Below are 72089 nucleotides of genomic sequence, written 5' to 3'. Positions count from 1 at the left end.
GCAAACCTACCATCTGCTGCATTAACTCTATTTGGGGTGCCATAATTTAAAATCACTAGATTGTATTTGTTTATGAAAGTCTCTAGGTATGTACCATTATTATCAGTTGTCCTACTTCCCCTCAACTTATTATGACTGTTTAGGTAACCACATAAAATACATGTTTTTTTAGCATTCTTCACTATTTCTTGTAATGCCAAGTATTCCAGTTTTCCACATGGGTTATAGTTATTATAAATACTTAAAGCAACTTATCCTTGCAACAAAGCCCGTTGCCAATTGTGCCCACATATCTATTCAGGGGACACCATCACAGGGCCTAATAACATCAGCCACACTATCAGAGGCTCGTTCACCTGCACATCCACCAATGTGATCTATGCCATCATGTGCCAGCAATGCCCCTCTGCCATGTACATTGGTCAAACTGGACAGTCTCTACGTAAAAGAATAAATGGACACAAATCAGATGTCAAGAATTATAACATTCATAAACCAGTCGGAGAACACTTCAATCTCTCTGGTCACGCAATCACAGACATGAAGGTCGCTATCTTAAAACAAAAAAACTTCAAATCCAGACTCCAGCGAGAAACTGCTGAATTGGAATTCATTTGCAAATTGGATACTATTAATTTAGGCTTAAATAGAGACTGGGAGTGGCTAAGTCATTATGCAAGGTAGCCTGTTTCCTCTTGTTTTTTCCTACCCCCCCCCCCCCCAGATGTTCTGGTTTAACTTGGATTTAAACCTGGAGAATGGTCAGTTTAGATGAGCTATTACCAGCAGGAGAGTGAGTTTGTGTGTGTATGGGGGTGGGGGGGATGTGAGAAAACCTTGATCTATGCAGGAAATAGCCCGACTTGATTATGTAAAGAGTTGTCACTTTGGATGGGCTAGCACCAGCAGGAGAGTGAATTTGTGTGGGGGGGTGGAGGGTGAGAAAACCTGGATTTGTGCTGGAAATGGCCCACCTGTTGATCACTTTAGATAAGCTATTACCAGCAGGACAGTGGGGTGGGAGGAGGTATTGTTTCATGATTTCTGTGTGTATATAAAGTCTGCTGCAGTTTCCACGGTAAACATCTGATGAAGTGAGCTGTAGCTCACGAAAGCTCATGCTCAAATAAATTGGTTAGTCTCTAAGGTGCCACAAGTACTCCTTTTCTTTTTGCGAATACAGACTAACACGGCTGTTCCTCTGAAACCTGTCTTAAAGCAAGATGTATCTTCTGCTTTGAAATCTCAACAGCATTTTATCTGAGGCTTACTTCTTCTGTGTAGTTTAATCTTTCGCCTATGAAAGTACAAACATCTCCTCTACCTAGTTTTTGGCATATTACATTTAGGCAAGACCCTGGAATTTTAAAAGCTAGCTTTTCTACCAGCCGTGTTTCTATGATATCTGATTTAGTTCTTATTTCCAGTATATTTTCTTTTAATTCTGGACTATGTGCCATCAAATTGTGTACATTCCAACAAAAGATTGTGATTCCCATAATAGTCATATTTCACCTCATTCACAATTGCATGAATATGATCCACTGACAGATTGCTAACATGAGTGTTTTTTTGCTCCCTTTGCTATAATTTTTTTTTTTTTTGCTTTTCCCTGTCTGTAATGTTCAATTTATCACTTCTATCATAAGTGCAATGAGCCTCTCTTTTTCCACTATTAATATATCATCACCTGTTCCTTCCGCAGTGTTTATCATTCTGTACAGGAGGGTGTATCTACAGTTCCCCTTTTCCTGGGCTGACTTTCTCTTTCTTTTCTTCCTGATGTTTTGAGACTCTTAAAACAGCTTTGACACAAGATATGTTGTTAACATTTGTCTTTTGTATCTCTTTAGCCTGTCTTGCCACAATACATCTTCTATATGCTAGACTTCAATCCCCACTGCACCTACTACACTTGACTTTGGCCCTTTCTATACAGTTTTCATAGGAATGCTCTTCTCCACATTCACCATGTCTAATTTTCCCTTTAGAAGCATATGCTACATACTCATAATGTTGGCATTTACAACACCTTGGCAGGTGGTGGTGATGGGAGAAGATACAAGTCTTGTTTCTAAATATCTGATTCCCTAGTATTACTTTCTCAGGTAGAATCCGTCCCTTAAATGTAATCAGTACAGATGTTGATAGCTTGCTTTCTACTCCTTGTTTATTAAGTAGCTGCTTACTTATTAACACACTGTCCTTTCCTGTGCATTTGATTGTCTCGTTATTGGTCAGTTACAATGGTACCCCATATATCATCCCCTTTGTTTCAGTCAAATGCTTTGGTAGCTGGCAACTTACTGGAACTTTGGGAAAGTTCAAGTTGTTAGCAGTTTATCAGTTTGCTTTTTGTTTTTACATTCAACTAAAAGATCCCCATCTTGCAACCTTTTGACTCTTAACATATCCCCTTTGTTTTTTTTTAAATCTAGTCAGCTAGTTTCACAGGGTTAATATCATCTATTCTTATGTCCTTGGCTAGTGATCTTACAATTATAAGATTTTGGTTTATTTTTTTCTTAGCTTTACTTTTTTGCCTATACCATTTACCATCCGAATCTGCTTCTACTCTCCCCTACCCACCCTTTATATCCATTCTCCTACTCTATTAATCTTCTCTTCATTGTTACAAGTGCTTTCTTTTGTGGTCAGACAATTTTCCATCTCATCCAGTTTTCTACTTAGCCTCCAGATTCCTTACACTTCTCCACACAGCCTCAACTGTCTCCCTAGCCCAGCTCAGCCCACCCACACCAAACTTCCTTCTAGGCCAGACTTCCTCACTTTATAGCATCACTCAGCTCCTCTCCAGCTGAGCCTCATCTTTAATTGCTCCTGGCCTACCCAACATGTGCAACCAGCTGCCTTAATTAAACTTGTCAGCTCCAGTTAACCCTTCATCACCTGTGGGAGGTTTACACCCCATTACAAGCATCATGAATATAAATGTCTCTATTTATTGCTATACGAATAGGTATAAATCTAAGTGAGCGGTAGGACAGAGCAGGATAAATTCTACAGAGTATGGGGAAAATAGGAGGAGAGCTATTACACCGTTCAGAGACAGCTTCATATGGTGATTCCAGCCTCCAGACTCTTCATAATCACCCAGCACATGCTAGTGAGAGCTACTTGCCTGCCTGAATTCTCTTCCCAATGACCTTTGGATCTGATCCCTCTCCTACCCACTCTTTCTGATCTGTTCGGAATCACCCACCTTGGATGGGGACTAAGGGGAACAGCCATAGTATAGGGATCTAGGTTATCAATGGACTGTTAGGAGGAAACTCAGGCAGGTACAGAATTGCTAACCCCCAGCATTCAGAAATCAGGAGTCAGGCTCCCCCAAATCATGAGATTGGCTTAACAATAATGAGATGCAACAAAAATACATTTGGGTATTTTTTTGCCTTTTGGTTTTTGAACCTTCAGCGTGCTGACCTTCATGTTTTCAAGCTTTTCTCCAAGACCAAAAAGGCTAGAAATGTTTTTTTGTTTTTTTAAAAAAGCTGAGATTCTTGTGTAATTACAGGACTGCAGGAACTGGGGCTTTAAAGAAAGGTCAAATATTGTGAAAGCTGGCATCTCTGCCGGCACACAGGTGCCTTCACTAGGCTCTCAAGGGGAGCTGAACAGCCAGTATCTGTGTACGCAGCTTGCCCTGAGCTACCCCTGTTTAACTCCCTGTGATTTCATAAATGGTTCTTACACTCTCCTAGCACAGCTCCTCTGTTCCAGCTCTAGCTAGTTTTATATCTAATGGAGAAGTGGGATGATTTCTCCCTGGATCACTGCTTTGAGGGACACAGTTTTCTGCTTACTGTCTCATTTCCTTCAAAAGTTTCAGAAGGATTGATGTGTTCCCGTGGAACATTTTCATTCTGTTGAAGTAGCATTTTCCAATAGAACGCTGCCATCTGGAGTAGGCTCCATATTCACATTTCCTTTTTAAGTATTAAAATCACTGAAGTGATACCAAAAACGTAATCTTCCTGATCTACTCATTTTCAATGATCTCCATTCACTTCTGTTTATTCCTTCCAGTAGTAACGGTCTATTTCAGGGTTTTCTAACATACCCAATCAGTGTAGTATTTAAGGCTCTGATGCTGCAATTGTCTTCATGTAGGTGGACCCCTGTGACCATGCCAACATCCACTGACTACAGGCTTCTGTGCTTATCGTGTATTGGTGATTGTCAAACCAAATATACTCGGTTCACAAGTAAAAATGTGCTTTCTTTTGTTTTTAGAACTGCCAGCCCTCCCAATTGATCCTGGAATCTAAAAGTCAAGCTGGGTTCCTTCTGACTCATGCCTCATCACCATTACAAGACTATTACTTTTTTAGGCCTAAATTTGCCTCCATTTACACCTGTGCAACCATCATTGCAGACCTGTGCAACCGCAGAGCTGGTGGATGAGTTTACAGGGATAATCCTGAGGGTGTAATCTGAAGGCAATGATCTTGTACAGGTGTAATTTAGGACATAAGGTGGCCAGACAGAATCTTGATTCCTAGTGACAACGCACGAGAAGGAGAGGACTTGGACTGATTTTCATACCCCAGGCTGAGTTTATAGGGCTGGTAGTTAGGAAAAAAAAATCTGTTTTCTGTAAACTGAGCAATTATGTTATGCAATTATTGAAACACAGTGAACATGGAACCCCTCAGTGCTATTTCTAGACACTTTTCAGAGTAGAACTACACTTTAACCTCACAGTAACACTTTGCATAAGCTTTAAGTGAGCTAAGCATATTATCCAATTCATGTCCATCACATTTAACACATTGTCAGTTTATATATGTCATACTTAGTATGTGCCATGACCTTAACATTTCATTTTTTTCTGAACCTGAATAGCTTAGGCTGAAGGAGTTTATCTGTAAAAAGAAAGTAGTATAAATACTATATAAATAGTTACCTTTCCATCCCATCTGATTAAGTAGTGTAGGAAGATATCAGACAGGCAAATGACTATAGAAGATTTACTTAGAGATGTGCAAATATTGAATAGTCTTATGAATACCACAAATATTGCCATTTTTCAACTTTCAGGACAAATACAAAATAGTATGTGCTGTTCATGCCATCCTATCTGGCATCTGGGGAATTTGGCAAGACTTCCTTATGGCTCATGATGTCCCACTGAAAGACAGGTCAGAAAACTAATTAGTAGCCAACAGAAGTGGGAGAATGAAGCAGATGGTTTCCTCTTTCAGAAAGCAAAGTGAAGATTTAGATTAATCTGCAGATGAAATTTAGAAGGGGAGACAGCTCTGCTGTAATGTTCTGCCTGCTTCTCAGCTGCGATAGTTCAGTGTGCAATGCTGTAAAGACACAAACTGCTAACAACAAAAGAAGCAAAACGATATCACTAGGTAAGCCCAGTCTAGACACTCCTAGCATGTTCAGTTTAATGGTGTGTCTATAGTATTAATTTATGTATTAGTATTAATATTTTATTATTATATGGTGTGTGTTGTGGTATCATCTAGAGGCCCAACCAAGATCAGGACTAGAGCTTTGCAAATAATTAATTTTGGGGTTTGCTGGCAATTTGGCAGGGGGGTGGGGGTGGAAAGAGATTGTTTGGGGTTAGCTTGAAAACATTTTTTGGGGGGGGGATATTTCCACCAATTCAAAAAGTAAAAAAAAAATAATAATAATTATAGGTCAAGCAAATAATTTTGTTTGCCCTGAAAATAAGTGTTTCATTTTGATTTTCAGTGATTTTTATGTTTTTGCAATTTAAAAAATTAAATTGAAAGGAATTTCTAAAACAAAACATTTTGACTTTGAGAATTTTTTTTCAGCTAAAATAATTTGGCAAGATGAGCATGAATTCTCGAAAGCTTTCAGTGAGGCTTCATTTTTTGCTGAAAGAAAAGTTTCAGTTGAAACCAAGAGTTTACTAACTAAAAGAGGGGACAAAGTATTATCATCTCCATTTTACTAATGTAGAACTGAGGTTGACTGAGATTAAGTGATTTGCTCCAGGACATGCAGGAAGTCTGTAGCAGAGTCTGGGAATGAACATAGATCTCCTGTCCTGAGTCCCAGTTGAGTTTCTTAACTACAAGACAATCCTCTTTCTGCCTTCAACCAAGACAGTGCAACTTGTAACTTCTTCCCTCCCTTTTTCAGTCTGTGTTGTTACTACAGCAATGAAAGTTCTTGTTAACTGCTGGAAATGGCCCACCTTGATTATCACTACAAAAGGTTCCCCCCTCTCCCCCACTCTCCTGCTGGTAATAGCTCACCTTACCTGATCACTCTCGTTACCGTGTGTATGGTAACACCCATTGTTTCATGTTCTCTGTGTATATAAATCTCCCCACTGTATTTTCCAATGAAGTGAGCTGTAGCTCACGAAAGCTTGTGCTCAAATAAATTTGTTAGTCTCTAAGGTGCCACAAGTCCTCCTTTTCTTTTTGAGCAATGAAACTGTCATCCATTTCAAATACCTTGATGACAACTGTCCCTATTTTCATCATAGTCATCACTATGATCCCTGTTGAACCCTAAGCTTGTCCATGATCAGGATAGCCTTTATATACCTATCATGGAAGCATCTTACAGGCTTATTTCACACTTGCAGCCATTTGATTTAGTAGAAACAGACTATGATTTTTTAAAAAAAATAATTTTTATTTTTAAGCCGGATGGGATAGTTCACTTCATCACCTAGTCTGCAACTTGGGAGAGGATACAGAGCCAGTACTTGCTGCTGCTTTAGAGCAAACTTGAAGACCACTGTGTACCCACCACTATACAAATTAATAATAATGTTCTATTTATGTACCACCTGTTAGTAATAACACTGTCACTCAAAAACATGTTCTCTTTGTTATTTGGTGAATCTGAGGAAAAGGGAGATTAAAATTCAACAGGAAGTTTGGAAATAGTATAGCAGCCCAATGTGTCAGGTCAATATAAAGAATGGCCTCCATGAGCCAATTACCTGAGATGGAGTTCTTTTTGTTTAGTGCTATCCTACCGTTCAGATTGTTGCTGATAAGTTTGTTATCTTTTTACTAAAAGATAACTTGATTCTAGTGCCGGTGTAAGACATCACATGGACTATAATGATTTCAGGACGACAGCTACACACTTTCCTGCTGAAAAGACTTGACAAATATGTATCCTTTTCTAAGCCACTTTTGTTTCCCATCTCATACAATTTTACTTCTTTATCACTTCTGAAGAACACTGTAATTGGTTGCTATTGAAGGCTGCGCATATCAATGACATTGGAAAATCCATGTTGTATCGATCAGAGTTAACAATAGTAATATAACATTAATGGCATATTATTTCATATGGTGCAATGGCCAAAGGCTGACTATTAAGCTGATGATATGTCACATCAAACAAAGACTACCCATTGATGACTCATGCCCTTTGCATCAGTGTTTTGAGCATTCAAAGGTGAATAATTGAAATGGAAACTATTCTGATTTTCATGGACACAAAGTAAATTCCAACTGAAAAGATTAGAAGAAACACAAAATAGGTGCAATTCAGCACAATGCATGTCTGACTGTATCACACTGGGATAAAAGATCTGTTACTTAACAATTAATCTCTCTCAAAATTTAGTATACATTGGTTTCTGCTAATTTGTATATCTCCATGCTAATACACATAAAAAAAAGGGTAAGTTACTTTTGAAAACTTTTCTTGTGGTTTGCACGCCCAAATAGATGGTCTAGATCAGTGGTTCTCAACCAGGGGTATATGTACATCTGTGGGTACACAGTGGTCTTCCAGGCGGTACATCAACTCATCTAGATATTTGCCTAGTTTTACAATGGACTACATAAAAAGCACTAGTGAAGTCAGTACAAACTAAAATTTCATATTGACAATGACTCGTTTATACTGCTCTATATACTATACACTGAAATGTAATTTATTCTAATTGATTTTATAATTATATGGTAAAAATGAGAGTCTGCAATTTTTCAGTAATAGTGTGCTGTGACACTTTTGTATTTTATGCCTGATTTTGTATGGAAATAGTTTAAGTGAGGTGTACCTTTGCAGTACAAAGAGAAATCAGACTCCTGAAAGGGTACAATAATCTGGAAAGGTTGAGAGCCAGTGGTCTAGACTCCAGAGATTGTAAAGTGTAAATAGTACTCAGAAAAGTGGAGTTTCATATTTTTAAAATATATTGTGTTCATACCAAGATTGGTATAAATCACCATTACAGCTGGCTGATTTTTTTTCCATTTAAGCTTTTTTAGTGAAAAAAGTGGGGTTTTTTTGACCAAAACAGGAAAAAAAAGTTGTTTATTGAAAATATTCTTTTCTAGTTTAGTTTTTGGTTAAAAAGTTTGTATTTTGAAAATGGAGTGTTTTGCTGAAAATGGTTTTTGAAAATTGAAAGTTTCAGGTTTCAGAATTTATTTCAACTGAAAAAAAAAATCCATGAGAAATGTAGTTTTTTAAAATAGAGTTTCCCCACAAAAAAGAATTGGCATTTTCAACCCGTTCCAGTCATAATTCATAAAGCTTATAGAGCTTAAGGCCCGAAGGGACTTCTCGTATATAATGGGCCATATAAAACCCAGGTACAGTCATGATGATGCATCGGAGTGGACAAGAGTCCATAGCTTCTTAGATTGTTTGTTTTCTATAGGTGAAATTCATCCATGTAGGTATCAGTGGCATAATGGACCCAGTGAGGTAATCTCCTCATTGGAAGCAGGGCCATCCCTAGGGAGGCTGGGGCCCGGTGCGGAAGTGATAAATCCATCACTTCTGGAACCGCCCATACCGGCTCATGGGGCCCCCCCCAAAGCGCAGGGCCCAGAGCGGTCTCGTGCACCTAGGTGCTACTGCGGTCCCTATACCAGCTTTATGTAGCCCTATAGGGTAATGTAAGGATGTTCAACTTTGGTTAGTTGCAGGTATTAAAATGTGGAGACCAAGAAACCAGGGAAATGTGGATGAATTTGTGTAATGTTTATTTGTTTAATGAAAATTATTTTAATGAGCAGATATCAGAAGTCTTAAGATGAAATATCTTAAGTACTGTGTAACCTTACTATAGCCAACTTTTCTTGACGGTCACCATATAGTTAGCTTCTTGCTACATTCATTTGGTCTCTTGATATGACCGTTTTTGCTTCTGCCTACTCTAGGACAAACTAAGGATCTATGTATTGCCCAGGAAATTAGCCCCAAAACAAAATCTTCCTGTAAATCAAAATGGCCATGTCACAGTGTTCATTGGCAATACAGATGTCAAAAGGTGTATTGATCCATTACCAGCATCTGACACTATTCAGTTCCTGTTGCGTGTTTTAGTAAAATAATATTCCCTCAGAACTATTTGTGTTATGAAACTATCGCTATGTTGGTGAACACTCGTAGCAAAACAAATCCAAAACGGTGTCATTCAACACTCCTTTGCTTGATTAAGCAGGTTCAACCTTCCATTTACTGAAGCCACAAATATAATTATTCTACAGTTTAACTTCAGTTTGATTTAAAGTTTGAAAACTGACTCCACTCTTTTCCTCTATGTAAACCATCTGATGAGCTCACCCTTTTTTCTTTGCACTAGTTTTGCTAGATCAAATATCTACTTTAAAAAGTAACCCCTTTGCTTTCCTTTCCCCCTACCAAGATCTCCAGAGTCAGATCCTCAGCTGGTGTATGTTGTCATCATGCCACTGAACTATGACAATTTTCCACAAAGTGAGAATATGGTCTTAGGGTTGATATTCAAGTGGCCTTTTCAAATTATAGATGATTGGTCACTAGGAGGCAACCCCATGATGTACTAGGCCCCCTTAACTCTCACCCTCATTGGCTTCAATAGCAGTTAATTGCAAGATGGGGCTGAGTTACTTCTTCTTGAAAGGGCCCCAATTCTGCAAACTATTTAAGTCCCCACCTAAGCACATCAGTAGTTCCAATGAAGTTGATGGGGATACTTGTGTGCTGAGAGTTAGATGCTTGTTTAAGTTCCTTGCTGAATTGGAAGCCTCATCTGTGCTTGAGACTGGTTAGCAAAACCCCTGTAAGTTGTAACAGAGCTGATCACAGTTCTCATTGAATTAATGTAATCATAAGACAAGAAATGGGCAATATATGCTGTCAAGGTTCCTTCCCCATTCTAAACTCTAGGGTACAGATGTGGGGACCTGCATGAAAACCCCCTAAGCTTATTTTTTTCCAGCTTAGGTTAAAACTTCCCCAAGGTACAAACTATTTTACCTTTTGCCCTTGTACTTTATCGTGCCACCACCAAACGTCTAACAGATATATAACAGGGAAAAAGCCCGCGTGGAAACGTCTTTCCCCACAAAATCCTGCCAAACCCTACACCCCAGTTCCTGGGGAAGGCTTGATAAAAATCCTCACCAATTTGCATAGGTGAACATAGACCCAAACCCTTGGATCTTAAGAACAATGAAAAAAGCATTTTAATAGAAAAATTTTAATAGAAGAAAAAGTAAAAATCACCTCTGTAAAATCAGGATGGTAAATACCTTACAGGGTAATTAGATTCAAAACATAGAGAATCCCTCTAGGCAAAACCTTAAGTTACAAAAACAGGAATCTACATTCCATTCAGCACAGCTTATTTTCTCAGCCATTTAAAGAAAACAGAATCTAACGCATATCTAGCTAGATTACTTACTAAGTTCTAAGACTCCATTCCTGTTCTATTCCCAGCAAAAGCATCACACAGGCAGAGAGAACCTTTGTCCCCCCGCTTTGAAAGTATCTTGTCTCTTTATTGGTCATTTTGGTCAGGTGCCAGCTGGGTTAGCCTAGCTTCTTAACCCTTTACAGGTGAAACGGTTTTTTCTCTGGCCAGGAGGGATTTTAAAGGTATTTACCTTCCCTTTATATTTATGACATATGCTATTACCAAAGTTTATGGGGTAATCATTACTGCCTTACAATTTGCACTTTCACACTTTTTTAGTTTATGAAGTACCGATAAGCATTACCTAGCTTTGAGATACATCAAGAGAAGATGGTTCCCGGACAGCTTAAAAAACCTCTCCCAACATGCTATCAGAGAAATCACTATTTTTACTTGTCATTTTGACTGACTTTAAAATTCTCAAAAAGAAAAGGAGTACTTGTGGCACCTTTGAGACTAACAAATTTATTTGAGCATAAGCTTTTGTGAGCTACAGCTCACTTCATTGGATGCATTCAGTGGAAAATATAGTGGGGAGATTTATATACACAGAGAACATGAAGCAATGGGTGTTACCATACACACTGTAACCAGAGTGATCACTACTTCAGGTGAACCATTACTAGCGTGGGGGGGGGGGGGGTTGGAACGGCACCTTTTGTAGTGATAATCAAGGTGAGCCATTTCCAGCAGTTGACAAGAATGTCTGAGGAACAGTGGGAGGTGGTGGGGGCTGGGGGATAAACATGGGGAAATAGTTTTACTTTGTGTAATGACGGCATCCACTCCCAGTCTCTATTCAAGCCTAAGTTAATTGTATCCAGTTTGCAAATTAATTCCAATTCAGCAGTCTCTTGTTGGAGTCTGTTTCTGAAGTTTTTTTGTTGAAGAATTGCAACTTTTAGGTCTGTAATCGAGTGACCAGAGAGATTGAAGTGTTCTCCAACTGGTTTTTGAATGTTATAATTCTTGACGTCTGATTTGTGTCCATTTATTCTTTTACGGAGAGACTGTCCAGTTTGACCAATGCACATGGCAGAGGGGCATTGCTGGCACATATCACATTGGTAGATGTGCAGGTGAATGAGCCTCTGATGGTGTGGCTGATGTGATTAGGCCCTATGATGGTGTCCCCTGAATAGATATGTGGACGCAGTTGGCAACAGGCTTTGTTGCAAGGATAGGTTCCTGGGTTAGTTGTTCTTTTGTGTGGTTGCTGGTGAGTATTTGCTTCAGGTTGGGGGGCTGTCTGTAAGCAAGGACTGGCCTGTTTCCCAAGATCTGTGAGGGTGATGGGTCGTCCTTCAGGATAGGTTGCAGATCCTTGATGATGTGTTGGAGAGGTTTTAGTTGGGGGCTGAAGGTGATGGCTAGTGGCGTTCTGTACAGTTCTGTGGTGACCTAGAATCCTCAGAGTAACACAGCTGCTACTCTGAAACCTTTAAAATTCATGAGATCAGTGTTAGGATATAGATATTCAGGCCTGTCCGCAAAGGCCTGCACTTTAAGAATTTAGGTGTATTCTTATCACTTGGCTAGTTCTAGAGGTATAAAAGAAAGAATCAAAATCACTGTCTGCTGGTGTAAGGGCCTTCTCTTACTGTGACAGTCTGAGGCCCTGTGCTTAGGCTAAGGTCTTTGGCTAAGCAGCAAAGGCAGCCATAAGCTAGGAAGCGAACAGTCACTTCCTCACATTCCAAACTAACATTGAAATAAGGTGCTATTGGGCTGTTAGGCACTATCAGGACAGGATTGTATTCCTATCACTTCCAGAGAAAGGGAAGTGCCTAGAAAATGTAAAAGGAAACTTAGTTTGATAGCATCCTGTCTGGCAAGAACTCACTTATCAATAGCTAGGATGTGAAATCCTCACTTCTGTATTGTCTTGTCATTATAGTTCCCACTTTGCTATTGTTTGTCTGTATAATCTCTGTCTGGTTCTGTGATTGTTCCTGTCTGCTGTATAATTAATTTTGCTGGGTGTAAACTAATTAAGGTGGTGGGATATAATTGGTTACATAAGCATGTTACAATATGTTAGGATTGGTTAGTTAAATTTCAGGAACATGATTGGTTAAGGTATAGCAAAGCAGAACTCAAGTTTTACTATATAATCTGCAGTCAATCAGGAAGTAGGGGGGTGGGAGTGGGCATGGGCATGTGGGTGAGGGAAATGGGAACAGGGAATGGGGGTAAGGAAATTGGAATTATGTTTTGCTAAAAGGGGAAATGGGAACAGTGACTGGGGCTGGGGAAATTGGAATCATGTTTGGCTAAGGGCAGGAATGGGAACAGGCACACAGGTGTAAGGCTCTGTGGTGTCAGAGCTGTGAACGAGGACACTAAGGAAGGAAACTGGAATCATGCTTGCTGGAAGTTCACCCCAATAAACATTGAATTGTTTGCACCTTTGGACTTCGGGTATTGTTCCTCTCTGTTCATGCGAGAAGGACCAGGGAAGTAAGTGGGTGAAGGAATAAGCCCCCTAACAATCAGTCTTTCAAAATTCAGTATTTCTAAGATAATGATTACTTTGCTAGTCTACAGGTATACACACAATCCAGTTCCTTCATCGTTAATGCCAAGAGCTAGCTATTGCTCACAAAATATACTACCTAGTTATTTGTTGAGAGTTGATTGATTATTTTATGAAAAAAAACAAATGGAGGATGCAGAAGATTATAGTTTAGTTATATATCATAAATGTACTACATGGTTGGGAGAGAGGTATCTGGTTGCTGAGGTGATTTCCTGCATTTCCCTCATGGGAGAATCACAGGTGAAGTGTATTTTGTGAAATAAATTAACAAAAACAAAATAGATCCCCTTTTGTTAGTTTTAAATTTGTAGTAAATATCTATAGAGATAAGGCTAACTCACCGTCTCTCCCCTAGAGCTTTCTGGAATTCACCAGACACAATAATACTCCTTGCACTATTACAATGTGGGTGTAAATAGACATCTTTATTAATACCCCTTTAAAAAAAAAAAAAAACAAAAAACCCACCACAACACACACACAGATCTTTGTAACTATATGCAAGAAATGCCACTACAGACCCCAGTCTTGCAACTGCGCTTGCAGAAGTTCAGGGGAAGCTGGAGACTTACAAGGACAGTTCGACAGCTGAGGCCAGAGCCATTGAGAGACAGTACTATAATTTTTTTCCTTTGTTTTCCAAACCCAATGGGCTACTCTTCTAGTTGTACCTTTCATCTCTAGGATGTCTGTTCAATCTGAACCCAGATCAAGATAAGGACTAATTTACTTTAGGGGTGAGAGGGGAAACAGAACATAGGGCCTTCCACCTCCAGGTCTCCAATTCCCATGCTGGCTGAGAAAGTGACAAAAAATAGCTGTGATACGAAGAAATTAAATAACTCAGCCATTGGATGGGTCAGGCACAGCCGAGAGCACTTGATTCTCACAGTTCCTATCCCCTGGCTGTCTGGCATCCTCGCTTTTTGCTGGGTTACTGTCCCCCATCAATGGTTTTTGGGATCCCAGCCTCTCCCTTCTCAAGGCTGGGCCAGAGAAGTCATACTCTAGTGTGTCATCCAAGTTATCCTCTCCCAGACGTGAGTGCTGTTCCTTCTTCGTGGATATCTGGAAACAGACAATCAAATGAGTGAGCAATTGAACCTGCACCAGGTCTGGTATCTGCACTAACCCTGTGACGGCAAGGGACACCACAGAACACTAGCTTCCCCATTTGGATGGAAGGCGCTAGTGAAGGGCAAGCAGCATAAATGCTGAACAGATGTGAACCCCTCTGAGGTCTGTTCTGTTATCTCTATTTGATAGAAGTCAGGGCACAGGAGGAACTTGGTCTAAATCACACAAAATCAGTGGCAACTCTGATTCCCTGTTTCCCCCACCAGGCCACAGCAGGATTAGAGAGTCCCAGCTCCTGGAAAGATCATGACAATGGGAACACAGTGACACAGCAACTGGTGACTTGGGTGGGGGCTGTAGGTGCCCCCCAAATTTAGGGATTGAATTAAAAAGGGAACAATTTTCTCCCTTCATTACAAGTGGAGAAGTTCAGTTATGATACAAATGATGCATTGATGCCATATTCAACAACTCTAACCACCCAGTATAAACAAAAGAGTTGTCTGCCTCTGGAACAACTGACCTTTCTTTAAGAGACACCTAGATTTAAAGCTTATGGACAATACGTTATCCTAACCTTTGAGAAAAGGCCTACCATTTAAATCAGTCATACTAAGGAGAATCTAACAAACTTTCTTCTGGGGGGTTGGACTCTGAGATTGTCCAAAGTTGCATTGTTTGAGTAAGAGTGTTTGGGACAGAAGGACTTTGGGGAAGGACAGCTGCAGACTGGTAGCTTTCTGTAAACTAAGTAGTACAAATTTCAGCATAACTTAAAATGGCCTGGATTGGTCTTTGTCTCCAGTTTTGTTAGTCCTTTCTCTTTGCTCTTATTTTTCTGGTCCAATTTCTGAGAGTCAAGCCCATTAAGCCACAGGCCATTCTGTTTCCTCCAGTTTTATCAACTATTTATTTATTCCAAGTTTTAAGCTACATCAATAAGCACCCACCCAGTGTCCTGGATATACACACTAGCTGGTCCTAGATTTGTTTTTGCCTGCTCATACACTGTCCCCAGCCACTGGTCGAGAAACTTCATTCAGCTGCACCTCTGACACAGACTTTCTAATCTAATATCAGATAGACCCCAGGATGCTGCTTACCTGAAGCGAAACCAGTCTGATGCTAACAAAGGTTTCCCTTGTCTTTTCCTTTCTCCCATCTTTCTTTGTGTTTGGGGAAACTGACTCAACAAAATTCGCAGCTCTGTTGCAAGCCCAAGACATTTTGATTGTTCATCATTAAATTCCTTCATTCAAGAAAGGGCTAAGAAACAAAGCTGGCTGTGGAACTTGTGGGGTTTCTTTCACACTTAGGTTAATACAGAAGGGTTAATTAATATCCCATATTGATAGAGAAGTTAAGCCCAAGATCATTTACAAAACAAAACAAAAACACACACACACACACTAGACAGCACTAACCCGGTGTGTGTATGTATATATACAAAAACAACAACTGAATGACCTGCTAACCATGACAGGCCCCACCCTTGCTCTAACCACTAGACTTCAATCCCCTCCCAGAGCCAGACCAGGAGACCCTGCAATCTACAGCTAAAACAGTATTCTCACCTCTTCATCTGAACTGTAGTCAGAATCCCACATCTCAGTACTGGCTGGAGGCATGTCCTTGAGGAGAAGGATAGAGAGTTATTGGTGAATGGGGTCAGGGAGGGGAAGAGAAGAGACAAGCTGACCAGGAATAGAGGTGGAACGTTTAAACCCACAAAGAAACAGACAATACTGATGTCAGGCTTGATCAGCACTGGCAGGTCTGCATGTGTGAAGCCCCAGACTGGAATAGCAGTAAAGGGATTACAGGTCAAGATTAAGAGTAATCAATTTTAAGGTGGAGGAGGGAGACACCAGGGCTAGAATAGCAGGGGGAAGGGGGTGTCAGATGTCAGCCTTGAGGGACATCAGAAGAGCTGGGGAGGAGGGAAATCAAGAAGCTCAGTACTGTATTGGAAGAATAAAGGGAAGGGAGGGGGGAAAATTAGGCTTGAGGGGTATTGGCGTAATTGCTTGGGGGAAGAGCCGGTGAGGACTGGAATAGCATGGGTCGTGCAAGTCCAGACTAAGTAGCATCAGCAGAGCTGCATGGGTGTTAAGGAGTGCCCAGGTCTCCAGCGGCAAGAGGAGTAGATGAGATAGAGAGACATTTGCAGTATGTGAGAGCCCATGTGGCCACAAAGATAATTAAACACACCCACCTGTTCCATTTCTTCTTACACTGCAGCTGGGAGTGAGTAGATGAGATAGAGGGCTAGATCAGGAAAGCTCTACATCAGCCAGGCAACTTCTTTAGTCCGTAGTATCCTAACCAGAGACTCACAGCTTTCTGGGTCTGGCTAACACACATTTATTACCCACCCTGCCTTATTGTTGACAAATCCTATTGGCTTATAGCTCCTTTGTCAGGCTAAGACCCCTCCCCATATTCCCAAAGACTGCTGCAGGGAGAAAAGGTGGGTGGATACCCCTTATATTCCGCCATAAAATACACTTATTTAAAACCAGGTAAAGCTGCTAGGGGGCAATAATGCCAAACTCAGACCTACAAAAACTAAGAAATGCAGTGTCAAGCCATGCACATCACATAACATCACACATGCACACCCACTCACAAAACATGCTCTCAATTCTTGTAGCAAACCTGCCCCACTCAACCACTGTCATCCTGTTTTTTTATAAAAGTGTTTTTTGTTTTGTTTTTTTAACACAGTAATTTCCTAACTGTATGACTTTCCAACTCAAAGATCCCCAGAAAATCGGAATGTGCTGAGATTTCTATTTTCAAATTCTTAAAAAAACCTGGACAGAAGTGAACTAGAGGATCACAAAGTTCACATTAACTGGAAAACCCTGGTGAAACCTTAACTCTGGACCCACTGTCAGGGTTTACATATTATTATTTTTATTGTGGTAGTTCCTAGAGACACCCCCCCCCATCACAACTGGAGCTGAATCTTATTAGATGCTGTACAACAGAGTAAAAGAACATCCCTAGATTTAACACAAGTACTCTTGTAAATTTGCCATATGATATTTGATGAACGCAAGTGATCAGAGCCCCATTAGTGTGAGTCTGTCTACTCAGGCTGGGAGGCTCACTCCCAGCTGCAGTGTAGGACATACCCTCTAAAGCTCAATGCCTCCTGGGGATTGCATCTTACATACAACCCCTTGATCAAGGCTATGTCTAAAGACACCCACTAGCCCATAATTAGTCACGGGGCTCTAAACAAGGAATGTATTTTTCAAACATGTTGTCATTACATAATACAGATACATAAATTAATTTTGTGGCTGCTACAATTTTGCTCAAAATCTAATTACTAACTGTAGTTTAAAGAAAAAAGCATATTAGTAGATGAGAGAACTAATTCAAGACAGGTTTTAGGATTCCAATAAAATGGCAAGTAAAACAAACTTAAAAGTACATAACTCTGTAGAATTTACTATTTTAACTGAAGGTCTGCAGGTTATAACTAAGGCTAAGATTTAGTCACGGGTATCTCTAGTAAAAGTTATGGATGGTTCACGGACAATAAACAAAAATTCACAGTCCCTGATCTGTCCATGACTTTTACTATAAATACCTCTGACTAAATCTTACCGTCAGCCTTAGTTTTAACAGGCTTCCTGTGGTTTTCAATGGACACTCTCTGACTGACGCTTCTGTCTGACTTTTTTTTATTAACCTAGCATTGCTACATGTAGCACCTAAGAGGATTATAACTGAAAGCAATTGAATTACTTTATGCCCTTGGCAGCACTTTGTGCTCACTGTTTTCCATGTACAGCCAGTTAGACACCTATCATGCAAATAGTTATGCATGTGTTTAGTTTTATGCATGTGAGTACTCCCCTTGACTCAGTGAAGCCATGTACGTGGACAAATATAAACCCATACTCAAATTATTGCAAGATCAGGGCCTTAGTAATTAGTCAGTTATGATATTTGTGTGATTCTTTCCAATAGGAACAAGGAGAAAAACAATATTTAAAAAATATAATAATGTTATAATGCCACAGAAACTGGCAGGGAAATCCAGAGACAACGGAAGTAGTTGAAACTGTTTTTTAAAACTAGCTAGAAGTCAAGTTGATAGTGTCCATTTAAAAGAATTTAATAGATTCTTCAGATGAGAGTTGGGTGAATTTGGTAAACACATGGAAAAAACAAAACAAAGGCAATTGTGGATGGTGCATGATTTTGGGGCAGATTAAAGAAGAGCTCAGAAGTGAGTAGGGAAAAGTAATAAGAACATGGAAAATAATCTTTGATGATAAATGAACTAAATATATGGCAATCACTGGTGTTTCTAATGAACCTGTATGAAAATAAATGTAAGCCGCCACCTTTTTGCTGCATCCACTGGACATGGCAAATGGTGCCATGACTAAAGAAAAGTCATCCCTTTTATGTGAGAACTTCCTGTACACTCACAATTTAATTTTCTTCCTTTTTAGGCTTGTTTAGTGGTAGATACTGCCACCCTTCCTGACTGACACCAAGTAGTACCTTACGACTGAGGTTGGCAGAATCTTGTCTTTAATATGTACCAAATGAAAAGCAAGAAAGAGAGAAATATTATATTTAACCATAAATATTATAAATAGGTCTGTAATATGTACTAAAATGCTAATTAATTCTAACACAGATTTTTTTTCTGTCAGTTACATAAACAAAAGAATGAGGTTCTTGTAGAGAAACAGTGAAAGCCTTCATGCCACCTTGTCAGTGCTGGTACCTAAAGCTAGTCACCTCCATCTATATTTAGGTACTTAAATAAGCTTTTATTTTGAGGCCCAGCTTTAGGCATGCAAGTATGAAAGGCGTTAAGGCCAGAAAGGGCCATTAGATTATTTAGTCTGACCAGCTGTACAACACAGGCCATAGAATGTCACCCAGTTTTTCCTGTATTGAGATCAACAACATGGATTTGACTAAAGCATATCTACAAGAAAGGCATCCAGTCTCTATTTGCAAGTTAGGAACCTAAAATACCTGTGAAGATCAAGGCCATGTGAGTTGTCCAAGTAGGGACAATTAGCCTGCTATTTTTCAGCTAACCTGAAGTCTCTGCCCAAGTCTTAAACTGAGAAAATTAAACATGGTAATGTGGCAAAGTAAATGATGTAATATAAAGAGTACTCCAGTATTTCTTTTAAAAAAATGTCTTCTAGAGGGATTAGCTATCACAATTTTGGAAAGCACTAAGTTTGAATTTGAGATAGGTTAGATACCTTAAGTATTAATGAACTAGATTGTAGATATCTTGGGTATTGACTTCTTGAAACACACACGGTTAGTTTGCCACTCTGAACATAAATAACACCATTTATTGAACTTCTGGGATGTTCAATGATTTGGCAACAGTGCTGTGTGCTACAGTACGCATCATTCAGAAAGAGATCAGGTTGTCGACCAAACTGAGACACCAGCACAGAGTGAACACATTATGAAGGAAATAAGCTTAGTCTCTCAGGAAAGAAGCAAACTACTCATTGTCCTTGTAGTAGCCCCAGCTGAACACTTTCAAAGCTATACAGTTACCAGATCTAGAAGGATCCTAATGTAAATCAGTTTTCTGTCACTGAAGGTAAAATCATTGATCCTTATAAAACATTGATCCTTATAAAAATTATGGAGTGGAATTATGGGTTGGAAAGATGCAGTAATAATGGGCCAGATCTTCTGCTTATGTGAATTGGCATAAATTGAACAGGTGAGGAAAACTCATTTGACACAGTACTAAATCCCATCTGCTCCCTTCTTCTATGGGAGGATAGCAGGTAGGTGTAAACAAGACAAAGAGGGGCCTGGAAAGTTTGTGCCAATGGGAAATATAGAAATGTGGTAGCATCTGATATTAGAGGACAGCCAGCAAGAGTCTTCCTCCGAAAATATGTGGGAGAGGAAAAGGGGTGTGTGGCCAGCCAGAAGGGGAGGAAGTCAAGGAGCAGTCACTGTATGTGGCAAATTCTCCTGACAAACCAGCAGAAAGCATGTCAAATCATCAATTAATTCTGCATAATTTAATAGAGTGCACTCCTTTTTGTAAAAATCACATCCCAGATGATAAGGAGTACTTGTGGCACCTTAGAGACTAACCAATTTATTTGAGCATGAGCTTTCGTGAGCTACAGCTCACTTCATCGGATGCATACCGTGGAAACTGCAGCAGACTTTATATATACACAGAGAATATGAAACAATACCTCCTCCGTGGTTTCATATTGTTTGAATTGCATGATCCACAACATTGTTAACCAGCTTTTCAAGGCAATGTAGGAGGTTAAAATCACTGAAGCCCCTGTACAACAGGCCATTTGTCAATTTTTTCATCACATCCTCCATTTGGGTCAAGGATGGCACAATTATCTTGTCATTCAGAGTCCGCCCCTGCATCGTTTTTGGGTTTCACTTCAAATTGGTCTCAGATCTAAGTCACAATGTCCTCGTCAGAGACAGGTTGTATAACAAAAGCATTGTCATCGATGTCTATCCACTCTTAACATTCGTGTGCACTGAGTTCTTTTGGTGACTCAACAACAATTGCATCTCTTATGGGTGCTATGACCAGACATCCTTTTTCCCAGCAATTCTGGATTGTTGAAGCATTGACATCACACCAGGCATTTGCAAGCGTTAGAATGGCATCTAAAAGACTGATCTTCATGGCAATTTCCACAGCAGTAGCCCGGTTGTTCTTATCATCAGTGTGATGCACCACCCTGTGAGCCATTTGCTTGCAAAAGTATGCTTTGGCAGTTCTGATAATTCCCTAATCACATGGCTGAAAGATAGAAGTTGTGTTCTTTGGGAGGAATTCAAGTGGGATATTTCTCAGTGCTACATCTTTCATCATGTGGGCTGTGTAGTTGTCCATAAGTAGCAAAATCTTTCTCCTTTCCTGTCCCAACTTTCAATCCCAGTCCTTCAGCCACTCACCAGATAAATACCCCGTCATTCAGGCAGATGCATTGGCAGTGTAGTGGACTGGACGATGTTTCGCATTTTTAAAAGACGGAGGGTTTCGACTTTTCCCAATGATGAAAAGGTTTTTTTTCTTACTAGTCATGGAACTGATGAACGGAGCAGAAATTCTTTCTTTTGACTTCTTTCCTTCTTTTATTGTCTGATTTAAAGGCAAGAGTCCCACCAGGCAGGGCTCAAAAGTAAATTCCACTTTCATCTGTACTGAAGTGTCATCTTCAGCGATATCACATCTCATTTTTTCATCCACTTGTTTTCTAACCATTCTTCACGTGACCTAATGTCCGTGTCTTTGGGCTTCTCCACGCATTTTCTTAAAAACAATCCCCCTTCAGTTTTTTAAAGGGCTCAAACCAGCCAGTGCTGGCCTTAAAGTCAGTAATGCACAGGGACACCACCAGTTCTGCTTTCTACATCACCAGCCGTTCACTTGATGGGGGTGGGGGAGGGAGGATTTCTCTCTGGAATTTCTGAGCCACTTTATAAGCGCCACCTTGACCATAGATGCCTTGCCTCATCACACTCTTTTTCTGTCTTCTTCATTTTGTATGATGCTCTCCTTGTCTTTGAGAATCTTAGACAATATAGGTGGTGCAATGCCCAGTTTCTGAGCTGTGGTCTTGGGAAGACTATCATAGGACTCCAGGAGGTAGCATTTTTCGTCTGCAGAAAGCATTTCTTTTCCCTGCCATGTTGACTCACACATAAATGGCACAACTTGTTTTTTCTACACAGGGATTATACTTTTTGCATGCTATGTGCCTAATAACACAAGATGTGATCAAATTCAGATTCAAAACAGCTTTATTGGCTTATTACATGTCATTGCACTGGATCAAGTATCGTATTACATGTAGTCAGTTTGCCCTGAAATGATTCTTATAAATGGATTGCTTGATTCTTACAAGTGGGGTATTTAGCATGGTTAGTATAGGAATGATTTTGTCCGAGTGGTTTTGATCACTATATGTGGTGGATTCTTCTATCAGTAATTCTTATATATGGAATACACTTATGACAGAATCTGCTTTAAGCTTCCCTATGTGAACCCTATTGGAAGGGTCATGATGGGTACCAGTGCAAGCATGGTAAAGAAGCTAACCAGGTTGTCAAGCCCTGGAAGCGTGTCTGGAGCTGTGCAGAGGCATGGCAGATACAATTTCAATTGATTGAGACTTTATTGGCATAACAAACTATGCAAGTGCTGTCAAAGCATAAGAAAAAGAAGTCAGACTCTTCAGGTATCGGTGCATGTACAGCCCATCTTGGATGGAGCTTCACACAACTTTAGGGGTTTCATCCCCTGTATCAGTTTATCATTACCATCCCTTCTTAATACAGTGACAGGTTGCTAAATAGCACAATGCAGCTTTTGACATCTCTCTCTCTTTCCCTTTTCTACACCATCAGGCCTGGCTTTTCCTCATTGCTCTTTGATGGGACATGCTCTATGATTCTTGATAATTTGTAGAATTATCTTTCTCGCAATCCCTCATGTTTGGGACATTGGGGTAGAAGTTTACACACATGGGATAAACCTGTGGGGTTTTGGCTGCCATCATTACCTAGATATTGTCAGCATAGCAACGCTTAGGTGGCCATGCTCCATCTCTTCCACAATGCCAATAGTGTCAAATGAGGAATGGGTGGAATTTCAGAAGCCATGGAGGTTTCCGGTTAAATTCTCTACTTTTGTTTATTTTTGCACAGGAAGAGGCCATATGACCCCACATGACTATTTTGAGGCTGATACACTGTGGCACTATAAACTTGGAAAGTACTAGAGACCTCACTGGAAACTTGAAAGCTATAGTGGAAAAGTCTGTATAAACCAAGTAAAAACACAAATCCTATTATTAAGTAATAAAAAAAAGTTGGGAACAAAATGCTGTATATTTTAAGTAGATTTTCAATTACTGTTTAGAAACCTAACACTGGGTTTTTCAGTATGAAAGCCGGTCTCACATATTTCTAAAGCAGCTAGGAAATCCCTTAAATTTTTGAAAATCCATTCTAAGCTGAGATATATTGACTACAAGACCAGTTATAACAACTGTTGGGGAGGTAGGGAGGGGGAGGAGATTTACAAACGTGCCATATACATGGCTAGTATTTGGAATCTGAGGGACAAGCCCCCAAAGAATTTGTATAGAAGATGTCCATTAAACACAATGGTCTATACTAATCATGAATCGTGCTTTGTAATAAAATAAACCACTCACAAGTACACACCTAAGCAAAACAGTTGAGACCATAATCCCAAAAGAAAAGTCACTGGGGGCTTCTTTTAAAATGGTATAAACATAATTATCATAATGTATCAAAACAGTAATCTGGATTTGGCTACAGTAGCCTAACAGAGAGAGCACGAGAGATTCTCTTTTACAAAAATAAGTAGAAAATATATGTTTATTCATATTCTTATGGAGAAAAACCCTTAATGGAAAAAAAATTCCTTAAGCACTTAATAGAGTCGCTCTCTAGGGTCTGATCCTGAATATAATGAACTAAATGGCAAAATTCTCATTGATATTAATGGTACTGTACAGGCTCAAATCCCTGTAGTGTAGGGGATCTACAGAAATTATTTCAAATCGATGGAATTTAATGGAGAGTGACATGCCTGCTGCAGAATTCTATAGTTTGGCTAAACAGGAGTGGGGTGGGAGGAGGTATTTTTTCATGGGTTGTGTGTATATAAAAAGATCTTCTACACTTTCCACAGTATGCATCCGATGAAGTGAGCTGTAGCTCACGAAAGCTTATGCTCAAATAAATTGGTTAGTCTCTAAGGTGCCACTAGTACTCCTTTTCTTTTTGCGAATACAGACTAACAGGGCTGTTACTCTGAAACTCCCTAGCTAGGATTTCATTCTCTAGTTGTTTCTGCAGGACATTTCCATGGTAGTATAGCACAATATGACTTTAAGATTTAGAGATGGGCCAAATGAAAAGCCCTGATTTGAATTCCCCCTCCCTGAAATACGGATGGGGATGGTCGAGTGTGACTCTTGGGTGCTTGTTCTCCACGGTCTGTTTCCATAACCATTCAACGACGAAACCCGTTTGGCTGAGATCCAGTTCCAGAATTCAGGAACATCCTGCCCGGTATTGAATTCCCCAAGCCGGTTCCCTCTTGCTCTATCCATCTTGCCAGGTACCCGAGCGAGTGAAGCATTACACAGCCGCTCGGAGTAAAATGACCCCCTAGCCTGCCACTTCCCTGCACATTCAGCAGTTTGAAAACGAAAGGGAGCCAGCCCCCTGCCAGACTCTTATGGCACAGCTGACACGGGTGTATGCAAATCGACCCCGAAGCTCTGGGTTCCCGCCTGCCCCCCAGGAAGGCGGAGGGGCTGCGGCTGAGTCCACCCATCCGGCGTGCCCTGGGTCCCGCTCTGTGCCAGAAGAGCTGCCGCGTTGCGCGTGGGGCGGTTCACACCGGAGGGGGGCTGGCGGCAGCAGCAGAAATCAATAGTCTGGGGCTGGTTTCTTCCCAGGCACAACATCTCGGGCTGGCTATATAACAAGGAGCATCCACGCCCCGCTCAGCATCAGCCGGAGCCGCGGGACCCGAGAGAGAGGCACAGGCAGGGCCAGGCACCGGGGGAGAGAGCGCAGAGAAGGGGGGGAGCGGGCAGCAAGGGGGCAGCGCGTTGCTCTGGCCCAGGGAAATGTGCGGCGCTGCAGCGGCTTGGGATTCGCTGGGCGCCCCGCTGCTCTGAGCGCTCGCGGTGCTGGTGCAAGTGGGGAGGACCTGCGGCTGCTGGAGCATCTCCCCGGGGGAAGCAGCAGCAGCCCGTGCTTGGTGCCGCCTTTGTTTTGTGCTGGGACTCCCCCGTCGCTATGAGCGCCTCTCCCTCCAGGCTGATCCCCCTGCTGCTGGGTGCCGCGATGCTGCGGGGGCCGAGCTGCCTCTCCCTGCGAGTCCTCAGCGGTGAGTGAGCGAGAGAGGGCGTGGGGCTTCCCTCCAAGCCTGCCGGACATACACTGGGAAGGGAACTGCCTGGCTGTCACAGCTGCAGCCGGTTACGGCCAAATCCACCAAATCCTGGAGACCCAGACCCTACTCAGACATCGCTCTCACTGACTGCAGCGGCAGCTGTGCCTGACGGGGGCTGGTGCGGGAAACCTGGTTAGATGAAGAAAAGGGGAGAAGGCAGGATTTATTTAACGCGGTTAGGGCCAAATCATGCGTTCCTCACTCTGGCCGAACTTCCCCTGAAGTTTTGGCAGAAGCAGGACTGGAGGAGCTAGCCTGAGAGTTCAGTTTAGAAGAGACCCATCTAGTGCTTCTAACCCACGTCCTCTCTCTAACTGCCCCCATCATCACAGGTCCCAAAGTTGGAAGACATCGTCTGTTTAGGGACAAATCCTGAAGTTCTTCCTCCGTCCCTTATACAGGCAAAACTCCCCCTTAAAGTCAGAGCTAAGCCTAAGGAAAGACTGCAGGATTTGGCCCTTACAATTTATATTGACATTGCTCATAAGAGCCATAGAGAGCCTTGCCTCTAAAAAAATAATCAGAATATGCTGTTAAATTAGTTGATGGGACAGGGACGGATTAAAATATATATGTTGTGACAATTCACACTTAGGGTGACTATATGAAGGAATTTTATAAGCTATTTGTTCTGTGTTGTCTCCCTTTTGATTTCAGTTCATTTTGATCAATGAAAACAAGCTAGTCCGTTTCACCTTTGTTGATAGTTGGCTTCTAGTCAATTGCACATAAAAGTTCTCATGACCTGGCAATTGCTGCGGTCTGGATTTCAAGTAGCAGTCATTTTTTTAAAAATGAACTTTCCACTGATTTTTTTAAAAAAAGAAATAATTGAAACATCCTCTATAAAATTAAGACAATATGATAATGATAACAAAGTTTGGTTTTTAAGGCACTGAGATCATCAGTGAGTTAACTACCTTTACTGGCTGCAAACACAGGGACCTTTTTTTCTAAAAAAATAAATTCATCATACATCATACATGAGAGGCTGGTTCTAGAAAAAGAATTAAATCTGGAACTTTTTCTTTTAAATAATGTTGAAGTTTTACTTTTATATATAGACATAGATGTAGATGGAGGGAGTGAAGATGTGAATTTAGTGATTGATTTTTGTTTTCCCATAAACTTGAGAAAGTCAGACTGGAAATGCTCATTAAAGTTGGATGCATTGTAGCCAAGCTGTTGCTCAATTTTCCTCTGTACAAGTCTGAAATTCACCTCATGTCCACCTACTGTGCATCTTTTGAGAAGAGATTCTTTGTTGTAATTGTCATTTTTGTAATCTGCATAAGGACCAGCTAAATCTAAACAGAGACTGCCAAACTCATTACCCTCAAAAGCAAATTTGATTCCAGATCTTCAGAGATAAAAAGCTAGATCAGCAAATCACTATGATACATTATGATCTGCAACCTCCCCAACATAAAGTTTTCTAAGGCATTTTTGCTGCAACCAGAAGACAAGATATTTTTAAACATCTTGCTAAGCTCCAAAATGTCACTATTTTTGTGCCTTAAATTAATTATTTTTAAAAGGATAATAAAAGATACATGCTGCAGCACTTCTTTGTGTAGGATATCTTTATCTGTTCATCTGTCTATAGTTATATAGGATTGTTTCTTCTTTTTACAGTTTTAGTTTAGAAAAAACTAAAAAGAAAACAGCATAAGCTTTTTTCTATTGTGTATGTATCTTCATTTGCATTGTCTTTTGTGCTACCCCAAAAGGAAGAGGACGAAAGCATAACTGAAATGTGAGTTCAACTACAGTTCAAAAGGTTTATGACTCAGTTCTGCATTCCTGGCACACTCAGAATCTGATCCAAAGTCCACTGAATTCAATGAAAAGATTAACATGGTCTTCAATGGGTTTTGGATCTGAAAGCTGAAGGCAATGGAAATCTTGGATGCACAAGGAATACAGAACTGAGTCCACAGATTGATCCTGATGATTTACACTTTTGACTACACTTAAGCACATAAGAACGGCCACATTGGGTCAGAACAAAGGTCCATTTAGCCCAGTACAGTGTCTTCCGACAGTGGCCAATGCCAGGTGCCCCAGAGGGAATGAACAGAAGACGTAATCATCAAGTGATCCATTCCCTGTTGCTCATTCCCAGCGTCTGGCAAATAGAGGCTAAGGACACCATCCTTGCCCATCCTGGCTAATAGCCATTGATGGACCTATTCTCCATGAATTTATCTAGTTCTGTTTTGAACCCTGTTATAGTCTTGACCTTCACAACATCCTCTGGCAAAGAGTTCTAAAGGTTGACTGTGCATTGTGTGAAGAAATACTTCCTTTTGTTTGTTTTAAACAAACAAATGATGTTGAAGGTTTTGCTTTTATATATAGACATAGATATAGATGGAGGGAGTGAAGATGTGAATTTACTGATAGACTTGAGAAAATCAGACTAGAAGTGCTCATTAAAGTTGGATGTATTGTAGCCAAGCTGTTGTGCAATTTTCCCATGCGCAAGTCTGAAATTTACCTCATGTCCACCAACTGTGCATCTTTTGAGAAGAGATTTGAGAAGAAAACTTTTTAAGTTCTTAGTTATAGGAGTTATGTATCTAAATCTTTGTGCATGCAGATGAGGATATGCCGCTATACACAGATAGCAGAATGATAGAAATGGTTTCCATATAAGATGTTACAAAAGGAGTAATAGTATAATGATGGCATGTTTATAGAAAACATTGATTCATTTTTAGTTTTTATTTATTTTGGGCACGCTTATCTTGGAGCTGAAAAGTTCAGAATCTCTTTTATCTTATCATGGTGCTAAGTACAGATGCTGTGTGCTGATACTTGCTGCGAGTCAACTGGTACCTATTTGAAGCAAGATGATGAAAGTAACTGTAGCATGCTTTCATTTTTTTACACCATTAAAGTTTTTTTTTTTCCAGGAAACAAGGCCCAAGATGCCATACTTTGGAAGTTCTTGTTATTTGAAAAGTCACACCCAGCTAAAGGGCATTCTAAGATGCACTACTTAAATTTGCATTGCAATCAGAAAGTTGAACTAGTAGCTTTTGTGTATAGATATGAATAAATGACCATGTGTTCTATCATAGGTGCCATCTGGAAACTGAATAATTATAACTGCATTTAGTTTCCATGAGTGTTTCTTTTGTGTTATTTTTTTTTCTAAGGATGTATGTCCCGGACAAGATTTGAGCACATAATCTTCAACAGAACTATATCTTTTAATGAAATTTGTGACTATAATTCATAAAAGACCATCTGTGTCAATAATGTTTTTAAAACCAGGCTACAGTACCTATATTTTTTCAAACTGTGGTTCAAACCATTGTTAGATTCCTATTGAAAGGCACACTTACAACACACTATTTGTCAAACATAAAATTAATCTCTTACGTGATTACACTATATGGGGTTATTTGTGTAACAAATACATAAGAAGATTTGAAGCCAGCTGCAGAAAATAAAAACATTAAGGGTTGTACTGGGGTTTCAGTAGTCAAAGCTAGCTCAAGTGTGCAGGCAAGCACTATACCAATCAGCAGTGGCCAGAACATAGAGGCAGACAAAGTGCCTCTGGGGTGCTGAAGGGAGACTCCTCCTTTCTGAACAGGGGCCTGCCCTGCCACATACACTAGAACTGTCTAGTCCTATTGGCAGTGTTAATACTCCTTGGCACTCAGGAAACAGAAGCACCAGCAGAGGTGTGTAGGGTGACTGTACCATCCTCCCCACTTCCATCTTGCATATCTGCCTATGAGCAGCAACAATTTGGTCTAAGACATATATATGCATTAGTCTAAACTATCACAGAAACAGAACTTCAGATGGCAATGACAAGAGGAACTGGAAAGTTATTAACTTTCGTTTTAATACATCACCTTCTTTAGGAATTGTGAATTTCCCCTCCTTCTCATTCCCTCCCTACATCAGTTACATTTTTCCAAGAACTAGAATAGAGAACATGCTTCATTATGGGTTTCATGCAATGCTTACTCAAGTCCATGGAAAGACTCCCACTGAGTTCAATAGGTTTTGGATCAGGCCTAGTAATAACAGTTACATATCCACAAAGGGGCTATGATAAATGGCAAAGACTGTGAGATATAATGACCCTTGCTGTATTAGCATAAATGGTAGGGATCACAAAAAAGAATGCTCTGCTTTTTAAAATGGCTTTCAGATTTATGGCTAATGTAGTTCTGTAATGGTTTTCCATTTTTTATCCTTTTCCGCTTTAAGTTAATGTCTCTTATCCACTCGTTAACATATTGTTTTGTGAATAAAATCTAACTAGCTAGAGAAAAGCAATTGGCTTATTACTGTTTTCAGCAGATTCTTCACATTATGATGGCACATTAGCCATAATTATTTTTGATGTGCAAGTTGTTAAAGAAAAAAAATGTAAGTGGTCTTTACTTTTTAGTATAGATATATGGAGATTTTTTGTGCGCTATTCTTACATCCTCATATGTCAGAATGTCTGCAGTTGGCAGAAAAAGAGGTTTTAAAGAAAAGTAACAAAGTAGGGGTAGGAAAAACTGCTGACTGTTACAGGGCCTGCATTGCTGTCCCATGACATCATAAAGCACATGAAGTGATGATAATGCAGTTTGCAAAGATGCAATTACTTTAAGTATCTATTGGGCAGGAAAGAAGCAAACTAATCTTATTACTAACCATTTAACAACCAATGTATTAATCATAGTCATTATACCTTAATGACTGATGTTTGCTGTCCTTTTATCTTTGCTTTTTTAAATTATGACATTTTTCTTTACTATGGCAAGGCATGTGACAGTAGATTTAATATTAACATTTTAAAGCAATAAATATATTTATTTGAATGGGGAAGTATTTGGATGTATAAAATATTCCTAAGGTGAGAAAAATTAACATGCACCAGATAAAGAAACAACATAGTTGCTCTTAAAGTCTAGGGCTATTTACTTCATATGTCTTTAAGAATAGTTTTTGTTTATTTATGTAGTTTATGGTCTGATTTGCTGAAATACTACATTCTATGTGTGATGCTCAAAGAGGTTAGATGTTAAAGATGTATATTTTTGAACAGGATAACAAAATGAATAGACATAAAGCTGATCCTTGTGTAAATAGACACAATTTCATTGACTTCAAGGACTTGCTTGCACCATCTCTGAAATTGGCTCACAGGGTTTTAATCAAGATATTTTTGAAATGACAATATCCATTGCTTTTTAATTATCTGCGGTTTTTTTAAGATAATTTTTTGCAAGACTGTTGGGTTTAAAAGAAATTTGAAACAGTGTGTAAAACAGTTTAAAAAAAAAAGGCTAGTATCCTAGTCGAGGAAAGATATCCTATCATGTCTTTGGTATTTTTCATATTGGTGAAACGATGGTAGCTTCAGGGCCTGGCCCATGGGAGATATCACTAGCAGTACTGGATGGTCTTCCAGGGAGAGCTGAGTGATTTTCACCTGTAGCGGAAGAACCCACCCTATTCTATGCAGTGGCATGGCTGTTCCTATTGAATAGTGCCCACCCGTGCTTCACCAATTAACAACACAAACTGCAGCTTTCTTGTTGCAGGTACCTATTCAACTAATTGCTTAAACTGGAATTTTCAAAGGGGTGTAAGGGAATGAGGTGCCCAACTCCCACTCAAAGGTGGGCACCTAACTCCCTTAGGCCCTATTGGAAATCTTAGCCTTAAACACATACTTCAAACATTGACTTCATTGGGACTATTGACATGCTTAAGTATTTTGCTGAAACAGGGCAAAGACTGGCGAATCATTTAGTAAACAAAAATACTTCTCATAAGTATAACCAAGGAATAAGGCAACATTATTTGGCAAGGAAGCTTATGCTAAGTGCACTGGAAATGTCTGTACTTTCTTCCTGCAAAATATGTGGAGTATATGGATACTATACCAAAATACATAGCTTGTATAACCTGAGATGCTTTGATGAGGGGGTTACGTTCTGGTTGGGCAAGTTAGAAGTAGGGTGACCAGATAGCAACTGGGATAAAATGGGACAGGGGTGAGGGGTAATAGGCGCCTATATAAGAAAAAGCCCCCCCCAAAAGGACTGTCCATTTAAAAACGGGACATCTGGTCACCCTAGTTAGAAGTATCCTCCTCAGGGAGTTTTTTGATGCTTGGTGCAATCTGTTCTATTCCCAAAGTGAACAGATAAAGTATTTTAAAGCGATATTTACGTGAGTTTCAGGGATCAGTCATCTTTGTCAGGGATGGTTTTGCAGTATCAGGACTAAAGGTGAACCCCATCAGAGGATGGGAAGTCAGCTTAAATGCTTACTCCAGTTTAGTGGCAGAGACTTGAACAGGAGCTCCCAAAAGTCATTTCCAGTTCTTCATGGCACAGTAATAGTTAAAGCATGTAAAGATGAACCTGGCTATGTGGGATACTTGTGTATGTGTTGGTCATTTTACAGCAGCTATGCTCTGGGGGTGAGGTAAAATGCATATAATTTGACTCAAATGAGAAAGTCACATCTCTAGAACAACTTTCCCTTTTGAATAATCTCTTCTCACTCTCCCTTGGATGAACTACATTGCACACTAAGGCTGGGAGGGAGGGATAGCTCAGTGGTTTGAGCATTGGCCTGCTAAATCCAGGTTTGTGAGTTCAATCCTTGAGGGGGCATTTAGGGATGGGGCAAAAATTGGGGATTGGTCCTGCTTTGAGCAGGGGGTTGGACTACATGACGTCCTGAGGTCCCTTCCAACCCTGATATTCTATGACCCAAGCTAGTGGACTTGGTGTTTCCAAGCCCATACCTGAACAGCAGCACTGCACTGTAAACCTGTTTACAATTGCTGGACCTGGGTGTCACAGCTGCTCTGAGCTGACCATACTGCATTATGCAGATCTTCTGGCTTGGGTCTGTGACTTGAGCTGCATCCACCCTACAAAGTAACAGGGCTTAGACCTGAATCACAGCAGGAACTGTGCTCTGACCCACCCCTCAGCAGAGTCCTAGGACCATGTCCTGAGTGCTTGCTGACCCAAGTTAAACTGATTTACGTGTGGGCAGAATAGGGGCTTGGGTTGAAACCTGAGTCAAAGCCTGGGCTTAGTGTGCAGTGTAGACATACGCTAAGGCGGGGTGCCCAGCCTTATTACACAGCCACATAAGCCTAAGCACAACCTTGCGTCAGCCAAACAGAGTCTACATATTTTAATAAGATTTAAAGTCACCTGTATTGATTTATATTTTAAGTTCAGCTTGTTTCATATGTATGTAGATAGGTTGTTTCTATGTATGGTATTGTCTATTTACACACTTGTGTAAACTAAAATGATGTAAACATGACAACAAAAGGCTAATGAATCGGCCAATAGTTTTTTGTATTGAAGCAGGCAGCGGGCCTTATGAAATACTCTGGTGGGCCTTGTAGGGCACCCCTGCCCGAAGGGGTTAGCAGCAACTTCACCTCAAGTGTTTCTGCAGGGTCCAACAATCTTCCCCAGAGCTCGTTAGATTTAAATGAATGCTTAATATTCCCTTGCTTGTAGAAAAGTCATACCCTATTGCCACTGACAAAAAAAGTAGGAACTTTTAGCTCTACACAACAGTTACTGTAAACTGAAGGAGTCGCTGCCTTACTATCATAAAAGGCCATATACACATTGTTTTAGGTTAAAAGTTACCCCCCTACCTGAGTTTTGGCTTTATTACTAAGGGTAACTCAAACAAAACATAACAATATAAACTCCAATCTATGCCTTCTCCCCAGATATGACTTCACCAACATTCCTACCTTGGGCCCCATCTGCCTGAGGCTCTAGCTTCCCCTCTAAAGGGCTATTTCCACCTCTCTTATGTACACTGTGGAGTTTAACAAGCCACACCTGCATCATTGAGTGAGCAGGGATTAAGTAACAGGGCTCAGAACCTCAAAGGTATGCAGACATCTGACTCCAATTGATTTCACTGGAAGTTAGAAACCTAAATAACTTTGAAGCTCTGGGTCCAGCTACCAGGGTAGAGTCACAGTAGAATCCAGCCAACCTGTCACACTCCAGGATCATAGTATATTCCATATTCTTGCTGGATAAAGCCAAACCCATGCCCCTGCTCGCATGCACAGTCAGTGTGGAGCTGACTGTGTATGACATTTCACACATCTTTCAGATAACACAAATATGCAAATGAAAATGCTAGTATTTGGGGCTTCATGCTAGTTTATGTTATGCCCTGGAGAATGTTAGGTTCATAAACCCTGGAAGAGATTGTACTAATCCTCATATATTTTACATGCATGTGCGCCTACACACTCACACAATATTATTATTTTATCTGACAGACATAATGTAGATAACATTTATTTAATAAATAATCCAGATTAATTGAACTCAAATTGTTAATAAGTGGAAAAATCATTTCTATTTCAGTGAAACGAAACCATGCACAAGGCAACTCAACAGAATGGATGGTTCTCATCTGAAATACGACATATATTGAAAAATGTTTGATCACCTACATTAAAGATAATGGCTGGGATTTTAAGTACTATTTGCTTGTAAAAAGCAGAAAGAGGGAATAAGAAACAGGTTTTGATACTGCAAAAATGTACACAAGTACCTACATTTATGCATGTGACACGTCCTATTGAGTGAGATTACGCAGCCATGTAAAATTAAACATGTAGGTAAGTGTTTGCAGGATTGGGGCCAGGGGAATAAATATATTCACTGCTCCCCTGAGTGTCACACATATGTTGTTTAAGCTATTTAGATCCTGCAGTTTCTGCCAGTGGCTTCTCCCATAATGCTTACCACAAGCTATTATGCAGGCATGCTATGTCTGGCTAAAAAATGTCTCGGAAGTTGGTTCTGGAATGAATTGCTACACTGAGATGTAAGAGATGGAAAAAGACCTATTTTGTCAGTCTCTCTGTCAAAGCAAGACATTTCCATGAGAGTTTTTAAGTGTTTTCTCCAGGCTTTAGTGTTAAATGGCTCAAATTATGGGGGCTTCCATAGCTTGTCTTTGAAATTTATATCATGGCCTAATTCATCATTTCCCAAACTTTTGAAAGCCGAGACTCCTTCAGGAAAACAAAATGAATCGCATTTCTGTTGAACCCTGCCATGTGTTGCTAAAGGCCTACCCAAAATGAGCAGTCATTAAGGAGAGATCATATCGATGTTCATATCTTATGATTTTACCTCTTATTTCTTATATGCTTTGATAATTAAAAGATTATCATTAGCATCTGGGCTAGTACCCATTGAAATGAATGGGGCAGTTCACACCTCAGTTGTATAGTTTCAGGCTCTCCGTAAACTTTGGCAGACATTGCTGCATCGGTGAGACTTTGGGAAAAAATTGTCAATGCTTTCCTCCCAAATGTAATTTTTTAAAAAGGGAAAGCTGAGATACTGGAAAACAATTTAGAGAGGAGTCTACACCACATGCCCACACCTTTAACTAGTCCTTCCCATCCCTCTTGGGGTGTCGGGAGGAATGAGCAGGACTCATTGAGCACAAGGCTATGCAAGGCAAGCATCTACAGTGGCACTTTTCTCTTCCAAGGGGGCAGGGAAATTATAAGGTATGAGACTATGGGATATGAGTGTATAAGGGTTTATGAAATTATGAAGGCATGAGACTCATTTTCTCTACAGGATGCAGGAGAGCTGGATCTGCACATGATGGTGGAGAGCACACGCTACAGTTTGCACCAGGCTGGTGTAGCCACTGTGCTCCCAGAACTCTGGGAGGTGTTTTGACTGCGTGAGGCACAAGAATCTCAGGGTGCCCCCCCCAACAGGGATGGTGCTGCTGCACACTGGCCCTTTATGTGGTGGGTGTCTGTCATGATCAGTCCTATGATTTATAATCACAAGGCCCATTTGGTCAGAAGGCAGTAAAATGTATTTATTACAGCTAAAGCTAAATGGGTCTCACATTTCTAATTCATGCAATGTTAAATATATGGAGCAGAACAAATGCCAAAAAAATAGACATTTTCCACTTAGATGAAAAAGCAAAAGTGTCACATTTTAATAGATATGGCAAAAAAAATGCTATCAGGAAATACCTCATGGATTCTTTTTCTTCATAAAGCATACCTCTTACACCAATGAATAAAAACCATGTTTAATTTGTTCTTTCAAAATAGATATCCATTTCTTAGTTGAGGCAGCATTTACCTTGTATTGATTCAGGTAACTGTAATGGTATGCTTTTTCTGCAGGAGAACGCTGAAATATTGATTAGCTTGTTCTAATAAGAATTAGACATCAAGTCACTTCCTTCCATCTCCTCTAGATGTAGGTTTAGACTTGCACAACATGTCTCTGTATTGAGAGTTTAAGGTGCAAATGAAGTGGTCTAGTCTTCCCTTTGATCAGCGTGCATAGCTCCCATTAGTACTGAGGGGAGATCATTATAAATAGGGCCCTACCAAATTCACAGCTATGAAAAATGCATTGTGGACTGTGAAATTTGGTCTTTTGTGTACTTTTACCATATACAGCATTTCTCAAACTGGGCCTCCCAACCCAAAGGCTATTGTAAAGGAGTTGCAGTATTGTCATCCTTACTTCTGTGCTGCCTTCCGAGCCGCATGGCCAGAAAGCAGCAGCAGCAGCTGCTGGCCGGCTGGCCAGTTCTGCAAGCAGTGACACTGCCAGCCGCAGCACAGAAGTAAGGGAGGCATGGTATGGAGGGGTGTTGTCACCTTTTTTGGGGAGTGCTATCGAATGTTTATATTTTGCCATTTAAAAATACATATTCATGCTTTGTTAAGATTTAAATATCTGAAGCCGTGAAATTCAAGATTTAAAAAATGTTGACTGAAATTTACGAAAATGGACCATGAATTTGGTAGGGACATGATTATAAGGTTTGATATTACTCCTTTCAGCATGTGGTGTGCGTGTGTGTGTGTGCGCAATGCCCTGTATCTTGGGAAATTACATACTGCATATCTTCATGCACAAAGACCAGCTAGTGCTGGAATCAAACCCTCCCAAACTTTGAGAGTTCAGATAAAGTGGAATCTGGATTGGATCCAAATCTTTTTTGTTCAGCAAAACAAAAACCAACCCACAAACCACTGAACTTTTGCAAAATGAGACAAACCTTATCCTTGGCTAGCTTCTCTCTGATATACACAGTAAATGATTTCTCAAGATCTATACCAATGCACATTGCAGACAAAGATCTGTTTTGTTTTAATATAACATGGCAAATGCATTTTTAGGATGAAAGTTCCTCAGTAGCATTCAGAAGTATGTTCCTTGCTGAATCTAGCCTGTACGCATGCAATCTTATTCAGTAATCCTAATGGGTTTCGAACTAAGCGGGGCTGGATGAGGCCAGTATGGGGATGGCAGAATCCGTGGAACAGCTAGGTGCTGACGAAAGTGGTGTTGGTGACTACAGAACACACTCTGACACCTGAGTCAGTACTACCCCAGTGCCCCAGGCAGTGAGCACTAGTGTTAGAGGACACTGTACAGATGGAAAGTTCATCTTTCAGATTCTTTTACATTGATCACCCCATCATATGCTAGGAGCCTCACAACAATGAGTAAGGACAGCTGCCTGTCCCTTGACATAATAAGTGAGGATCACAGATAAAAAGGGGAGAGAATAAGGATGTGGGTGACAAAAACCGATTGGGGTGATAATATGAAATTCAAGTCTTGATCCATTTGAGGGGTATTAAAAATTCCATGGTATGTTTCATAAAAGGAGGAGGTGTTGATCTGACCTCCTGACCACATTGCCTCTTGTGAAGGTATACTTTCTGCCTATCAAAAACTAAATCCCCTCTGCAGTGTCAATGGGACACAGTACTGTTTTTCTACCTGCTATCTTTAGCCTTTGTATAGAGTATTGCTCCGCAAGACTAAACACTTGGAGTGGCACCTAGAGTTGGCTGCGTTTCACTGGTGCTAGGTGATTTTTACTACCTATCTCCCTTTCCTAATGCACAGGGGTATCATGAGGATTAATTGACTATATTCAGATTGTGGCTGGACCTTGCACTGGGGAAGAGAACAAGAAGACTTACCCTTCTGTATTAATCATTTTATTTATGGTGGTATCTAGGGTCAATCAAGAACAGGGCCCAGTTGTGCTAGGTACTTTACAAACACAGAACAGTGACCACTTTCTAGCCTGAAGACCATACAATGCGCAGGTACTATTATAGACTTTGTTCTTTCCTTAGCTTAGTGACTGTTATTTACTAGTAGCCCTGAGGTACAAGCTACCTCAACAGTTGTTGAGGGGAAGTGACACCATGGTCCTGCCCCTTCTCAACGCAAGCCATCTGCAGTGGCTACCCATGGAAGGTAGCTCACACTGTAACCTCTTAAGGGGGTGGGTTGTAGCACCCCCTTCCAGGAGCTGCAGGAGGCATTGTGCCTCCCTGAGACACAGAGCCTCCCAGAGCTCCTGCACGATTGCCCCAAAAGAGGCCTGTACTTTTCAGCCAGATTCTGATCCCCAATATATGTGCAAAACACTTTGAGATCCTCTGATGAAAAGTTTGTACAGAAATAACAACTATTATTATTATTTTAAAGCAACTTTACTGAGATCAACATGGTGACAATTTGTGTTATTCCCTGGACCAGAAACCACATGAGCCCCTAGTGATTCATCTACCTTAGCAAACCCAAATAGTAAAAGATGCTTCTCTCCCCACCTCCCTGGGGACAGGAAGTTTGCTGTTAAAATACTAACAATGACATTGACTACTGTGGTATTAAAATCTATTTACCAGTTTGCAGCTGTGTGTCAAAATGAGTGACACTGATTTTCTTACATTTGTCAGGAGCATAAACTAGGCAGCATTTGTGAATTGGACATTGTGACTTAATAACAAAGGGGAGATATGTCTTTGGAGACCTATAAACCTTGGCAGTCGAGATGGGATTAGTCTCCATTTGTTTCCATTGCAAATGACGACAGAATGCAATTATGAAATCTTATTTCAGTAGTAATATTATTTTAAAAAGTAGTAATGCAATATGATTCATCATAAAATCCAAATTAAATTCAGTATACTGGCTAGCCGAGAACATGATACAGTAAAACATCAACAGTAGTAATGCAGTATATCAAAACAAGACCCAAATTAAAGTGTGAGAGGATGATACAAAGATCAGTTAACATATGATGCATCAGAGTTGGATCATAATGTGATCAGAAAGATTTATTACTTTTTATCAGCTTAGTGGCTACATTCTAAAGTGAATTATTAGGACTCAGCTTGGGACTGAGTACGACACATGAAAAGGTGGGGAAAAAACGTGGGCCAAATTTTTACTCGGTGAAAATCGGCATAATGCCACTGAAGTCAATGACGTTATACCGATTGATACCAGCTGAGGGTCTAGCCCAACAATAAGTCATCAGACAGTGAGGGCAGCAAGATCTATGCACTATGTAGTCTTTTGTTTGTATGCAGTTCTGTCTAGGTTAGGTTTTCATACTGGTACTTCAGCCAAATATAATTAATTATCCCCCTGTCCCTGTGTGTGTTCTTATTTACATTATTTTAAAAAGTCTACCATGTGCCTCTGTCTGGTCCTTGTACCTGCAGTTTTTCAGAGAGAGAAAAAGAGTGATCTACCATGTCCAGAATGGACAGGAAATTACCATACAAATCATATCGAGGATGGTGGGATTAGAATTGGGTAGGTCATTTTTTCCCCCATGTGTGTGCGAGCTGGTTCTCCTGGCTGGGGAGGCTTTGGGGGTGAAAAACCTTGTAGGGCTTGGGGGTGGGGCATTGCTGGTGTGGTTATGTTAGGGGGTTTTGAGGAGTGGGAGGCTAGTGCTTCTTTCTTCTGTCCACAAAGCACTCAGGTGCTTCTTCAGGCTGTGACTCAAGAAGCAACTCTGACTGAAGAAGCAACTCTTCCCCTGCCTAGAGCTGAGCTCTCTATAAGCCAGGGGAGGGGAGATCTCCAGTGTGATTGGCTTAGGCCAGGGACGGAAAAGATGAGGCACTGGGTGGCAGAAGGGGTGGAGTGGAGATGGTGGGAGCTGTTTTCTCCTCCCCATCTTTGCGTTCTAGCTGGTCTTAATGCTGCAGGACTTGGCCAGAGGTTTTTTTAGCCATTGTCAGCCACCTGCTGGTGACTCTTTTCCAGGTCCTACCAGATGGGCGGTAGGGATCTATACCAGTGACAGAGCAGTGGGCCTGGGGAGGACATGCGCCATTCCCATTCCAATCTACACATTTTTTCAGATGGTTTTGACTAAAACATTCAGGCCACGAGAACTAAGTGAACAATCCGTAATAACTAATATTCCAAACAGATTTAACCTTTTTCTGGTCACAAACTGTCTCCAAACATTTTCCCCACACTGAACTTCCCACAAGTCCATGGTCATTTGCTGTCTGCTCATAGCCCTTACTGACCTCTATTTCTCCCCTCTTTGCTACTTCTTGGCCTCTTTCAGCTCTTGGTCCTGTTTTCTCTCCTGAAAGACTGCAGCCAGCTCCCCATTTCTTGCCTCCCTCTTTGTCATTTCCCAGTGCCCCTGCTCCTCCCTTCTCCATGTAGGTCCTGATCCTGCAAACTGTGGACATTGGGATCCACCTCTGTAGGTCATTTTGTAGGGACTTAGTTCTTCCACTTTTGCATGGTCCTCTCTCCCCATCTGGATTCCTCATCTTGAGTCTCTCCAGTTGCCCAGACTCTTGCTTCCTTGGTCTGTTTTCCCCATTCCTTTTAGCCCATGACTCCACCCGTCCCAACACTAGTTCTTTCAGATGGTCCTTCTTCCTTTGTGATGGGCTGTGACTCACCACTGTGGTGCCTTCTGCTGGCTGATTTGGGAATTAGCTCTGGCTCACCTTCATTTAGTGGCATCTCACTGTCACTTCTGTCATTAGGACCCATGTCGCTCTCAGGACCGCGGTGTCCTCTTATGGACACAGCCCTCCGCTGTGCCCCACTCAGTTCTCTTCCCCCACTTCCGAGGGCCCACCAGTCCTCTCTCCAGCTACTTGTCTCAGTGGCAGGCTGCAGTCCAGGGTCTAGCTACCTGTGTCAGTGGCAAACTGCAGCCTGTACTCTAGCCACTCCCCTCAGTGGCAAGTAGGGCCAAAGGAAGGGAGGGGACCCGGGTCCACCTGCTACTCCAGGTCCCGGCCCAGGGACCCTCTAGCCGGCAGCCACATGCTGTGTCACTTCCAACCCCCAGCATCTGTTTCCCTAGGCCACTTCCCTGCAGCCCTACCACCTTCTCCACCCTTGTATCGGGCCTCAGTCTGGCAGTGGTCAGCCGGGAGCTCACTCATGCTCCCCTGGCCCCTCCCAGCACTGCTCAGACCATGGTGCTATCTCTTCTCCCTCCTTCAGTGCAACCAGTTCTCCCTCCTTGAAGTCCAGGGAGTGACTGCCACTGCTCTGTTCAGCAGCAATTTCTTATATGGCCCATCTTTGCCCTGATTGGCTGTCTCTCTAAACCTTCCTAATTGGCTGTCTCCTGTGCAGCCTCCCTGGAGCTGCTTTACCTCCCCTTCTGCCAGTGTGGGGCAGATGCCCTATCACACACCCTTCCCCCTTAAGACCACACACCCGGGAGGGGAGGTGTCTCTACTTTCCCAGATTCCCTCGCAGCTGGGCCTGCAGGCTGTCCCTCTCCTGCCCTCTCTACCAAGAAGAACAACCTGCTTCCCTCTTCCAGGGTCTGGGTCCCCACTGTAGCCTGTCTTGCTCCTGTGTGGGTTCCTCTGTTTGTCTGGATCTCTTTTGTCCGAGACATCCTATCCATCGCCTCACTACCTCCCCCTGCTGAGTATGGGAAACGGCTTTCTGCCAGGTACTCAGTCCTCACTACCCCCTTGCTCTGGGCAGTCTCCAACTGAGCCTGGCTCTCAGGCATCCCCTTCCTTCTCTTCAGGGGGCAATGCCTTTTTATATCACCGTCCTTATGGCACTGGAAGCATGTCCTTTGCCTCCCTTCGGCCATGGCCTTCCTATAGTTCTTCTCTGGCTCAGCCCCATACTCTGGGCTAGCCTGGGCCCTGCAGTTTTAGGTCGGGCACTCCCTCTTCAGGTGCCCCTGTTGCCCACAGTCCCAACATGCCCATTGCCTCCCTATTCGCCTCACAGGGGGGACTCTCCTGGGCTCTTTCTCCCTTCCATTCCCCAGATGATGTTTCTGTTCCTCTCTCTGGTAGGGGCACTCCCTCTTAAAGTGTCCCTGCTGCCCACAGTGTCTGCCGGCGTCCTGGTCCTGGTGCCTGAATTCCCCTCTTGCTCCGTGCGATTCTTTTGGACTCCCCCTCCCAGTGACTTAGTTTGGCCATACAGGTCTGCAGGTACTCATGTGCTTCCCATTGTCTCTGCTGGGCTCTGAGCACCTGCTGTAGCAGGATCTGAAGTTGCCCTTGCTGCTTGTTGGCCCCTTTCCACAGGGGTACCGACTTTGGAGTCCAGTTCGAGAAGGCCGCAAAGCCCTCCACAAAGCAGGCCTCTGATTCCATTTTCTCCACCTTATGTGTTCCTTAGTCTCTCAAACGTCTATACCAGGCAACAGTTCCCACAGTCTTCTAACTTCCCCTTGTATCGGGGATAAATGTTTGCCGTATTCTCCACTGCATGTGACGGGGCACGACTCACCACTGCTGTGGCTCCTGCTGGCCGTCCTGGGAATTAGCTCTGGTTCGCCGGTGCGCCTTCATTTAGTGGCATCTCGCCACCATTGCTTCTGTCATCAGGACCCGTGTTGCTCTCAGGACTGTGGTGTCCTCTGCTGGACACAGCCCTCTGGCTGTGCCCCACTCCATTCTCTCCCCCTACTTCCGAGGGCCTGCCAGTCCTCTCTCCAGCCACTTGTCTCAGTGGCAGGCTGCAGTCCAGGGTCTAGCCACTCCCCGCATGGCAAGTAGGGCCAAAAGTGGGGGGCCGAACTGGCCCCGCCCACTACTCTGGGTCCTAGCCAAGGTATCCTCTAGCTGGCAGCCACATGCTGCATCACCTCCAACCCCCACCATCTGTTTCCCTGGGCCACTTTCCCGCAGCCCTAGCAACGTCTCCGCCCTCGTTATCAGGGCCTCAGTCTGGTAGTAGTTGGCCAGGAGCTCACTCATGCTCCACTGACCCCGCCCAGCACTGATTGGACCATGGTGCTGTCTCTTCTCCCTCCTTCAGGGCAGCAAGTCCTCCCTTCTCAAACTCCAGGGAGTGACTGCCACTGCTCTGTTCAGCAGCCCTTCTTACATGGCCCAGCCTGGGCCTGTCTCTCTAAACCTTCCTAATTGGCTGTCTCCTGAGCAGCCTCCCTGGGGCTGCTTTAACTCCTGTTCTGCCAGTGTGGGGCACACACCCCACCACATCCCTCTATCCCATTCCCTTGATCCCTCCTCCTGCCCTCTTGCTCTTCTGGATCCTCATCCCTTTTCTGCCCAGTGTCCTCACCTCCTCTGACCAGTTGCTGTACTGAAGAACTGGGGAGTTTTAATTAATGGATTATGGACACAGTAGGCCCATTTAGATCTGAAGGAACATGGTGATCTTGACTTAAGGCTCAAGTGGGGAAAGGCTGGCTTTAGGCCACCTTTGTGCCTCCCGAATCCCTGGGCCTGCTGCAGGCTGGTTCAGCCCCCAGTGGAAGCCAGAGCGCTGCCAACAATCACAATTCTGTCCCGTGTCTCATGATATTTGTGTTTTATTTCTTAAAGCCCTCGTTCCTGGAGTCATGTTATTACATGGGAATCAGAGATTTCAGTATTTGTAAGTAAGTTTTTAGGTGTCATGGTAGCAGAGAAAACCATGAAAAAGTAACCCCTTAAGTCTCAACAAACAGAAGGCAAAGAATTTTGAGCCAATCTCAAGATTTTTGGGGCCAGACTTATGATTATTGAATGTTGGGGGTGGGCAATACTGAGTAGCCTAAGGGCTGCTTTAACTACTGGTAGCTGTGGTAATTCTCAAGGGGTTATAGCATCTGAGGATTGCAAGGTCACAATATGCCCAAGCCATGCCTTCCCCCAATCCCCTACATAAGGTATTGTAGAGGAGTGACATAAAGCTGGCTATGCTAAGACAGGGGAAAGCTCTGCTGCTGATTCAGAGGAGATACTTTGCACCACCAAACCAGTGGAAAACAACCTCACTGCAGAGGGGGATGTAGTCCTGATGTATTAATATGCTTGATGTATAATATTTAATACAATAATGCATGTGTTCTAAAAATCCTTCAGAAAGACTGGTCATTGCACACGTCTTTGAAAACTCAGTTACTTAGCTGTTTGTGTGATGCATTTTGTAAAATGACACCTCCCTGCCCCCCCATCCCAAATGCACTAAATCACATGGACTGATGGATTAGATAAATTGTGTGCTTTAAACTGGAGCCATTGTTGACTTCTGCGAGTTGAAAATAAAATAAAAGAAAAAGAATCTGAAGCCACAAATATTTTTCATTCATCTTTAAACGTAGCCAAACTAATTTGAGATCCCTATGCCAAGTTTCAGTCAAAAAGAAGCCTTTATATTCATGTTATTAATAGGTGGGGAAACTAGCCTATTATGGAAACTCTTGCACCATGCCAATTGCATCAGCAACAGTTGATGCAAGTTTCACGTTAGGGCATATGTCATAAATATAAAGGCAAGGGTAACCACCTTTCTGTATACAGAACTATAAAATCCCTCCTGGACAGAGGCAAAATCCTTTCACCTGTAAAGGCTTAAGAAGCTCAGATAACCTGGCTGGCACCTGACCCAAAATGATCAATGAGGGGACAAGATACTTTCAAACCTGGAGAGGGGGGAAAGACTTTTGTCTGTCTGTGTGATACCTTTGCCAGGAACAGATCAAGGATGCAAGCCCTGTGAAGTTAGTAAGTAACCTAGCTAGAAAATGCATTAGGTTTTCTTTGTTTTGGCTTGTGAAATTTGCTGTGCTGGAGGAAATGTGTATTTTTGTGTCTTTTTGTAACTTAAGGTTTTGCCTGGACGGATTCTCTATGTTTTGAATCTGACTGTCTGTAAGATTATCTTCCATTCTGATCTTACGGAGTTGTTCTTTTATCTTGTTTTGTTCTTCTAATAAAGTTCTGTTTTTTAAGAATCCGGTTGGGTTTTTAGGGTCTTAAAAATCCAAGGCTGGTCTGTACTCATCTTGTTTATTCTCAAGGCTCCCCAGGAAAGGGGCTGTGAGGACTTGGGATATTTTGGGGTAATAGAAACTCCAAGTGATCCTTTTCCTGATTGTTTGTTAAATCACTTGGTGGTGGCAGTGTTTTACCAAATCCAAGGGCAAAGAGTTTGTGTCTTGGGGAAGTTTTAACCTAAGCTGGTAGAAATAAGCTTAGGGGGTCTTTCATGCGGGTCCCCACATCTAAACCCTAGAATTCAGAGTGAGGAAGGAACCCTGACATATACGGCAACTGCTGAAAAATACTAGCAGTATGGGATCTCATACTGGGGCACATTACGTAGTGGAACCCTTCTATCATGAATGCTCTGACTTAGGGTCTTATCCTGCAATCACTTTCTTGTAAGCAACTGGGACTTCTTCTGATAGTAAAAAGAAAAGGAGTACTTGTGGCACCTTAGAGACTAACCTTAGAGACTCTCCTTCTGATAGTAATCACAACACTTAATAGTAAGTGTTTGTAAGACTGGAAACAGTGGATGAAATTCATCTCTGTGCAGAAAGCCAGCATGAGGCCTATGCATGACTAAGTTCCACTTAAACCTGTATTGGCTCCCTGTACAGGGGTAAATTTCATGATCATTTTAATATTTCCCCTTCACATGATTTAGTGCATCAGAATCTCTGCTGGTCAACATGTTTTCTGCTCTAATAAACCAATGTCATAATAATATAAGATATCTCAATGGCACAAGATTTTAAATGAAAGTGTCACTAATTATTAGGCAAGGAAAAACATATGAAAGTCCTATGAGAAGTTATCACATTAAGTCATCTTTCCACAGTAGTACAGCTACAAATGTTTTTTTAATTTGAAATTCAACAAGAAGGTACTTTGATTAACATTATTAAATAAAGAAATATTTATATGTGTGTCTCTATACTTCATTCCACGCTATATGCCTATGTTACAATATTTTCTGACATTTCATACCTAAATTAGTGGACCAAATTTCTTTGATCTAATGAATATTTCATGGGAAAAAATTCATGCTAGAGAGGAAGTATGGTCTGTGGTTAAGGCAGTGGTTAAGTGCATTCAGTTCCAGGCTCTGACATAGTTTCCCTACGATACCTTGGACAAGCCATTTAAATTGTCCATGCCCCAATTTCCCATCTGGAAAACAATACTTCCTCCTCCTTTCACTGTCTTGGCTATTTAGATTGTAAAGTCTTTGGGAGCAGGGACCATCTCCGAATACATGTATGTACAGTACCTATCACAATGGAGCTTTGATTTTGGTTAGAGAGTCTAGGTCAGTGGTTTTCAAGCTGTGGCCCGCGGGCCACATGCGGCCCAATTAGCACACATCTGCGGCCCAGCTCAGCTGTGTGCTAAAGGCTGGGGTCAGGGCTCTCAGCTGGCCTCGTGGAGTCAGAGGTCTGGAGCTCCTAGGGTGAACAGACAGCAAATGTGAAAAATCGGGACGGGGGTATGGGGTAATAGGAGCTTATACAAGAAAAAGACCCCAAAATCGGGACTGTGCCTATAAAATCAGGACATCTGGTCACCCTAGAAGCTCCCAACCAGCTTCGCGGAGTCGGAGCTTCAGGGATCCTAGCTGGCCCCAAGGGGTCAGGGGTCTGGGACTCCCAGCTGGCTCTGGGGGGTCGGGGGCCCAGGGTCTGGGGCAGCTGCCCAGCCCTATGAGTTGCAGGGTCTGAGGCAGCTGCGTGGTGGGGGCCTGGGGTCAGGGCAGCTGGCTGGTCCCATACAACAGCGGTCCAGGGCTCCTGGATGGCCCCTCAAGCTCTGGGGTCCGGGGATGGGGCAGCGAGCCCACCATGCATGGTGGGGTCCAGGGCCCAGGGCAGGCAGCCGGCTGGACCCGTGTGGTGGGGGTTCGGGGTTGGGGTCTGGGTTGCCACTGCACATGCGACCCACAATGTGTAATAAGTTGAGAACCACTGGTCTAGGTGCTAATATAATATAAATAATAATATGATTTCACAGTATTATCATGCAAATTTCCTTATTTTCTCCTCAATCCTTCTGTACAGGGTTGTATTTGTTAATGTCCAATTCATGCTAAATTCACTATCCTACTCAGTAGTACATCAGCTGCAAAATGTCTGAGATGCTTGAAAATGATGTACAGGCATTTCTGGTCCTCTCCATAGACTGATATTTGGGTGGTATATGTATCTTAATCTTTCAAGTTAAAGCCTATTAATAATGGTCTATATTTTTTATCTTTTTCATACAACGTCTATATTTCCCACATCTTATCACATACGATAGTACCACAAAAGCAGGCCTTTTTTTTTAAAGGATATAAAGAAGTATTAGCCTATGGCTAGTCAAGTGGACAGTTGCCTTAATACATACAATGTACATCCTTCAAAGTGCTAAAGTGCTTAAATTCTGACCAAAACTGTCATGTGCTGTTTTAAGTGATCAGACCATGAATTCTGCCACATGGCTAATTCCGTGGGATCCCACCAATAAACCATAAAAAAGGGTTAAAACTTTCAAAAACTACTAATGCAAACTAACTTTTCACTACTCGTATAGGGACGGATTTTGAAGATATGATAGTATTTAACAGTTGCAAAGAAAGCATTTTTCCTTGTCAGTAAGCAAAGGTACTTATTTTATAGTACAGTAGCCCCATTATGCTAGGTGCTGTACAAACAGGTGCTATACCACCCTGCCCCTAGGAGTTTACACTGTAATGAGATAGGATCTTAAGGACATTGGAGAATACTAGGGGTAGTTTCTATTAAAATGCTATTTCTTTTGGTGTAGTAAATTAATATACTAGCCTCTCACTTTTGAAGACCTCTAGGGGAATCCTATTTTGGTGATAATTCAGAGCATTGTTGGGATAGCTTTCACAAAATCTGACTTAGTTATGCCTAGTAAGCTCTAGGCAATACAATTACTCATTCACTTTAATAATAATTGCATTGCCCACAATTTTTAAAAGAAAAACCACTCTCTTATTTTGTTTTTTTCCAATAGATAATATAGCTGAGGTAAATGAAATTCACTGTCAGTAGAGAAAATTTATGCCTTTCATATGAACTTAATTAAAGTCTTCCACTCAAACATATGTGCTGGGTTTTAATTTGAAAATTAAAAACCTGTAAAGCCAGAATAACTTCTCAAATGATTTAGATGAATGCTTTCTCTTTCCTGACTTTTAGTGACTAGCTATCCATCTGTATATTTGAAATACACTCCACATTATTTATTGGTTTGGGATCACAAAGGTCTCATGAATGCTTTCAAAGTAAAAAATAAGATTCATATACCCATTCTGTCCAGGAACCATATTTTAGGGCAGAGATACTATAATTCATTTTAAAGTGTGCAAATAGTCTCCCTGATTGTGATGTTTTATCTGCAACAAAATTAGTCCCTGAATTAATTTTAAGGGAGCAATTATTAGTTTTATAGTAGTCTTTTTCCAGCATTTGTATAGAATATGGAGGGGTTCAGTGGAATTAAAATAGAATATTTTAGCTCCTTTGCGCCTCGCCACATTCAGTGGTTGGCAAAAGAATTAAAATGAAGTGGTCACAGGGAAAAAGTGCAAGAGGACCCATACCCTTGAGGGTTAAAAGCTCTGAATTGCAACTCAAGAAATCTGGGTTTAATTCCCAGGTCTGCCACAGACTTCCTGTGTCATCTTGGATAAGTCACTTAATCTCTCTGTGCTTCAGTTTCACAGTTGTCAACTAGGGGTAATAATGTTGACTTGTCTATTTAGATTGTAAACACTTTGAGGCAGGGATTATCCTTCACTAAGTGGATGTACACTGTCTGGTACAATGGGGCCCTGGTCTCAGATGGGACCTGTAACAGATTCTTACCTTTCTGACATCAGTTTGTATATTCTTACCTCAGTTTCCCTGCTATGCCTCTGGTTCCCTTCTGATAATATAGGCTCCCTCTGACCGTAAAATAATTCATGTTTCAGTTTCCCTGTGACTTTTGGTGTTTTTGTTCCTCCAACCAAGCAAAATTCCTCCTGTTCCAGGGTAAACAAAATAACCTTCAGCCCCTCTTCCCTGGATCTCCCCTGGCTCAGTAACCCTCCACCCTTCCCCAAGTCTTCACTCTGATGCAGAGCTGGTGGGGGAGTTTTCTTCCATCCTAGTTAGACGCCCCAGCCTGGAGCTTTTTAAACAAGGACTGGTGCCAGCTTCATCCCTCTCTGGAGTCTTCTGTCCCCTGACTCTCATTAGGCTCCCTCCCATTGCCTTTCTGGTAGCCAGCCTCTCCTTGCTCTTTCTCCAGCCCTCTTGATGAAGAGGAACCTCCCCTCACAGGTCTTACCTTGACCCTAATCTTCCACTCCTGAATAGAGAGACCCAGAATAATTCTGACAGCTCCTTGAAGTATCTTCTTCCTGTGGCCTTATATAGACCGGCTTCCAAACTATAGTCACATGATCCCTGGAGCCTGGGGTTACATCCTCCATAGTTACCTTCTGGGGAGAGTGAAAAGGGCATGTGCTTTTGTTTAAAGCTAGCACATAATTTCCCATGACAGATGCACTGTGGCATATTTACAAATGGCATAACTATTGTATTGTATAACCAAATCTCTTCAAGCTGCCCAGAGCATGTACTGCTTATTATGGACTATACGTATGTAGGGCTTTTGTCTGTTTGTTTCGTTTTTTATGATGTAAGGTTTAGATATTACAATTTCAGTCCCAAAGATGGAGGGAAGGTAGAGAGAGATGCAAATGGAGGTTGGGAAAGAGAAGGACCAAAGTCTTTGCAAACAATGGCAACTTTGCTCACCAAACACCAGTTAAAGTGATAAGAGGCGAAATGTAATGACGATGTGGAAGAAGTTGGGTGGTTGAGGGGGCAAAGGATGAAGCAAAATGCTTATGTGAATACCTACAGCAATTAGGTTTCAGAGTAGCAGCCGTGTTAGTCTGTATTCGCAAAAAGAAAAGGAGTACTTGTGGCACCTTAGAGACTAACCAATTTATTTGAGCATGAGCTTTCGTGAGCTACAGCTCACTTCATCGGATGCATAAAGTAGAAAGTACAGTGAGGAGATTTTATATATACACACAGACCATGAAAAAATACACATTGTAAGGAGAGTGATCACTTAAGATGAGCTATTACCAGCAGGAGAGTGGGGTGGGGGGAGAGAAAACCTTTTGATTTGTGCTAGAAATGGCCCACCTTGATTATCGTGCACATTGTGGGGAGAATGGTCGCTTTGGATGGGCTGTTACCAGCAGGAGAGTGAGATTGTGTGTGTATGGGGGTGGGGGGGGTGAGAAAACCTGGATTTGTGCTGGAAATGGCCCACCTTGATTTTCATATACATTGTAAGGAGAGTGGTCACTTTGGATGGGCTATTACCAGCAGAAGAGTGAGTTTGTGTGTGGGGGGGTGGAGGGTGAGAAAACCTGGATTTGTGCTGGAAATAGCCCAACTTGATTATCATACACATTGTAAGGAGAGTGATCACTTTAGATAAGCTATTACCAGCAGGAAAGTGGGGTGGGAGGAGGTATTGTTTCATGGTCTCTGTGTATATAATGTCTTCTGCAGTTTCCACAGTATGCATCTGAGGAAGTGAGCTGTAGCTCACGAAAGCTTATGCTCAAATAAATTGGTTAGTCTCTAAGGTGCCACAAGTACTCCTTTTCTTTTTACAGAAATTAAGCCTTGGATAAAAGACTGCAAATAGCCCAGCTTGAAAGGATGATAAGGCAGTTTTAACCACATGTTAGTCAACTTGCTAGGTTTTTAACCCAGGGTGTTCACTCAGGAAGATCAGCTCACTGAATTTAACAACAGAGGTAATACAGAGCCAATGGACAGAAGAAAGTAAGAATTCAGATGTAAGAGGAGCACTAGAGCCAATGGAAAATATCAGGGCTCAATGAAATTGAGAGGGAGAGGGAATATTGGGAGGGAGAGGGAATTCAAACACTGCTTCCTGCTAATACTCCTGTGAGTGCTAATGGGGGAAGGGAGGGTGAAGTGAGGGATGGGCTCAAAGGAAAGGGAGCACACCATTCTTTGAAATGGTATCAGAGCTTCTGGTGTAGCGTGCATTTCCTGGGAGGACTTGTGTGAGCCAGTATTCTTCATTGCTGCAGCAGGATCCCTCTGAACATCCATGGCCACAGGCAGTGGATTAGTAAATAGTGTGAGTCCAAGCAAAGACTGTCCAAGATTTCCAAAAGTGACTAGTAATTTTGGGTAATTTTGAGACATCTAAAAGGTACCTTGTTTCAGAAACCGCTGAGTCCCCACCCTCTAGAAATCAGGCCATTTAAGGTGTCATAAGTTAAGCATCTACAAATTAAATGCACCTCAAATCACTGAACACTTCTGAAAGCCTTGGTTACAATTCCTAGAGCGGTGCAGTTCTTATTGATGACCCTGGTTCTCAGCAAGATTTTGGCAGAAGTTACTTATAAGTGCAGACTTAAAAGCATTTAGTATTCCCATTTAATAATGCATTACTATGCCAATATGAAATTAATTGACCTCCTGGAACTTAAATATATAAAAGCAGTACTGAATTATTTTCTTTGTTTCCTGTTTTTTTTTTCTTTCAGGGAATTGCTTTGCTGACATTAGTACTGGTAGAATTTTTTAAATTAAATTTAAAATATTCAGATGACAATTGCTTTTTTTTTTCTGATTGGTGTTTGTCTTAAAAATATCACATCATTGTGCTGGTACAAGAGTGCCAGGACAGGAAACTGACTAGCTTTTTTGCAATAGTTCAGTTTGAATAAAGTACAAAGAGTGAATAATGTAAGTGTTGGAAATATAAATTGGATGTTTTTCAAAGGGTTCCAGTTTTAGGAAAGGAAGGTGTTAATAATAGGGGTAAAAGCATTTTGATTTGTAAAGCAAGTTTCAGTAGGACAATGTCTGTTTCACAAGCATGTAGGATGAAAAAAAATGATTCTTGGGGGAAAAAAATAAGGGCAAAATCCAGTGCTTGCTTCTCCCAGTGGTGCAGGGTTAGTAAGAATGGAATGTTTTGAGCTATTCTGTCTGCACAAGGTAGGATAGCTCAGGGAGTGGGGTGGGGTGGGCGTGATGTAACCCACTCCAATAAAAGGAACTGTATACGTTTCTGTTCGTCTGCCCACAGTACCTGCTGCCTGATGGGAAGAAGCCAGGGGCCTGTCTATAACCTCAAGATGGCTGAACATGTCATATGATAATAAAAAGAATACATATTTGGATCTTAGCTGGTTCATTAGCCAGCCTAGTGTTCAAGGGAATACAAGATCTGCATACTGCCCTATCCCTGCCCAGGCGCCCAGTTGGGGATGGAAGAGATTTCTTGTGTCCTCTTCCATCATTCATTCAACACAGTCTAGAATTTTGCCCTAAGGTAGTAAGGGCCTGATCTTGCTACCTTTACTCAGATTGAGTAGTATGTTACTTTGCAGTAGCCCCCTTCATTCCAATGAAACTACTGCAAAATTAGGGATGAATTATAATGGTGGGAGAATCTGATTCTAAATGTATGATAGAATTATCCGATACATTACTTTAAATTAATTGTGGGTAGTTACCTATTTTAAAGTTTTTGTTAGGAAAAGGTTAAACAGCTCATAGTCAATGTTTTACTACCCATTTTGTCTGCATCCCTGTGTGCGGTACATTCTACCATTTTTCACTGTCAGATCATTTCTGCTTTGTAGATGATGAATAACAGAGAGACAAAATTGTTAAAAATGAAACTCAAGCAGCTGACATCGCAGCGTGCTCCGAGAAGGGCACTAAAATGTCAGCTGATTTACTGGCCATTAATACACCATTCCAGATTTCCATTAGCACATTGAATGACTTCTGATGCAGCAGAAATGATGATGAAACTCTTCTTCAGAAGCAAAAAAGAAGAGGATTCAGAGTAGGTCACTGCTTGAACATCAGGAACTAATTTAGCTAGAGCATAGAGAACTTCACAACTGTCTCTGAAGAATCTAACATCTGATTTCAGGTGTTTCATTTGCATATGAGGGGTTGGATCCCAAAACATGCCACTTACAGCTATTCACAGACTTTTTCCTCTGTGATGTTCTATAGATACTGTGCCTCGGGAATAGCTATTAGCCTGATATTCTAAGGAACAAAACCTATGCCTTTTGCCACAGTTGTGGAAGCTACCAGATGAAGTAGAGGTCACTTTAAAAATTGACTGAGTTAAACCAGTGCATACTCCAGTGTGGACACACATATTGACTAAAGTAATACAAACTGGGTTTAAAATTGGCCTAAGTGTGTCCATGCACAAGGTTGCATGGGTTTAACTAAATGGGTTTAGAAATCTCATGTTTAGTTAAACCTATACAACTTTGTGTGTAGAAAAGGTCTGAAGAGCCTGCACATTCCTTTATATTTTGCACACCAGCTCCAAGGGGGCTCACTCTGCAACGCAGTACAATAGCCTCTGCGGAAGGAGAGGTTCAGTTTATCCATCTGGATATGGATCCACTTAGGTTTCACAAACTGGGGACACAGCAATAAGGGCTGCAGTAGCATCTCCAGAGAGTCTCCACTGTTGTTCCATAGCCTGGGATGGCCCTCTCCCCATCACGGCCCACAGGAAGCACCCCCTATGTGCCAAGCCTGGCTGCTCCAGTTTGATAAGGGGGATGCCTTTGACCGTAAGTGATGAAGTAACTCTCATGAAATCATGATCATGAGTAATCTCTCTCACCAATACACCTCCTATTAAGGTCTCATAGACTTTAAGGCCAGAAGGGACAATCATGATCATCTAGTCTGACCTGCACATTGCACAGAGCCTCACCCACCCCTGCTGCAGTAGGCCCGTAACCTCTGACTGAGTTACTGATGCCCTGAAATCTTGATTTAAATATTTCAAGTTAAAGAGAATTCACCATTTACTCTAGCTCAAACCAGCAAGTGACGCATGCCCCATCTGCAGAGGAAGTTGAAAAACCCTTTCTTTCAATGTGACCTTTACAAAATACTGTAATTCATCCCTTCCTGACCCCAAATATGGTGATCAGTTAGACCCTGAGCATGTTGGCAAAACCCACCAGCCAAACCCTGGAAAGGTTTCTCTGTAGCAACTCAGAGCCCTAGCTCTCTACTGTATCATCTGTGGCCATTGGAGATATTTGCTAATAGTTGTAGTGGATGGGCCATATGCCATTGTAGGGATCTTCATCATACCATCCCCTCCATAAATTTATCAGTCTCACTCTTAAAACAAGCTAGGTTTTTTGCACCCACTACTCTCCTTGGGAAGGCTTTTCCAGAACTTCCCTCCACTGATGGTTAGAAACCTTTTGTCTAATTTCAAGCCTAAGCTTTTTGATGGCCAGTTTACATCCATTAGTTCTTGTGCCAACATTGGTCCTTAACTGAAATAACTCCTCTTCCTCTCTGGTGTTGTTTCCTTTGATGTATTTATAGATAGCAATCATATCTCCACCCAGCCTCCATTCTGTTAGGCTAAACAAGACAACCTTCTTAAGTCCCCTCTCATAAGGTAGGGTCTCCATTTCTCTGACCATCCTAGCAGCTCTTCTCTGCATCCGAATTCACTGTCTTAAACATGGGAGATCACAAATGCACACAGTATTTCAGAACAGGTCTCACCAGTGCCTTAAATAATGGTAATAACATGTTCCTAGCTCTACTGGAAATACCTCGCCTGATGCATCCTTGGATTGCATTAGCCTTTTTCATGGCTGCATCAGCAGCTGATAGTCATCCTGTAGTAAACCAATACACCCAGATCTTTCTCCTCCTCTACAGCTTCCAACTGATACATCCCAAACATATAGCAAACATTGTTGTGGTTAGTACCTAAGTGCATATCCTTGCACTTTGCATTATTAAAAGTCATTCCATTTCTGCTACTCCAGTTTTCAAGGTCATCCAAATCTTCCTGTACGATATTCTTCCTTCTTCCATATGATAGTCAGGTCCTTCTCCATATTGGCAATACCTCCCAACTTGGTGTCATCCACAAATTTTATTAGCAAATCCCACTTTTTGTGACAAGGTCATTGATGAAAATGTTAAATAAGATTGGTCTCAAGATGGATGCCTGAGGAACTCCACAAGTAATCTCCCTCCAGCCTGACAGTTCATCTTTCAGTATAACCCACTGTGGCCTTCCCTTTAAGCAGTTCCTTACCCATCTTTTTATTCTGATATTAATCCGCATTTTCTCCAGTTTGACTAATGAGTTCCCATGTGGAACTGTATCAACTGCTTTACTGAGCAGATTAGATCTATTGCATTTCCTTTGTCTAAGCAATATCCCAGGAGAACCTTTTTTACCTTACTTTCCAAAGTGATTGGGACCCAAACAGATTCTGTTTCATCCATTCCATCACTTCTGATTTCTTTACAGTCTGCCTCATCGTTAATATACAATGCTACTCCACCATTTTTATCTTTATTTCTGTCTTTCCTGAACAGCACATACCCTTCAATACCTGTCGTCCAGTCATGACGACTATTCCACCATGTGTCTGTTATCCCTAGAATAGCTGGTTTTACTTCCTGTACTAGTAGTTCTTGTTCCTCCATTTTGTTACCCAGGCTCCTTGCATTGGTGTGCAGACATCTTAGTTGTTTCTGTTTGGCTTCACCCACATTTCTCGCCCTATTAGGTACAATCATTTAATGGCCAGTATCACCTACCTGTCTGTTACTGTCATTGGTATTGGCACCATCTTTCCTCTTGATGTCCAATCTCCTACCCTCTGTTGTTTCTTTTTTTTAATGCTGTATCCTCTCTTACTTGATTTTCTTCCCACTCAATGTTAGAGGCATGGCAATTACATGAGCATCTCCCAACTGTCTCCCCAAATTCCTAGTTGAAAGCTCTTTTAATCAGTTGTGACAACCTCCATACCAAAAGTTTATTTCCCTCCCTACGTAGGTGGAGTCCATCCTGTGAGAAAAGTCTTCTGTCCATCATTGCCTCCTAGTTGTTGAACATCCCAAAGCCCTCCTTATAGCACCACTGCCTGAGCCATCTGTTGATGATCATAGACTTGTCTTGTCTTCTACTCTCCTCCTCTAGAGACAGAATCCCACCGAATATCACTTGAGCCTCCAGACTGGACCTCTGGAGTCATGTGCAGAATCTGGGAGGCATTGTAAGAGCAAGTCCAGTCAGAATTTCTGTCCCCCAACTCTTGAGGAAGCTGTCTTCTTGCAGGGTTGTCTGTGTAGTATGTGGAGCTGGCATCAGCCTGGCCTTAGATTAGAGCAGGGGTCTCAAACTCAAATGATCACGAGGGCCACATGAGGACTAGTGCATCACTGACACCCCCTCTTGCTTCCCCCATCCCCGCCCCCATTCCACCCCTTCCATGAGGCCCCACCTCGTCCCACCCCTTCTCCCTACTGAATTTCAAATGCCTGCTTCAAACAATGGAAGTATTAGGGCTTTTCAAGAAAGGTCACAAGAATAATTTATAATGTAAAGAGGTAGGCAAACTAAATATAAGGGTCATCCCTACTCACTTAATGGGGGGAAATCAGACCCACTGTGTACTCACTTTACAACACAGAGGAGCCACATTTGTTTTTCTTTGAAAATCTGTAGCAATGGGAGTTAACTTTGGATTTAGCTAGGATGGATTGGATCATACTAACTATTGCTTAATGCAACTTGAATACAATTCTGGCCGTTAGCCAGAGTTTCCAAGAATTATGCTGTATAAACCTTTAAATGGAGACAAGCAGCTACTATGAAGTGTGCAAATACAATCTGCTTATGTGAATTAAGAATAACTTAATGGAGGGAAATCAGATCCACTGTGTGCTCACTCTTTCATGAAGACCTACTTTTGTTATTTCTTGTTTTGTCATTCTCTTAATATCGTATAAAGGCCATTTTGATTGAAAGAATATGGTTACACTTTGTGTATGGAAAAACATTTAGGGAAAATTAAATTTAAGTTGCACGATGATGTTTCTGCATCCTAATTACAAAAAATATACATTTATCAAGCTAAATAGGATAAAACTTGTTCAGATATAAAGTCACTGGGGTGATTTTTAGATCGGTTAACATTTATTATGGTTAAAAATTAGTATAAAAAGAGGTGGATTTTTTCAAGTAAAAACAATCATTTATGCTCCTCTTCAACAAATATGGCTTATGAACAGCTTATTTTTACAGGTTTAATGGTAAAATTGTTTTCTGCTTGTGTTCAAACAGTCTAGATAATTATAGTAATTTCTTATTACTTCTTTAAGGCCTATGTTAACTTTACAAAATGCTGTCATTTGCACATTTTCTATTTTGGCATTGGAACAGAAAAGAAAAATGATTCTTTGATAATGAGGCTTTTAGTTAGTCCAACGATGAGAAGTCTAAAAGAAATTGTGTAAAGTTTTAAGATAAAAGCGAGATGACTATACATACAGCGGGTACATTTTTAAAAATGAATGGGCTTCAGCAGCACTCACCACATTATATATACAGCTGACACCACTGATTTGCTCTGATTCCAATCATTTGTCATTTTAGATTCAAAGCATAAGTTCTAAAGCAGGTCAATAGCAAATACAATATGGTAAGCACACATTTCAACTGCTTTTGGAAGAAAGTAAATATATAATAAGTGCAGTTTCACTTTCTTTACCTTTCAGTTTCTTTAAAAAAAGAGCCATTGGATTGTTTGGTTTGATCCTTTAAACAGATTTATCAAACTGGAGTTTAAGTAAATATTTGTGTGAGCACATTAGATTTGATGCTTTCTGAGAATATTTTGATTATATTGTTCTGCTTGGCTATGTATTATTATGGTCTCAGGTGCCGTCTGTAGTTTACACTGACTGCATCGAACATACTTGGACATAGGGTAAAACTATAAATACTGGAGAATCCAACCAAGCAGGAACCAACTGACCCAAGACACTCATGACCTCCTTTTGACCCTGGAAATTTAGAGCCTAATTTTGTGCCAATTAAAGGCAAATAGAGTTTTCGCCATTCGTGCCAATAGAAGTGGGATTGGTCCCATATACAGTATTTAAAAAAACAACAACAAAGACTACTTTTTAGGAAGGGGCCCAACCCTGCAGTCCTTAAGCAGGGAAAATTCCCATAGTTGCCAAAGGGATTCTCAATGGTTTTGATGGGACTTTCACCTGCTTAGGGATTTTAGGACAGGGACCAAGATGTGCATGACACCAGCAGTGTTAAAATTAGAGATAGGGGGTTCAGCAACATTAACCCAACCAAAATAAAGCATGGCTTCCTTCCACACGTGGCAAGGAGAAATATTATTCATCTTCTTTGTCACTACATTTATACTGAACTATATTTTTTCAGTGATTGCTTTTCATTTGCATTCTCTAGCTGATGCTGTGTGTATATATATATATATATATATATATATTTTTTTTTTCAGGTCAAAAAGTGTGTTACGGAGATTTCAAGCATCCCTGTTACAAGATAGCCTACTTCCAGGACTTGTCAAGACGTGTGGGCTTTCAGGAGGCCCACCATGCCTGTGAAATCGACGGTGGTGTGCTTTTAAGTCTGGAAAATGAAACTGAACAGAAGCTCATAGAAAACATGTTACAAAACCTCACCAAGTCAGGCTCTGGAATTTCTGACGGTGACTTCTGGATCGGATTGTGGAGAAGCGGAGAGGGGCAAGCAATATCAAGTGCTTGCCCTGAGCTCTACCAGTGGACTGATGGAACTGTTTCATCATTCAGGTAAAAGTCTGGGAGATTGCCTATAGTTTAGAGGGTTTATGGAGGGAAACACAATGTGTGCAGCACCCAAAAAAGTAAAATGTTTTGTGAATTTAAGCATATAGAAAAGTTGTTCAGTGGGGCTAATAACAAAGGAGAGGCTGAGCCAATGGATTTGCACTTGGAGATGTGGAAGGATGAAGTGCTGTCTCTGTGGCATGTTTGTCTCAGTCCCCCACCCCCAGCTTCATAGAAGTAAGGGCTCCACAGGATTCCAGCTCTGTGGAGTTGAAAGGAGCGGAGGTGCGGGGTGGGGGGGGATCAGAAAATGGCAACCAAACTCTGCTGGATTCTGACCCCAAACTAGAAGGCCAACAGCTGCGTAAATTAGTGCAGACTGTTTAGAGTAACTCACTCTGCCCACACCTCAGATTTTGGAAATCCCATTAGATTTCCTGGTTCAGCTAAAGACTAGTAGAACAAATGGCAAAATTCAGGAGCCATAATCTGCAGGGCGTCTGTGGGTAGGTGGCAGGGGAAGCAGGCATCAGAAGGGAGGGAAGGAACATCTGCATGGATGCTCCTTAACTGCAGGAAGATGCTCCAAGACCTGCAAGACTGGTAGTAGACCCCCAACTCTGTTCCATGCAGGAGAGGGGGGAAATGCGGCTTATTCTGCTTTAAGGGACAATGGAGCCTATGTACTATAACCATCGCTAGACTATGGCATTTCTGGATGCTTGCAAATGGTTCCATTAGATGATATGGTGGGCCTTTTAGCTGCAATTTTTGAAATTTTGATTTATATGCACGGCTAGAAACTGGTATACGGATGAGCCTTCCTGTGGAAGTGAAGCTTGTGTTGTGATGTATCATCAACCAACTGCAAACCCTGGTCTAGGGGGGGCTTACCTTTACCAGTGGAACGATGACAGATGCAACATGAAGCACAATTTTATCTGCAAGTATAGTCCAGGTAAGAAAAAGCTAAAGTCAGATTTCATATGTGGTATATGTTAACAGAAAAGGCACTGCTTTGGCAGAAAATGTTGGGGATTTTGGGATCCTCAACATTTTGCAGAAAACTGTACTGAAAGAACTTGAGAATGAATGATGAGGATGAAATGAATTGGCCAATGTTTTCATGTGAAATGTTGCCAAAATATTTTCACCACTTTCAGGTAACACTAGTTCTCGCCCTTTAGCTCTGTCACTGACTTTCTGTGAGGTTTTGGAAATGTCACTTAACTTATCTGTCCCTCACTTTCCCCATCTGTAAAATGAACACAGGTAAATGGAGATCAGGAAGGTTCAGCGCAACAGGAAGAAAATTGCACATACACACACGCGCACAGAGAGAGAGAGAGAGTCCAGTTCAGATGAGGACACAAGAGGCCAGGGATTTTTCAGTTTGGCTTAACTTCCAGAAATGACATGTGTCATAAAAATAAAGGGAAGGGTAAACCCCTTTAAAATCCCTCCTGGCCAGAGGAAAAATCCTCTCACCTGTAAAGGGTTAAGAAGCTAAAGGTAACCTCGCTGGCACCTGACCAAAATGACCAATGAGGAGACAAGATACTTTCAAAAGCTGGAAGGAGGGAGAGAAACAAAGGGTCTGTGTCTGTCGGTATGCTGCTTTTGCCGGGGATAGACCAGGAATGGAGTCTTAGAACTTTAGTAAGTAATCTAGCTAGGTATGTGTTAGATTATGATTTCTTTAAATGGCTGAGAAAAGAATTGTGCTGAATAGAATGACTATTTCTGTCTGTGTGTCTTTTTTGTAACTTAAGGTTTTGCCTAGAGGGATTCTCTATGTTTTGAATCTAATTACCCTGCAAGGTATCTACCATCCTGATTTTACAGAGGTTATTTCTTTACTTCTATTTACTTCTATTTCTATTAAAAGTCTTCTTGTAAGAAAACTGAATGCTTTTTCATTGTTCTCAGATCCAAGGGTTTGGGTCTGTGGTCACCTATGCAAATTGGTGAGGATTTTTACCAAACCTTTCCCAGGAAGTGGGGTGCAAGGATTGGGAGGATTTTGGGGGGGAAAGACGTGTCCAAACTACATTTCCCAGTAAACCCAGTTAGAGTTTGGTGGTGGCAGTGGATATTCCAAGGACAAAGGATAAAATTAATTTGTACCTTGGGGAAGTTTTAACCTAAGCTGGTAAAAGTAAGCTTAGGAGGTTTTCATGCAGGTCCCCACATCTGTACCCTAGAGTTCAGAGTGGGGGAGGAACCTTGACAACATGGGAATCTTTTCTGGATCCTGCATATACCAGTTGTGGAGACTTAAAACTGGACAGCCAGAACAAGGAAATTGGAAGCAAGCTTGAAGTTGAGGCTATAACTTTAGTTATCGTAGTTATGCTTGGCAGTAGATAAACACCATGTCTCTTACCAGGATTATGGTACTCAAAGCATTACTGAGTCTTAAATTGTCCACTGTGGCCACAAAGAGAACATACAAATACCAGGATAAATTTAGCCAAACTGCATACAAAAAACAAACAGGTTGTATACCAGCCTCATCAAAGCCAGGCTGCATGTAAAAACAGAGTTTTACACTGAACCAGAGTTTCAGTTGCATAATCTGAACCTGCAGAGATTCCCATCCAATAGCTTCCTACACAATCAACCTCTAACCACAAAAGTGACAAGATGTCCATTACAAACTAGAATGTTTTACACCTTACAGACCGTAAATCTCAACAGTCTGCATGCAGATTAAGGTGACTGTTTCAATCTCAGCGAGATTTACAAATTTAGAAAAATCAGAGTAGGAGAACCAATTGATCTCCATTCCTCAAACTTCCTACTTCTGAAGTACTTAAACATGTCTTGTTTTTTCATCTTTATGATGGAGCTACTGAAATTCATGCTGTGAGTAGAGTTCTGTGACTCATTAGGCAATGAGGCTTGTCTACACTACCCACCAGATCGGCGAGCAGCCATCAATCCAGTGGGGGTCGATTTATCGTGTCTAGTGTAGACATGATAAATCAACCGCTGAACATTCTCCTGTCAACTCCAGTACTCCATCAGAAGGAGAAGTGCAAGCGGAGTCAAAGGGAGAGCGTCAGCTGTCAACTTACAACAGTGAAGACACCGCAGTAAGTAGATCTAAGTATGTCGACTTCAGCTATGCTATTCACGGAGCTGAAGTTGTGTATCTTAGATCTTACCTGAGTGGTAGTGTAGACAAGCCCTTACTCAGCCAGCCTCCAGGCCTAATCTGCATATGTTCACTTGCAATTTTTTGTTTTCCATCTAAGTAATATCTTCAGTTGGGGGCTGGGGGAGATGAGGGACCTCCCTTGATTATGTTTAATGTCACAGTACTAGCTGTGGGTTTGAATCTCATTCACCTTGAAAGGATGTGGATCTTAATTATATAATGGTAGCTATAACCACATTTAGTTTGAGCCAACTCCTCCTGCATCTTGATTTTCAGATCAAATTAAAAATTAATCCACCCTTTTATGTTCCAGAATTAGCTACTTCTAGAAGCAATAGTTTCTAGTATTTTGACATTTTTCTCCAAGCCATGTCCCAATGTAACCAGTTTTTATCGGAGAAGCTGAAGTAATTGTAGTAGATTTTATTACCTCTTTGAACTCTGAGCATTACTGTTTTGAGCTAAAGACCAGTAATACAACTGGTGTTCATAATCTTATGGCATGGGAATGGTATCCAAATAACCATAAAAAGAAAAGAAGGACTTCTGGCACCTTAGAGACTAACCAATTTATTTGAGCATAAGCTTTCGTGAGCTACAGCTCACTTCCACGGATGCATTCGATGAAGTGAGCTGTAGCTCATGAAAGCTTATGCTCAAATAAATTGGTTAGTCTGTAAGGTGCCACAAGTCCTCCTTTTCTTTTTTGCGGATACAGACTAACACGGCTGCTACTCTGAAACCTGTCAAATAACCATACAAATTCTACTTCTGTGATCATCCTCTCCATTCAAAATAATTTCAATAATCTATGGAATCCTTTAGACATACATAACCCCACTCTCCCATTTCTACATCCTAACTGGCCTTTGCTGCATGTCTTATAGTTATAGTTTCCAACTGGTTATTTATAATTAGAAATGGAACATTATCTTCCTCTTCTGCAATGATTGCATTTCCTTACCATCCAATTTCTAATCATTCCCTGATGTATCCTTTTTTGTTTTTAGGGATGTCTGTAGCGAAAAAATAAACAAACAAACAAAAAACCCCTTGATATCTGCCCTCAAAACATCTAGTTCATACTTCTTATTGCTCCACAGCTAATTTTTTGATAATCATGTTGGAAATAAGAAAAGGTTTCTTTAGCCCACACTATTAAGACAACTGCCCATTTTAGTATGTTCTAGGGTCCTCTAACTATCAGAGAAGTGAGATGTTAAGAAAAGTTGTATTCAAATTAAATCTGACACAAGAAAAGGGTGGGTTCAATTATTCATCCAACAAACTAGTAAATTCCACCAGAAAAAAAATGGGTTTAAGGCTAAACTGCAGCATTCCTATTTATATAGATTTGTACAGAAGTATGGACTAGAAGTAGTTTGATACCAACTCTTAACTTGAATGTTTTGTGTCAAACATTCTTCAGAAAGGTGCTTGCCAAATATTGAAATATGAAGTTAAAGAACTCTGCAATAATTGTGCTTTTTAATGAACATGGGGGCGTAGTTTTGAGCTGTGGTACTAGGTGTAAAACAATGTAAAAGGTGTCTGTTTTATTACTCTTACTCTTTCATTCTCAAACTATTGATTTAACAGATAATGTCCTAGAAAAAGAACTAGGCGACAGATCAGAGACAGATTATGGTAAGAAACTTTAAAAAAACTTTTAGCTTGAGTTGTAATGGTAAAGACACAATCTCATGAATCATTTACAGGCTCCAGGAAAAGTTACATAGGTTTTTATTTTTTTAAACAGACTTGTGTTAGTAGTGGAAAATATTGAAAAAGAATCCTGCAGAGAGGAATATTTGCAGCTGTAGTTGCAAACATATAGATGTAGTTCAAAACACTGCTGCTTTTAATTCCTATTCCATATTTAATCCTAACAATACACTAAAGTTCTGTAGACACATTTACTTCCAATAACTTATTCAATGCTGAAACAGTTCAGATAACAAATATGAATCTGTTTTAAACATAAAAAACTATGAACAGATGCTACAATATGTAATAACCTCTCTTTATACAGTTGCTATTTTTCTAATCTGTTTAACTTCTTTTGCAGAGGTTTTCCCATCAGTGGCAGCAGGAAAGCCTTATGATGAAAACAAACGAGAAGATAATTCTCATGTAGTTGTTACTGAAGCAGGTAATTTATTCATAGTGTTTTAATGTTCAAAGTAAAATAGTAACAGAGGATGGAGGGAATTAGATTAGATATGCAACTTCCCTGTTGATGGGAATTGGACAGTTTATTCCTAAAAGCTCTGCTGAAAATATACCTGTAAGGGGTGGCACCCACTTCTCATGAGTGTCCCCTGGCCAGGTGCATGTGCCTTCACTCTTTTAGTCTGCAGTGACCTTTGTCGGTGGTTTCTTAGGCAGGTTTTCAACACCTCAGCCCTCTGGCCAAGTCACACATGCAATCTGTATGTGAAACAAAATGGACCCCTTCTGGTGTGTACAATCCACCAGGGGCCTATCCCAGTATGCCTCCATTGGTATCTCTGTAGCCCTCCCTAGGCTCAGTCTTTAAATAATCCCAGCCCTGGTATGGGGCCAGACCCCCCAGGGCTTCCTCCCTGGAGCCACTGTCCTCCTGCAGCCCTCCCTGGGCTCACTCCTTAATCAGTCTGACAGCCCCTTCTGGGCTAGCCTCAAATAGTCCCTCAATCCTGGTAGGGGGCCATGACCCCAGGGCTTCCTGAACTCTTCACCCTTTCTGGCCCCAGCTGTTATTCTATCTTCAGTCCCAACAGCCAGCCAGGAGCTCCCTCTTGCTCTCTGGTCCTTGCCAGCAACTGATCTGTCCATGGTACTGCTGCTGCTGCTTCTTCAGCCAGACAGGAACACAGTCCTCATTCCTTTAGCTCCAGACAACAACTACCTGACTCTAGCTCTGCAGCTCCTTTTGTATCACCCTCCTGGGCCATGATTGGCTGCTTCCTGCAGCCTCTCTCGTTGGCTGCTTCTCTCCCCCACTCCACAGCCTCTCTAGGCCAGTTGGAGGACTCAACTCCTCTCTGAGATGGAGTGTGGTAGCACCTGGAGGCCTCCAGCAGGGGTCCTCTGGGCCTAGTCCACCCCATCACAATACTCTTGACTAATAATCCAAGACTTCTGATCAGTTTCTTTTAGTTGTTCTTGCAGGAATCAATGGTTATGATTAGCTTTCTGGGAGGGAATACTCAACTATTTCAAATATTGCTACTGTGTCTTCAACCCTGCAATTGGATCTGCATGAACCTGGATCAGACCTTTGCACCTCACCAGTGCCCCACTGAACTCAGTGGATCTCTACCAGGGCACAAGGTTCTGCCATTGTGGATCTGATTACAGGATCAGGCCTCAAATATCTCTGATAGAGTCAAGGCCAGCAATGTGTAAAATGGTCTAACACAAACATAAGACACTTGTTTTCTCTTTTAAAACTGAATTTTAGTGCTCACAAAAGGTGCCAGACTGATAGGTCTAGGGACTGAAGTGTTGTTTTATCTACCCAATAGCCCTATGGTAAAGCAAGGTTCCCCATGTACCCCAACCCCTATCTGGAGGGATCATCTCTAGGTTGAGAGCATCTGAGAAACTGCCAAGAAAAGTTCCTGCTGTGGTGTTGTTTTTTGGGATGGGGCCATCTACCCTCTAAGAACTGCTCAGAGACCCACCAATTCATTTAATTTAAGGGTTGATATTCTGCATGGTTCCAAGCAATTCTTGAGAGGTGCTAAGTTCCCTCAACTCTCACAAATGTCAGTGGGCATTGAGGCACGCAACATCTCTCTGGAGCAGCTCAACATCTGGCTCACTGATCAGCTGAACTTTCCACTACTATCCATCTCAACTGGATTTGAATCAATTCCCTTGTTGTGAATGCCCACATGTCCCATTATCAGCCCCCCCCCATATACTTTTACATGAGTCAATGGACTATTTTGTTGCCATTGTTGTCATTTAAAAGAATAACATTTTATTTTAAAATGTCATCATTATTGTGCAGCTCTCTGAATATATAACAAGAATGCTAATAGGCCAAGAAAGAAAAAAAGAATCCTGAAAAATGCTAGATAATGGAGAGGTAAAACATGGGGCTTACAATGGTGCATGGGAAAGATAAGCAGCAGCAGCCGCAACCAACCGTGGATCTCCATTTGCACCTGCTTAGTTTCTCAGAGCAATTTTTCATCTGAGCACTCAAGGGCAGATGCTGTTGTTGTAAGTAAGTAAGTAAGTAAATAAATAAATAAATAGGTACTATGCTTTTCAATGCATGACATACAAAGAGACTGTATTTAACACTAGTGCTATGGTATATAGAAAGCCAAATTACGATTAACAAATAAACTGGCCTTAAACATTTGCTCTTGCAAGTGAAAGTATATTCAAAAATAGTCGGTAAGAAGTACAGTATCCAGAGTACGAGCTTGTGGGTCAGGTTTAGACAACTATGAGTACTTTATCTTATGTACGGTAATGAAATGTGGGTATAAACCTATTTAAAATGTAATCACAGTTTCTCTCTTGAACCTGGAAGCTGATCCTATTAAACATAGCTGTACAATGATGATTGCTTGTTACTACATGGTGGTCAGTAAGCAGCAGCATGTTAAGTCTATGGTGGCTGTCATAAATATAAAGGGAAGGGTAAACCCCTTTGAAATCCCTCCTGGCCAGGGGAAAGCTCCTCTCACCTGTAAAGGGTTAAGAAGCTAAAGGTAACCTCGCTGGCACCTGACCAAAATGACCAATGAGGAGACAAGATACTTTCAAAAGCTGGGAGGAGGGAGAGAAACAAAGGGTCTGTGTCTGTCTGTAGTCGTCTTGGCCAGGGACAGAACAGGAATGGAGTCTTAGAACTTTTAGTAAGTAATCTAGCTAGGTACGTGTTAGATTATGATTTCTTTAAATGGCTGAGAAAAGAATTGTGCTGAATAGAATAACTATTTCTGTCTGTGTATCTTTTTTGTAACTTAAGGTTTTGCCTAGAGGGGTTCTCTATGTTTTTGAATCTAATTACCCTGTAAGATATCTACCATCCTGATTTTACAGGGGGGATTTCTTTATTTCTATTTACTTCTATTTTTTATTAAAAGTCTTCTTGTAAAACACTGAATGCTTTTTCATTGTTCTCAGATCCAAGGGTTTGGGTCTGTGGTCACCTATGCAAATTGGTGAGGCTTTTTATCCAATATTTCCCAGGAAAGGGGGGTGCAAGTGTTGGGAGGATTGTTCATTGTTCTTAAGATCCAAGGGTCTGGATCTGTAGTCACCTAAGCAAATTGGTGAGGCTTTTTACCAACCTTGTCCAGGAAGTGGGGTGCAAGGTTTTGGGAAGTATTTTGGGGGGAAGGACGCGTCCAAACAGCTCTTCCCCAGTAACCAGTATTAGTTTGGTGGTGGTAGCGGCCAGTCCAAGGTGTAATATTTTGTACCTTGGGGAAGTTTTGACCTAAGCTGGTAAAGATAAGCTTAGGAGGTTTTTCATGCAGGTCCCCACATCTGTACCCTAGAGTTCAGAGTGGGGGAGGAACCTTGACAGTGGCATATTAATGAAGGGGCAAAGGATGGTTCCTTCATTATACACACAACAGCTGTCTCTGGAGTCTAAACATCCTTCTTCTTGAGCCCACTGTAAGCATTTGCGTGGACAGGGCCTCACCTCTTCCTATCTCAAAGGAGACTTAATACTTCAGGAATTGTTTTTGTTCTTTAACTGCTATACTGAGAAAAAAAAAAGTTCAAATGACATAAGGGCAGCCTGTAACTTTTCAGACTGTAAAGGGAAATGGGGGTGGGGAGTGGACCTGGGACTTATGCCCTCTTACTCCCTTGCATGGCTGAATAAGAGCTGTGTCTATTCAGCCCATAGCATGTAATCAAGTGTACATTGCTACAATAGATGTATATTTTAGCTGCAGTGTAAGTATAATGAGATATTAATCTTATACTGAAAACTACAGTATGCACCTTCTGGACAGCTTTTGCATGAAATATTGGGGGCTTATTCTTACATTCCTAATGCATTCATATCTTCCTTCTAAAATGATTAGCAGTCTTTCTGCACAAGGAATTCAGAATTGAACTCTGTGGGCGTACAGAGAGATACAGTGAGATGGGACAGCATCTTTCAATGCAGTATGCACTAATGAGAGACTTTTTTTCCTTGTAGGTATCATTCCAAATTTAATTTATGTTGTTATACCAACCATACCACTGCTGTTGTTGATATTAGTGGCCTTTGGTACTTGCTGTTTCCAGATGCTACACAAAAGGTAAATACTTTCAATACACTGATATGAAATTGTCTTACAATGATGAATTCAGGTTTCCATTAGCAAGCTCTTCAAACATAAAGAATGCTTACATCTCTCCCCTGCTTCCTTCTTAGTTGTGCTGTATGCATCTTGTTGTCCCTGAAAATCCAAACAACTTATTTATATCTGACAGCTGAAAATTCATGTTCATGGCTTTTCACCAGTGAAAAGGCTCTGGCCTAATGTAGATCCACAGATCCCTTAAGACACACTATGCTACCATAAGGAATTTTTCCAGTTCCAAGGAGGACAATTTTTTCTGCCCCTACTGTTGCAATTTTCCTTTACTTCCTCCAGCCTGATCACCATCTATATTAGAACTGGTCTCTTGGGAATGACATTGGGAAGCTTCACTGACATGGAGTATGCACAAGAAGCACCCCTCTCCCCCAACTTTCTGCACAAAGGGTGAATTCTTCCCTGGCTGAATGGGCATAAGTTGCTAGGAGAAAAACTGAAAGGGGTAGCAGCCTGATATGTCTTGATTCACTAGCCATCCAGGAAGAGCAAGAAAGACACTGCCAGAGCAGAAGAACTTTACAAAAACAAACATGTTTATGGACAGTGTAATTACCTGGATTCCAGCACTCAGCACTGAAATCACAGCAGCTAACATTTAAGAATGCATCTGTTTTGACAGTAGCAGTTAGCACTTTTGTAGCATATTGATTGGTGGTGGAGCCTCCCTCCTCCCAAGCACATACATATGACTGTGATGCTAGTACTTCATTGCTGGCCCTCTTCTGCCCCTGAATGTCAGCTTTGGTGGGAGGGCAGGATCACTAACAACTCTGAGGACCCAGGGAATAGCCGATGGGAGAGTTTCGGCAGTAAAGTGGAGCGATGTTCCACGTGGGCTTTCTTTTAGATTTTTTAAAATTTGAAAGGCTTAATTTTCTCTGTTTTGGTGGGGTTCAGTTTTAATTCTTCCTTGTGAAACAGAAAACAAAATAAAAGATAAGCAATTTCTGAAATGTTAAAAAAAATATTGCCCCAAATGAGAAACAATCTCCTGATATTTATATAAACTATCACTGCGGTATTCCTTGGCATCACACAGTTATTTAGTAAACGTATCCCTCCAGATGCATGAGGCCTACATTAGAATGTGTACGGTATCCTAATGACGTGCACTTCCACACAAAGAAGTGGAAGATTTGCATTTCCCAGCCTCACCAATAGTAACGTGTCAGGCAAATCCATACCTCCATACAACCACTGTGATTCCAATGCTGACCAAAAGGGCCTTGGTAGATTCCATGAAGGTTGTGATGAAGGCCATCCATCCATAACATTGTAAGGATTAGGAGATATATCTCACCTTGCATAACAGTGGGATTGGCCTTCTAGGTAAGTAGCATGGCAGGTACATTCATGATCTTTTTTTTTTAGCAGCTCATTCTACACTCTCCGCTACCATGCAAAGGGTTCTAAAAGGCTGAGTTCAGGCCTTGCCTATCTTTCCAGATAGACCATGCAAGAATGTGAGTGTGTGATGTCAATGGAAAGACTTGTTGACTTGAGTGGGTTTCAGATCATGACCCTGAAACTGTAATAATTCATCCAAGAAAAGGACTTTGCACTTTCCAAGAGCTAGAAAGAGCAGAGCACAAGAAGTTGGGAACTCCAGTGCTTTATGTGAGGAGTTCTACCACGAAAGGAAGTTCCCAACTTACAAATGAGTCTCTTCTTCTCCCTTTTTTCTTTTGTGGGCTTTCATGGGAGGATGACCTTTCCTCTGAAAGGTTAGCTTGCTGTGGAGCCATAACCCATGGCCTTCCAGGACTTGCTTAGCTTGGAATAACATGGGCAGTTTTGGATGATTTGGGCTCTTCCAGGGTAGTGGTAAAGGGAAGCAGAGCATCTCTCCTGTAATTAGTAGCAACACTCAGCTCATTCATGCTTAGATGCTCTCCTTTTCCTTTCTTCCAGGGAAGCAAGGAGAAACTGCTTCACAGACCCATCTCCATTATCATCTGAATGCCTTGCAGAAAGTTTAAATTCCAACCTGGTATATGTCTCAGTTTCTATGATTGTATTTCACAGTCAAAGCAACAATTCCAGACAATATCCTCAAACTATTTACTGCTCCTTACTTAACATTGTTCGCAGAAACTGCATGCAGAGTCAGATCCTCTGCTGGTGTCAATAGTCACAGTTTCATGGAACCCATTGAAGATATACAGCAGCTGAGGTTCTGATCCATGGTATTTAGATATGTTGTACTGTAGAGTGCATATTTTTAACTGTTTTTTGGTTAGATGACTTTCCATTCAGGGTACCGCAGACATAAATGAACAAAATGGGCTGGATTCACTAGTGTAAAACTGGAGTAAAGCTTGGAAGAATACAGCCCAGCTCCAAAACCCACTGAAGTAAATGGGAATCTTTTCAATTACTCCAATTACCCCCCTCCTCTTTGGGAAAAAATAAAAAACTGAAATATTTTGTCTGGGAACCAAAGCATTTGGATTTTGAACTGCTGCCATGGTGTAACATAGGCATTGTAGTTTGCTCCCATTCTCCTGTAAAATCTGGGCTTCCTGATCTGATATAATCTCCCAGGATGTACCATTTCCCCCTCAGGGGTGAGGGGAAGTGGTGCATCCTGGAAGTCCCAGCCCCAGTAGATCATGCAAGATGAAGTCCGGCTGGGGATCCCAGCCCACAGAAAAAAATGGGAACATGAGGTACTGTGGCGACATTTCAGAATTAATTTTTTCAGACTTCCATTTTTTGATGAAAAATATTTTTTTCCTGTAGAAAGTAAACACTTTTTATTACTCAATACCCCAATTTTCCAGGAAAAACCAATGTTGTTGGAAATTTTTTTGACCGGCCATAATTAGGACTTTTCTACTGTGGTCAGTTCATCATTTCATAGAATCATAGAATATCAGGGTTGGAAGGGACCTCAGGAGGTCATCTAGTCCAACCCCGTGCTCAAAAGCAGGACCCATCCCCAATTAAATCATCCCAGCCAGGGCTTTGTCAAGCTTGACCTTAAAAACTTCTAAGGAAGGAGATTCCACCACCTCCCTAGGCAACGCATTCCAGTGTTTCACCACCCTCCTAGTGAAAAAGTTTTTCCTAATATCCAACCTAAACCTCCCCCACTGCAACTTGAGACCATTACTCCTTGTCCTGCCCTCTTCCACCACCGAGAATAGTCCAGAACCATCCTCTCTGGAATCACCTCTCAGGTAGTTGAAAGCAGCTATCAAATCCCCCCTCATTCTTCTCTTCCGCAGACTAAACAATCCCAGTTCCCTCAGCCTCTCCTCATAAGTCATTGGACACTCATTTAGGGTCTTCGCCAATGCTCATTGATTTCAGTAGAAAATGGATCAAGTTGTAACGAAAGATTTTGTCCTACTTGTTCATATGGAAGAAAACCTTGCCACTGGGACTGCTGTCAGCATAAGGTACTGCTCAGCGTAAGGAAGGGTGGCAAAATCTGAACCTAAACAATATAGTACAGCATGGACAATCTAAGTCTACAGGGAGACAAAATAGTTTACCCTCCTTTCAAATATAATTTAGTGGTTTCTTTGCCTTTGCTGATCACTGTGGTGATGCATTTAGGCAGAGCTTGTGTATAACTTTATTGTAGGAGGAGAAACTACATTAAATCAATAACAGAGGCAACTCTGAATTAATGGATGGATGCAAGTCTGACATACCCTGACCTAGCCGCATCCTAAATCTGAGCCACAGGGGGATCAAATGAATTGAAATTATTTTATATTTCTATTTTTTAGTAAAGGAAGAACAAAAACCAGCCCAAACCAGTCCACATTATGGATTTCAAAGAACCCCAGGAAGGACAGTACCATGGAGGTATAACAATTTAATGACTGAAAACAAAGCAAAAACAATATTTGACAGTCGGGCTCCATTATAATGTCATCTCAGCACATTAGCTTGGAATGGCTTGAGATTGCAATGGATCACCAAGATGAACTGTAAGCTCCCCCTTGAGGCAACTATTCCAATCATTTTTGTATGTAACATTTGATTATTAATTAAATGAAACATGTGATGCTAAATAAAGAAAGAGGATGTGTCTATTTTGCTAAGGGAAGTAACTCGGCTACAACTTAGCAATGGAAGGGACAACGCATTTGAGGTTTATAGGCGGAAATATCTACAATATTTGTCAGTTTTAAAATTGTTTGTAGTAATCATTACATTTTTGTTTCCTGTAGTCCCTCATACATTCCACTTTAGTTGGTGTACTGTAAATTGAATGGACATAAATTTACAGTGTAACAAAATAATTTATCTTTGCATAAATATTTGATATAAATGGATTGCTCAGTTATTTATTTGCACATTTTTCAAGACCGCTCTTGATTCTTTAGGCACAGAATTTATTTTTATCCTGTAGCTCAGAGACAGTTTCCAATGCTGTGAAATTGATCTGCAGTGGCAAAATTCAAGTATCCAGGAAAATCACTTGATGCTGC

At 41.4% G+C, this 72089-nt stretch overlaps 1 protein-coding gene across 1 annotated transcript; it reads left to right on the top strand.

The window, feature by feature from the left end:
- Positions 1–25148: 25148 nt before the first annotated feature.
- Positions 25149–71461, top strand: CHODL (chondrolectin). Its single transcript, XM_073329341.1, has 8 exons — positions 25149–25239; positions 57834–58146; positions 58944–59101; positions 62906–62953; positions 63375–63458; positions 67476–67578; positions 69553–69631; positions 71382–71461. The coding sequence occupies exons 1-8, from the start codon at positions 25149–25151 to the stop codon at positions 71382–71384; spliced, it is 879 nt and encodes a 292-aa protein (XP_073185442.1). The 3' UTR covers positions 71385–71461.
- The last annotated feature ends 628 nt before the right edge of the window (positions 71462–72089 follow it).

The sequence above is a fragment of the Lepidochelys kempii genome, chromosome 1 (genome assembly GCF_965140265.1).
Source record: "Lepidochelys kempii isolate rLepKem1 chromosome 1, rLepKem1.hap2, whole genome shotgun sequence".
In the NCBI taxonomy this organism is placed as follows: Eukaryota; Metazoa; Chordata; order Testudines; family Cheloniidae; genus Lepidochelys; species Lepidochelys kempii.
This window is presented reverse-complemented; position numbering and strand designations above follow the sequence as displayed.

Coding starts and splice junctions, on each gene's coding strand:
- CHODL (XM_073329341.1), top strand. CDS start 25,149: ATGAGCGCCTCTCCCTCCAGGCTGATCCCCCTGCTGCTGGGTGCCGCG. Junction 25,240..57,833: donor CTCCCTGCGAGTCCTCAGCG/GTGAGTGAGCGA, acceptor TTTTTTTTTCAG/GTCAAAAAGTGTGTTACGGA. Junction 62,954..63,374: donor CAGATCAGAGACAGATTATG/GTAAGAAACTTT, acceptor CTTCTTTTGCAG/AGGTTTTCCCATCAGTGGCA.